This window comes from Neofelis nebulosa, chromosome 10 (assembly GCF_028018385.1).
Source record: "Neofelis nebulosa isolate mNeoNeb1 chromosome 10, mNeoNeb1.pri, whole genome shotgun sequence".
Lineage (NCBI taxonomy): Eukaryota > Metazoa > Chordata > Mammalia > Carnivora > Felidae > Neofelis > Neofelis nebulosa.
This window is the reverse complement of record NC_080791.1, coordinates 12,050,984-12,122,107: the sequence shown is the minus strand read 5'-3', so window position 1 is coordinate 12,122,107 and position 71,124 is coordinate 12,050,984. Positions and strand designations below refer to the sequence as shown.

The following is a 71,124-nucleotide window of genomic DNA, read 5'->3' as shown; positions in this document are numbered from 1 at the left end:
CTCATCTCCTGTGACCATTGGAAGGACTCAAAGGAAGATTGTAAGCAGCTCATAGTGTGAATGGGGACAGTGTCTTGGGGAATGGAGTGAACTTATGTTCAGAATCAGAACATCTAGGCCACAAATAGGGCTTTGAGTCTCAGCTCCCCTTTGGCGGGAGGAGTCACGCTGTCCCTGTCCCCAAGGTGATACTTCTTCTTATATCCAGCACAACGGCCAGTTCCTCAAGGGTCAGTGGATAACGGCAGAGGAGTCGATAGCCAGGGCTCTGGCCTGGTCCGAGGCCCAACTCGGACTCCAGAGAGTGTGGGGGATGATTACTAAGGCGTCTTCCCTTGGGCGGGGGGCTTCCCTCCTGCTACACGTGGCCTTCTAGATCCTGGGTCGTCAAAGCATGACCTTACCCCTTCTCACATGACCCGGTGCCGGACTGCTACTAAAAGACTCTCATGGCCCAGGGTCATGCCCCCTCTGGGCCCCAAACTTTGCTGTCTGGGTGCCAGCCTTGGTCCCCACCCAGGTCCTGCAGTGCCTATGCCACTGTCTTCGGGCAAAGAGTTCAGACAACTCACCTGCCACAACTGACTACAAACCTTTCTCGTCTCCCCCCAAAGCAGAAAACCCTTCCTTTCAGACAGTAATAGTCTTGGCCATGTGCCTCTCCAGCCAGTGAGTGAATTCAGTTGTGGCCACACCTAGCGCTCCTGCCATCATTCCCACTGCTCCTCCCTCCCTCTCTCCACTGGGGTCTCCTGACACTCTCTGAGGCCCACTGGCTGATTCTGCTGAAGGTCCTCTATTTCCTTTCCAAACATTTCTCTCCCAGGGCTTGAATTCACAGGCAGGATAGTCCACCAATGAAGCACGTGGGCTCTTGAGTCAGAGAGCTCTGTGTGCAAAGCCTGCCTCCCGCACTACTTACGATGTTACCCCGGGGAAGAATTACAATCACCACTAAGTCTCGGTTTCCCCACCTGTTAAGGGGGAATGATAATAGTACACCATTCAGAGAATTCTTGTGCGAAGATGCAACTGTAACACCTCACAGAAAGATCTCCCTGTTTTGTCGTCATGATTTTTGACTGCACACTAAGCACCTGAGGCGCTCACAGTGTGGTCACGGACACCAGCGGAAGAAACAGACACATAAATTACAAACTTCAACTCAGAGTAACAAATGCCATAATAAAAACACAGTCGATTCTCATTATTCACAGAATCTGTATTTGCGGATCTGCCTATTCGCTAAGATGTATTTATAACCCCAAAATCAATATTTGCAGTGTTTTAGGGACCATTCTTGGACATGCACAAAATAGTGACGCATTTGAGGTGCCCGACATGCACATTCCTAGCTGAGGCTGAACAAGCCAATATTCTGTCTTATTTCAGCGATCCTACTTTGAGTGTCCCTTTCATGGTCTATTTAGTGCTGTGTTTTTTGCAATTTTGTGCTTTTGTCAGTGATTTCACCGTTTAAAATGGTCCCACAGCATAGTGCTAAAGTGCTGAAGTCTCTTGTCACTAAGCAAAGAGCTTGTGATGTGCCTTACGGGGAAAATACATGTTACATAAGCTTCGTTTGGGCACGAGTTACAGCGCTGTTGGCCATGAGTTCAATGTATGAATCAGTAATATATATTAAATAAGGTGTCTTTAAATAGAAACACTCATAAAACCAGGTTGCGTATTGATCAGTTGATATAGATGTTGGGACTAGAGGCTTTCAAGACACTAACCATGTGTTTCCCCCAGGAGCAATGGCTCAGCATTAGCTCAGCGTTTGCGATGACTAGATGACCGTATAGACTGCAATCACCAAGAATAACCAAGAATCACCAAGAATAACAAGAATCAACTGTAGGTACAAAGAGCCCAGAGAACCCAGAGGAGGATAAGTCAGCTGTGCCAAAGGAAGAAGCTTCTCAGAAGAGGGACTTGAGCTGATTTGGCAAAGGAAAAATGAGAGCTTCCTGATGGATCAGAGGGCTAGTGCGATTGAGGGAGGTGAGCCAACACACTCAAGGCTCAAGGGCCTGGAGGCAAATCTGTGAACTACTGAGCTAGAAGTCCAAAGGCAACCCATCATTCTTTCATTTAACAAGGAATGATCGAACATATCCAGAGCCAGGCAGGCATGGATGGGGGCTGAGAGTGGGGGCAGAGCTAGGTGGGGCCATTGAGAAAGACCCCAGACACCACGCTGAGGGGTCTGAAATTAATCCATGAGCAACTGGAGGATCACCAAAGGATCTCAGGCAGAAGTATAGAGTGACCTAGTGCAGCCATTGTGCAAAAGGCTTAGGTAAAATCAAACGTTGTCTTATAGTTGCAAAGTAGACTAAGTCACCCAAAGAAGCTATGACATTTCCTTCCCCGGAAATGTTGAAGGGCAGTGGAATCTATATTTCTCAAGACCAGGTTTTGTTATTCCCTCACTAACAGCTTCGAGGGTCTCTCATCTGAATTAAATACAGATGCCTCCAGCCTGTCTGACTCGGCCCGCTTCTCAGAGCCTCTCTTGCCACTTTTGCACTTCAACCCTGCACACCAGCCATAGGCAAGGCATCTCAGTTCCTCAGTGAGCCATGCTTTCTACTGCCTTAGGTCTTGGCTGCATTTGGTCTGGAATATGGTGGCCCCTCACCCCAGCCCTATGCCTGCAACACATGCTTTGCTTACCCTCCCCGTCCTCCAGTCTCAGATTAAAAGTCACTTTCTCAGGGAACCATACCCAAGCACGTTCCTACGGGATGCTTTTCACACTGCATTGCTTGACTTGATTTATGGTCCATCCTTGCCAGATAGGCCATAAGCTCTGAGCGGGCAGGACCACAGGGTTAGATTTACTATCTGTATTCCTGGTACCTAGTACCTGGTCCCCTAAAGGTGCCTGTGAGCCCAAAGGCAGGGAAAGATTTACTCAGGGGACTTTGGCCTCCAGCTCACCTAATCTATGAATTGGAGGTTTTTCATCACATTGAAGGTTGAAGGTTCCATTCTGTTCTATGGGGATTGCACAGTCCCCCGGGATCCAAGCTTCCTTAAACCCCACATTCTAATGATTATCGAGTCACTGAGAGTACAGAATTTGCCCCCCAGCCAGCAGGACCCTCTGTGAACTGTGCAACAATTGATTCTTCTCCAATGCACTAAGTGCACTTAAATGTCTATAATTACAGTTGTATTCTCTAGAAGGACACTAATTATCTTTAATTCATGGATTATACTTATTGCCTAGGAGCAAGAAAGTAAAAAACACATTGCAGTGGTGGGGAAGTGTTCTGCTTCTTTGATTCATAGTGGGGTTTTCTAGAATTCTTTCTACTCACCATTCGATGTCCAGCTGCCATCCTGTTCCACTATGGTAGGTCATTCACTCTGATATCTAGGGGCTAAGAGGAGAGAGGAAAACATGGAACACTTTCAGGTTAGTCTCCAGTTAACTTATCTTACTTCAGTGTGTGGTCTTCTAGGCTCTGAAACTTAATTTGTCACTGTGTCCATGGCCACTCTGGTCATTGATTCACAGTATTCAGACTCCTAACAGATGGAGTCATAATCAGAAAGCAGACTGTTTTCACCTGGTGAGAGGAGTGTGCATTGCCAGAGTTGGTGGTTGTGATCCAGGGGCATTCCTGTTCTCATACCCCAGGTCAAAGGACATTAGATATCTTTGAGGTGTGTTTTAGTCTAGTTTACCCTTATAAAGCAGAGAGCATGATTATTCCCACTTTTCAAAAAGACTAAGGCTCAGAGAGGTTTCACCCAAAGGTCATGATTTTCTGGATCTTATCATCCTTTAGAACAAATTCAGGTACAGGCCTAAGTTTTATTAACTGTGATCTAACAATCAGAAATATAAATGGATATATCATATGTGAATTTTTATTGAAAGCCCTAGTAACTTAAGTCAGTGAAGCCTTCACCTGCTAACAGGTGGGGCTCAAATTTGAACCGAGTTCAATAAAGATTTCAGTCTCAACAATTTTCTCTTTGTCACTGTCACTTTGTGACTGTCACTACAGTCACTCACCCTGTGTAGTATCCCTCTCATCTCCAGGCATTTTGTGCTGCTCTTCTCTCTGCCAGGAACTTGTTTCCCTCCCCTCTGCTCGGATAAATCTTATTTCCCCTTTAAGCCTCATCTTACACATAACCTCCTCCAGGAAGCCCTTGCCAACCTTTCAAGACTTCTCTAGATTCTCTTCTGCTTTCCCATCTATACCACATGACATATTAAAGCTGACTCCCCACTTGCCCATGCCCACTTGACTGTAAGCTTTGGGAGGTCAGGCACCATGTCTGACCTACGTTCCTCTCTATCCAGCACTTAGAACTGTCCCTGGCATTCAATAAATACTTTCTGAGGTACAGGAATAATAGCCTTCTAAGGGTTTAAATTTGGAAAAAATGAAGTTGCAATTTGTTAGAAATAAGTCTATCAATCCAGTCAATGGAGGGACACAGAGACTCCGAGCACAGTGAAGCAAGGCTTTAATCAACGTTCTTACAAGAGCCAGTGTCTGATGGAGAGGCACGATCTGGGCAGTTTCAGCAGACAATTTATCTCCTAGTGTGCAAGTCCCTCCCCTGGTTGCTCATTGGCTGAGCACTACAGAGGTAAGTCCCTCCCCTGGTTCCTCATTGGCTGAGTACTACAGAAGTTACAGCCTTACCAGAAGTCACCTATGCCCATGTAAGGCAAAAAGCAGTCTGATTGCAACAAATGTACCTTCCCTGAGGTGATGCAGAGACTTTCAGTCCCCACTCCCTTTATTCTTTGGCACATGCTGGTTGCAAAGCCTGCAAAACTAAGTCCGCAAACAGAGAGGGGAGGAAGAACCAGGAAGTGAAGTGTCTAAGGGTTTGGGACTCCACTGGGGGAGGGGGCAGTTTGTATGCATTTCCAAAAGATTATAAACCTACCGTTAAAGTAGATAGCACTGCTTTTTACTTGGTATTTCCGAAAATGAATCATCTCCCTTACTTCTCACAGAGTGCACCACAATAGAGGCAGGTGGGTGAGAGTTGATGTCGTTTGGAGTGCTGGGGTTCAGATCTGACGGCCAAGAAAGAATTCCTGAGACATCTTTGGTGCAAAAATGTGGTTTTATTAAAGCACAGGGACAGGACCTGTGAGCTGGACTGGGATTGTGAGGAGTGACTGGTTGTATACTTGGGAGTTGGAGGAAGAAAGGATAACGGAAATTTTCCCAAAAGATTTTCATATGCAAAAGAAGACTCCTAGGATCCTGGAGGCCCAGCTATTGTACAGCTAAGGTTCTTTTTCCCTCTAGAAAAGCATTAAGACAGTTGGGAGTTTCTGGAAGAATGTCATTCTTGGCCCGTCTGAAGTATATGTCAACGGGCTTCAGATTATAAGGAAATTTAATTTTATCTACATTTCTTTCTGCCTTTGTTTCCCACATCGAGTAACATATACATTATTGTCCCATTATCATGAACAGCGGGAGAGTTTTCGGGAAGGAAAATGTTGTCCTTATGCCGAACAACAGCTGACTTGTTTTGAAGTGACAAGCACAGTGAACCTTGTAACTGACGTTTTCCCTCTTTGCTTTGGGGGCTAGGAAGCTCACAGAACCAGCCCCTGATGAAGCCAAGAGGGCAAATTTTCTAATTCTAAATATGGGCACTAAAGTTTCTTTTAAGGAAAACACCCTGGAGTTGTGAAGGAAGTGAAGCCACAGGGGTGAGGTCTAGACCTGAAGCAGCCAAGTGAAATGAAGAGCTGGGTACAGATATTTGGAAGGGGAGGCAAGAAGTCAGGGAGGAGGGGACTGGAGACCAGAGAAGGGACAGCAAACCCACCTGATGAGAGGCAGCTAGAGAAAGTGAGTCACTGAGAAAGTCCCCATAAGGTTAAAGGCAAGGGTGCCCGTATTTTAAGCTGCCACCATCCCACCACATGAACTCCTTCCATTGCCTCCAAGCCTCAGTAAAGTCTGTTATTCATATATGTTAAGTGCCATGGGATTCCAGAGAATGAAGGGATCAGGAGTGTGGTCAGAGCATCACGTGGTACAGAGAAAGATCAGCACATGCTCAAAGTTAGACGATTTGCAAACTGGAACTCAGTGCCAGCAGGAACACAGACTCAGGGGTCACCTGAAGAAGCCTAAGTCACCGCCCCCCAAGGCCCCCCTGGAGGAATCATGGATTGTGTGAAGGAGAGAGTTTTGAGCCAACTTCCCTTGAGCCTTGAAGAATGGGATAAATGTAGGTGGCACTGTGTTAGAACTCTATTTTAGTAAGTATTATTCTCTGATCCAGGAATCATCCAATGCTGGACCTCACAGCTACTTAATTCAGCCTCTCACTTTACAGCAGAGACACCGGCACGGGAAGAGGAAGTTCCTTGCCCCTGGTCACCGTCTTAATTTTGTCCCCCCTAAAATAGGACATTTTGACTTTCACTTTTGTAAACCTGAACTCACAAGGAAGATTACAAATTCCATGAGGGTCAGGGTCCCTTCAAGTGAGTGGAATTTCCATGGCATTTAACTAATATTATAGGGCCATGAGAAGGAGACAGAAATACCCTCCTCCTGGAAACATCTTCTTCTTATGGCGCATGGGCACTCACTGTCCCTGCTCTTAAGGAAAATACCAGTCACCCTGCCTTCGGCTTCAAAGTGAGTTGGTCCCAGTACCGTTGATCTTTCTGAAGAGAAAGCTTACCTTTGACAGTTCCCATCTCCTCTCCTTTTTTAAATGTTTGAAAACTCTTCTCTGGTCACTGCGCCCAGCGGTCCCCTGAATGTAAGTCTTGCTGCAACAGTGTTTGGATGGAACACACCCAGGGAGGCGCCTTCTTCCAGCCCCCGATCACCCTGCAACCTCCTCCATAGCAGCAGCCTTCTCCACCACCTTCACGCCCCCTGCCTCTGGGACCAGCCAGCACCGGCTTTTGAGCTTCGCCCCTATTGCCGACCAGCCAGGAGCTCCCAGATTTGCAGAACGATTCCACCCACGTGGAGGCCGTGGCCAGCTGCGTGGCCAACCTGCATCTTGCGGGCCTCCTTCCCTACCTCTCTCTGGGCTTCTATTTGCACCGCGACGATGTAGCATTTCCTCCGCCAGTGGGCAGACGACCAGCACCAAGGCACTGAGAGCCCCTTGATGCCAACCCCGCACCGCGGCTGTGCCCTCTTCCAGGATGAGCAGAAGCCTCCCAAGACTGACAGGGCAAAACCCTGAGCTCAGTGGAAGCCTCCCCCACCCCGCCCAGGAGAAAACCCTGAAGCAGGCCCTTCTAGATCTGCAAGCCCTGGGCCCCGCCCACACACACTCGGGGTCTTGCCGGAGGACCGAGTCCTAGAGGAGCAGGTGAACCTCATCAAGAAGATGGGGTGCACCTGCCTGAGCTCCGGGGGCCGGGCTGCGCAGCGCCTCTTCCAGAGACTCACCCTCCTGCCCCCTAGCAGCCTCCGGAGCCCACGGCTTTTGAGGGGCCCTTCTGCACCCCCTGGCGTTGGGGCTTCTGCCAGAGCCTCTCCCCGCAGCCCCTAGGCAGCTTTTTAACCACCCTGGAGCCCTCTCCCAAGCCCTAGGCCAGATAGAAGCAATAATGCTTTTTGCCGGGGAGCTTTTCTCTAAATAGAGAAAGACCTCTATAATAACCAACCAGGGAAGAAAGTATTTCCTGAGGTCGGAACAAAGGCAATATTAACTCCCAATTATTTGGGGAGGGTTTGAAATTCAACTCTAACTGGTCCCCTGAATTCATCAGACACTACTCAGCTAAAAATTAAAGTTTTAAGTATCGCGGTTTGGCCAGCAATTATAGAAAGATTTCTTCACTTTTAAATATTAAAATTTAAAAAAAAAAGCTGGGTTTTGAAAAAGCACAAAAAACTTCTTTTTCCTTTTTTTTTAATAAACAGGAAATAGAAGGCGATGGTGAGTTAACTGCATAATCTAATATTTAACATTTCTTATGCTAACCTCGCCCAAAGCCTCTGTATGGTTTTATTAAAATTTGTATGTTGTGTATAGGCCTAAAAAGGAAAGTTTTACATGTATGTATCTATAAAAATAATTATACATATTTTTTTGTTAAAGAAAAATAGGTTGACTTCTCCCTTCCCCTTTCCCTGGCAGCCTCATAAGTGGAGTACACAAAAGGAAATAACTGTGGAGAGGTTTCCTGTTTTGGAAGGTTTAACTCAATTTAAATTCCTTGCAAATTCAGAAATGAGGGCCTCCAAAAAGAGCCACGTGCGCCCTCTGCTGGCGGCCGTACAGCCAAGGAAACATCTCCATTCAGGGCAAAACTTGCCTAACAAGAGAGAAGAGACAATGGTGGAGAGGTTCTGGAAAACCAACTCACTGCTCCCACTGGAAAACGTCAAGTAGAAAGCTTCAGTGATTTTGCTCACGGTGCTGTTTTTCTTTGTGACAGACTTCCTTAAAGACCCGGAATATCTAGCACTTATCCTAAGGTTCTGTGAGAGTGTGTTACTTTCTGGTGTCCTTCAAAGGGATGTAAGTCCCATGATGCCAGAGTCTGTGAGACCTTCAGCATAACATCCACGGCACCCAAACCCAATGCATGGCACATAACAGGGACACGATAAATGTCTACTGAATGAAGGAACAGCTATGAACAAGGTTCTGGATTTGAGGTGCCCGTGGTGCTGACTTCGATACGATGCATACTCAAGACAGGTTTCCCCAGTCATAGCTGGAGCCTCTCTATGACGTGATGAAGAGCTTTTGAAGAGCTTTTTAAAGAGCCTTTGAAGGCCATCCTTACTGATTCCATGAAGGGAATCTTAATGAACTTAGCAACATGTGGCTCAGCAGCTTTCCTAGCAGGGGTATCAAAGTTAATCTGGTAGCTATGTATCCCTTAACAGATTGCAAAGTGCCTTCACAGGTATCTCATTTGCTCTCAATAGCCCTGAGAAATGATTATCACCCCTATTTTACAGAAGGGCCCTGAGCCCAAGAAAGGTGGAATGATGCTTTCACAGCAATCAAGTGATAAGCTAAGATTCACACAGGTTCTCTGTGTCCCAGCTCTGAGCTGTTCCACCTCTGCCTAAGCTCCATAAGATGTAATGGTCCCCTTGTATTCTCCATGTGGCTGAGGCTAAAATTAGATGGGACAATCACAGCTTTTAAAGATCATCCCTGGGGGCACCTGGGTGGCTCAGTCGGTTAAGCATCCGACTTCAGCTCAGGTCATGATCTCGAGGTCCGTGAGTTCGAGCCCCACGTCAGGCTCTGTGCTGACAGCTCAGAGCCTGGAGCCTCCTTCGGATTCTGTGTCTCCCTCTCTCTCTGACCCTCCCCCGTTCATGCTGTCTCTCCCTGTCTCAAAAATAAATAAACGTTAAAAAAAATTTTTAAAAAAAGATCAGCCCTGTAAGTCATATCATGGGCACCTCCTCTTATTAGTCTGACAGCCAGATGATGGGAATTACAAAGGCTGGGCTGGTCAGGCTTCATGACACCAAATGGGTGAACAACCTTTTTAATAGCTTTCTCTTCCCCGGTCATTGACCAGGACATTACACACAGACTTGCGTCTTCCTGCATCATAAAAGTTGGCTCAGGGGGAGACTGTTGAACGCTTCCCAGAAAGTGGACCGAAAACACTTGTGCTGGGTCAGTGGTCAAAGAGATTTATAAGTTAGCACCAGAGTGACCCCAACTCAGTGTTTGTTACTGACTTGGTTGGTCTGTTTGATTTCAGGGAAAGCAAACAAAACCCAGCAGCCAAATGTTTGCTTAGGTCCTGACTTCACTTGGAGAACAAACCCATGAGGATCGTGATAGCAGGGAGTCATTTCATGGCTTCGTACGCAGTGTTCCTCAGCTTGCCTTTCACTTTCTGTCTGCCAAACACACCCCTGTTCGGCCGGCAAGACCCAGAGCAAATGCCACCTTTCCTGACATCCCCCATCCAAAGCACCCTGTGCTTACTCATCTCAGAGCTCCTACTGCAATGATTTTCACCGTTTCACCTCAATTTCCCCCGTGACTCACATTTCTATAAGAACAGAGGTCGTATGTTTCATCTCTCTGTATGGAACACAAGTGTTGGCCTCCAGAGAGGAGTCCCAGGAGCTTCCAAACTTTTCTGATCACAACCTACAGTAACAAATACCCTAATCCAGTAACAAATACTTATGGTTATATGTACATACATGATTGTTTTACAAATTCGAAGAAACTTCACAAAATCATGCAATACTGAATTGCTACTATCTGGGATTTTTGTCTTCTGGTTTATTCTCTATTATTTTTTCAAATGTTCATTGATTCATTTTATGACACACGAATGACAATCTGCAGCTTGAAAAATTTTTGTATAATTGAGTTCATCTGGCCCCAACTCCAGGTTTCTGTCTGCAGCTACGGGATGGCTTCAGATGGGGGGGAGGAGGGTGGGGTTCTGACCCAGGGATGCCACAGGGAAGAGAGTAATGAGCACGGGCCAAATAGGGAGAAAACAATGTTCTTCCAGTTCCCTTTTCAGCCCCTTGACCTGGGTTTGGGCTCCTATTAGTAGGACTGAGTGTTAGAAACTACTAGAATGTGGGGACCCCTGGGTGGCCCAGTCGGTTAAGCATCCGACTTCAGCTCAGGTCATGATCTCACGGTTCATGGGTTCAAGCCCCGCATCGGGCTATGTGCTGATAGCTCAGAGCCTGGAGCCTGCTTCACTTTCTGTGCGGCTCTCACTCTCTGCCCCTCCCCCACTCCCTCTCAAAAATAAATAAACATTAAGAAAAAAAAAAGAAACTACTAGAACGTTATAAAACTTTGGGCACAAACCAGGCTACTTCGGGGTTCTAGATCAGGAATGAGTAAACTACAACCTTCGGGCCAAATCCACCCGTCCACCTGTTTTTATAAATCATGATTTATTGGAACACAGCCATGCCCGTTAATTTGCATATTGGCCATGCCTGCTTTTGCTACAACTATAGATCTGGGTAGTTGGGATTGAGACTGCGATCGCATGTACTATTTGTAGATCAAGTAGGTACTATTTGGCCCTTTGCAGACCAAGTTTGCCCACCTCTGGTATAGACGGAAAGCGTCCCCTATGTCTCTGTGAGGAAACCAGCCTGGCTCTGAGACACCCAAAGGGCAGCTTCCTTTTCCAGACAGGCGATGTCATCCCTTCCCCAGCGTTCAGAGGCCAGGGATGTGCACCAGCAGCAGCAGAGCCCAAGCAGGAGAGGCTGCCCGGGGCAGATTCTGGTGTGGACCACTGTTGCAGGTTGGGGAGTGTCTGGAAGCACTTGGGGTGTTATTGCCGTGAGCCGGCTGACACTGGGGGTTCCATCTGCATTCCCACTGCCTGGTTCTAAATCAATAGTAAGTAAATGTATGGCTTCAATGAGAAAGGAATTGGCAAGTGACACAGAAACTATTATCAGAGCTCCTCTGGCAGGCGGTGCCGGAAAAGAGCCTGTGTGCCTGCAGCCCAGGACGATTTCAATTCTCTCTCCTACATAGTGATCCAGGACAACTTTGCTCTGCAGTTTTGGCAAGTAGTTTGAAAGATGAAGACTACAATTGGGACGCCCGAGTGGCTCAGTCAATTGGGCATCCAACTCTTTTTTTTTTTTAATGTTTATTTATTTTTGAGAGAGAGAGAGAGAGAGACAGTGCAAGCAGGGGAGGGGCAGAGAGAGAGACAGAGGGAGACACCAAATCTGAAACAGGCTCCAGGCTCTGAGCTGTCAGCACAGAGCCCGAGGCGGGGCTCCAACCCACTGACCTCGAGACCATGACCTGAGCCGAAGTTGGATGCTTAAGGGACTAAGCCACCCAGGCGTCCCTGGGCATCCATCTCTTGATTTTGGCTCAGGTCATGGCCCCACCATCATGGGATAGAGCCCAGTGTTGGGCTCTGTACTGAGCATGGAGCCTGCTTAAGATTCTCTCTCTCTCTCTCTTTCTCTCTCTCTCTCTCTCAAAAATAAATAGAGAGGCCTGGGTGGCTCAGTCAGTTAGGTGTCTAACTCTTGGTTTCAGCTCAGGTCATGATCTCTCAGTGTGCATGTTTGAACCCAGCATTGGGCTCTGCATTGACAGGGCAGAGTCTGCTTGGGATTCTCTCTCTCTCCTTCTCTCTCTGCCCCTGCTTGCGTCCTCTCTCGACTCTCAAAATGAATAAAATGAACTTAAAATATAAACAAACTTAAAAAAAGATGAAGAGTATGATTATCACTAACAATAAATATGATGTGTTTACCAACTGCTAAGCATTATTCTAGGTCCGTTATATGTAGCAATTCCATTTTTTTTCTCATGACAAGAAATTCTACTTGAATCTCAGTTTACAGTTGAGGAAACCAAAGCACAGAGAGGTTATGTCACTTGCCCAAGGAGAAACAGCTACTTGCTGGCAGAACCAGAATCTGAAAACAGGATGATCTTTGTAGTTGAAAGAAAGAAAAAAGGATTGCTGCGATGCCACAGATGTTGGCTCATTCATCAAATCCGGTGGGTTTTCTTGCTTGCTTGTTTGCTGTCACCTAAGAATTCGCTTAGCAAATCACCAAGCATGTGCCTATGTTTGTTCTCTTTCTATCTGTGATTGGTCTAGAGGTGGACGTGTTACTCATCTGGGTCAATAAGCTGTCAGAAACCTGCTGGGGGCTTCTGAGAAAGATCTCCTCACATGAAAACCCTACTCACAGGCAAAGGCAAGTGGAAAGATAGATGTGACCTGGCTGCTTAATGATGCTCTTGAGCCACCATTTTCTCCTGGAAGTGCCTACCTCTGAATTTCTTATTAGTGATACCAATAAACCCCTACTGTTTGGACCATTTTTAGTCAGCTATTCTGTCACTTACACAGTCTCCATTCCATTCCACTGTACTTTGTCCTTCATAGCTCTATTACAATCAGGAAGTATCTTATTTATTGATTTCTTTCCTTATCCCCCACTTTCTCTTCTAACACACAAACTCCCTGGGGCGCCTGGGTGGCTCAGTCAGTTAAGCGTCCAGCTACGGCTCAGGTCATGATCTCTGGTTTGCAAGTTGGAGCCCCACGCCGGGCTCCATGCGGACAGCTCAGAGCCTGGAACCTGCTTCAGATTCTGTGTCTCCCTCTCTCTCTGCCCCTCCCTTGCTCGCACTCTGTCTCTGTCTCTGTCTCTGTCTCTCTCTCTCAAAAATAAATAAACATTGTTTTAAAGAGCTTTAAAACATAAATTCCCAAGAACGGAGTTCTTACATCCACCACTCACTGCTCTGTCCCTGGGGTCTAGACCATGTCTGGCCAATCTAAATGTAAACCCAAGAGTCTCACAGTGCAGTGGGGAAACAGAAAAATAAAGTTATAATACCATGTAATAAATGTAACCTTCGAGGTAAAAATCAGAGAAGATTGTCCACTAAGGGGCTGTGCTTTATAAAACTGTTGCCAGTGTGGTCTCAGATTTCCCCCTTTACCCAAATTCTCATAGATAAAAGCCCTATTATTTGAAAGCTTGCTTTTAAAAGAGATCACACAGCATCCATTTAAACCAGGCAATCCAGTTATGCAAATGTGAGTAAGGACTGGTCCTTTGGGGAGGTGACCCAAATGCCTAAAGTTTCAGAAGCTGTGACCTTTGTTCCAGGCTAGGGAGGTACATGGCACTTGAGATGGACAGGACCCCAGTCTCCACAAACTTCGTTGCTTCTTTGGGGCCCTGGTGGCTCCTGGGGAGTTAAGTGTGTTCTTGCAGAAAGGAGGCACAGGCCTGGTCATCCCACCTGCTTACAGGAACAGGGATGGACTTGGCCTCCTCCATGCAGCCTGGGTTGGCCTGTTCGTGTCCTTCAGGATGGAATCTCTAGAAATTGCAAATGTGAATGTCCTATGAGATTGAACAATTGTAAACATCCCCAAAATGGACTGATAATGTGTTGTGACATGATCGGCCTACGCAACCAAATGAACAAACACGTGCTGATAATTGGCTCTCGTGCTCGGACTGATTGCCAGTGCAGGTCGGGGGATGGGAGGGAAGGACTCTCGCTTGTGGGAAGCAGCGATGTCCGCTGTCAGCAGTCCTGGGAAGAGAGAAATCTAGGGATGAGAAACAGACCGGAGAGATGGGTCTCAGGCTCGAGGGAGGACACTCCTCTCTCTAGGAAAGGGGTAGGCAAACTTCCTCTGTAAATATCCAGATACCAGATATTTTAGGCTTTGCAGGCCACACCTCTGATTGCTGTCACAATTACTCAACTTTGCCATTATAGCATGAAAACAACCATAGACAAGACATAAATGAATGGGCCTGGCTGTGTTCCAATAAAACCTCACAAGACAGGCAGCAGGCTGGGTTTGGCTCATGGGCCATAGTTTGTCTACCTCTGTTTTAGAGCACCAGGGTGAAGGGATGGGGCCTAGGAACCAAAGGAGGTAGATACACCATAGGCAGGTAAGCCTAACTCCAAGTAGGGGCTTGCCCAAGAGTTATGCCAACAGGCTACCTTCCAGAACCCTGTAAGGATGTGAGCTCTGAAGATACCTGTTTCTTATAGCAGCTATAAGACAGTACCTGTTAGCTCTCTTGCTAACTCCTAAACTTGCCTTCAGGTAGAAGTCACAGCCTTGGCCTAGTGTCTTAAAGGAAGCATGAGAAGGGCCTGCCTTATATGGGAGACCCAGGAGCAAAAGGGATGGCTATTCTCTGACCCCAGAGGCGGTGGTGGCACCAGTGGACCCCAGCAGAGGATGGGGTCCCCAGAGAAGGTGGCTGTCGAGGAACAGGAGAAGCATGTTCCTGAGAGAGAAGGAAGCAGTGGAGCCCTAGGAAAGAAAGCCAATCACTGCAGACACTGCTCTGTTGGCGTGTGTGAGTGTGGGCCGCCATGACTAGGATGCTTAAGGAAAATAAGGTCTTCTTTTCTAATCATGGGCAGTGAAGACTGGGTGTGCTGGTTGCTTGTCTTCGGACACACAAAGGAAGCACGGAGTAGGTGGTCAACCAGTTGTTCCTCCACTGACTGTGCCCATCCCATCCTACATGAGCCGGAGAGCCCCTGCCGTTAGATTCAGCTCAGCATAGTGACCAGGCAGTTAGAACCAAGAAGTTAACTGCTTTATTTTCAATCACGGGAGTCATACAGATTTGCTCAGCTTCCGCCCCACCAGAGAGAATAGCCCTTCGTTGTCGCACATGGTGGAAGAATACCTTCGAGAGATCACCTCAAACTGCTCAACTGAGAAGCCAGCCTCTCTCACGGCAGCTTCTATTGCCTCCCGGCCCAGGCAGAGGCTGGAGAACTTCTGCTCGCCGATCATGTAGTAGCTGCTCTTCAGGGCATCCACCACCACCAGGAAGCCCCCCGGCTTTAGCAGGCTGCTGAGGTTCCGGAGGGCTGTGCAGTAGGCAGGGAGGTCTGGGCAGGCGGCATCCAGGCACAGCGTGCTGAGCAGGCAGTCGGCTAGGGGCAGGGGGACGCTGCCCAGTGGCCGGCTCTGGGTCACGTCGCACTTGAGCACCTGTGTGACCACACGCCTCAACTTCTCCTCCTTCTCCAGCTCCTTGATTCTGAAATACACAAACCAACAGATACCACTTGCTACCCTATACTCATGATAACCCCGGATCTCTGCAATCAGGGCTGAAAATGGCAGTATTGTCCCAAATGTTATATCCTTGGGGCCATCCCTGATGGAAAAATGGAGGAAGAAGAAAAATGAAGGATGTTTTGGCATATTAATGTGACTACGTTACCCTGTGCTGGATTAAATCTCTTTATAACGTGAGTAATAATATGGAAAGGATAACAGAAGTACCTAGCTGCCCGCTTCGACCATGGACTGTCTCCAAGAAATTATTCTTCCTCCACTGCTTAGGATAGTGCCTGGCTCATTTATTACTGTTATTGTTATTATTATTATTATTATTATTATTATCATTATTACTTATTTATCTGTTTGTGTATTCATTATTACACTGGTCTCTTCTGCCAAACTGCAACATGGTGGTCATTTGACCGATACATAACAGGTAATAATGGCTTTAAAATGTGGAAACGGTATTTCTGCGTAGCTGCTGATCAGGCTGGGGCGTGGGGTCATCCACAGACATTTAGAGAAACTGTTGATAAGCACCAAACAATGGCGGCCAGGGCCCCTCTAGAAAGAAAAGAACCTCTAGTTGCCATTCTCCAGCCACAAAACATAATGCAGAGAGTGTGTTTTATGAAGGGGCTCATTTTCTTGGTAGCTTTGCTCAGAATACTTTCTTTTTCTGCAAAATCAGTGGGGTTTCTGGAGAGAAAACTAGTTCACGAAAGAGACAGAGAAGGTGAGAGAGATGAAATAGAGTGTCTGGGATCCTTTCGGAATTTGTTAGGGGAGGCATAAAGGAACAGGCGGACAGAGGATCCAAATTAAATAAACATGTAGAGTGCACAGGAGAAACTGGAGAAAAAAGAAAAGGAGAAAAAAGTAGCAGAAAATCAGAGGGGTAAGAGAAAAGCAAGAATGAGTGTTTAAAGTGCCCAGAAGGCCACAGAGCCCAAATAATAGGAGCGATGAGTGGGTATCTAGTGCTTTGAGGAAATTAATCAACAGAGCCCCAGGGGTGCAAATCTAGCCTTACGTTCGGGAAACACACAGTCCATTTGCTGCAGGAGAAGACAGCCTCTTCTTGACGGAGACCACAGAGGAAGGCCCAACATCAGAGCAGGTGAGAGAGGGATGTACTTCGGGACCACTTCGGGTCACAAGGAAGTCAGTGGTTCAAATAAAACTTGAAGATTTACCTCCACATGGAAAGATCTGAGATAATATCAATTGGTTTTGGACCTCCTATTTAAATATTTAGTTAAAATCCTAAGCCCCATGCATATACTCAGCTATTTATAGACATCCTATATGTTATAATTTTCCTAAGTTTAGCAATAAGCCTATGAAAAAAATTCTCAACATTTTTGGCCGTCGGAAAAATGCACATCAAACCATGAGATAGCACTTCGCATCCACTAAGATAGCTGTACTAAAAAAAAACCCCAGAAAATAACAAGTGCTGGCAAGGATGTGGGGAAACAGGAACCTCCACACACAGCTGGTGAGAATGCAAAATGGTCCAGCTACTTTGGAGAAAGTTCTAGAAGTTCCTCAAAAGATGAACACATAGTGTTGTGGATGACCATTGGATTAATTCTTTCTCCCCACCCCCTTTCAGCCCTGTACTGGAATCCCCAAGAGGATAGGATCCGTTTCTCATTCCTTCCATCTTGGATCCCCATTGCCTGCCTCTTTCCTGCCACATCACAGAGGTTTTAAAAAAACAAATGTAAAATAAATGACTGAAAATGGGAGTTGGGGTCAGATGAAGTCATTACACCAATATTTTTCAAACTGCAATTCATTCACGTCTCATAAAGTTAATCAATAAATACGGGGCACCTGGGTGGATCAGTTGGCTAAGCATCTGACTTTGGCTCACATCATAATCTCCTGGCTCATGAGTTCGAGCCCCGCATTGGCTTTGTGCTGACAGCTCAGAGCCTGGGGCCTGCTTTGGATTCTGTGTCTCCCTCTCTCTCTGCCCCTCCCCTGCTCATGCTCTGTCTCTCTCTGTCTCTCAAAAATAAATAAACGTTAAAAAAATTAAAATTTATCAGCAAACATTTGAAAAAATAATGGAGAATAAACCAGAAAACAAAATCCCTGATAGTAGTAGCTCAATATAGTATTATTTTGTGAAGGTTTTTCAGCATCACTTTGTTCGTAACAGCCAAAAGATGGAGACAATCTAAAAGCCCATCAACTTACGAAGGGATTAATTGTGGTATACCCACGCAGTAGAATAATACTCAGTCGTAAAAAGGAATGAAGTGCTGATTCATGCTACAACGTGGAAGAACCTTGAAAACATTATACTAAGTGAAAGAAACCAGACACAAAAGGCCACCTATTGTGTGATTCCATTTACATGAAATGTCCAGAAAAGGCAAAGCTCTAGAGACCAAAAGCGGACCAGTGGTTTCCAGCAATTGAGAGGATCCAAGACGTGAGAATGACTGCCAGTAGGTACAGGGTTGGTTTGGGGAGTTATGAAAATGTTCTAAAACTGGCGTAAAGATTGCACAACTACATGAAGATACTAAGAACTATCATACTTTAGATGGGTGGGTCTTATGCCAGTTTTATCTCAGAAAAGCTGTTATGCTAAAGAGAGAGAGAGAGAGAGAGAAGTAACATAGCAAGGTGTTAGTTTGAGGGAAGTCCTGCCAGACAATAAACTGGTCTACACAGGGAATAATTAATTACCTCTGGTTGGGTCTACCTACTCCCCTATCAAGGGTAGAAATGGTAGTAGGGTAACCAGTTTGTCCCAGTTGGTCTGGACTTTCCCTGTTTTCCCACTGAAGATCCTATGTCCTGGGAACCCTTCTCAGTCCAGGCAAACAGGGAAGGTCAGTCATTCTAAAAGCAGGGAAATCCACTACAAAGCTGCTATTCAGCCTGATAGAACGGGGATGGTGTGGCCGAACTTTTTAAGAATAAAAGATAACAATTCAACCTTATGGAAATCTGTGTGAAACACAGATTTGACTAGGTAAAATGAATCTAGAAGAGAAACATTCAAACAACCTATCTGCACATATGGATAGCCTGGGTGTATACAAAAAGCTGAAGAAGTGGCAACGTGGCAGGTTTGAATGTGTTTAGAGATGATCCTTCATATTCGGAACACCACAGGCATGTGTGTTTATGTGATTATGTCAGAAGCAGGTGGACCTCTGGGCCCTGTTGTCTATGAAGCTATTTGAAAGATACAAGTTACCACAGAACGAGTACCTGCCAGTCAATTTACGATGGAAATTGTTCCCAAACTGGAAGATAACACTGTGAAGTCTAGAAAGCTCATGGAGAATGTGCCAATTTGAGAGGCAAGTTGGCTGGAAACACCCACTGTTGTGGAGACCTGCTTGTCTTTGGGCATCGAGCAAACACTGTAAACTTGGCTGCCAAGGTAGCTGTGTACAGATTACATCTCAGGGCTTCTCGGCACCAGGGAAATGGACTCGCCTGGAGACACAGGCAATTACCGCTCAGCTTCACGTCCAGCTCCAGGGGTAAGGAATAAACACACACCAGAAAAGTGTTAGGCAGTTCTACAGGGAGATAACAGCAGTGTGGCCATTTCTGTAGTTCCAAAGATCTACCCTTTCAAATGAATCACTATGCAAAAAAGGGCAGGTGTTTCTTCTGTAAATAAGCGATCCACAGAAGCTGGGGAGAGAGGGGATAAAGAGTAGGACTCCTGGGAAGAGCGCTTTGTGAGAATGTATTCCTGCACTCCAAGAAATTACCCCGAGGTTTACAGAGGTTCCTCCTGCCCCATCTCTGCAAGGCAGGTGGCGGACCAAAGCCCCGGGATGAGATCTTTCGATGACACTCACTGCCTCCCCCAAGCCCCATACCCAGAGGTTCCAGCAGGCCCTCCTGAGGGAGAACCAGCAGAATGTATAAAGGATATAAAAAGCTTCACACACTTGGATATCAATATAAGAATTGTGTGAGCCAGGAATAATCATTGGTAAGCCTCTGGTACAGGCAATCGCTGACTCAGGTGAAAGACAGACATTTCAGGAGGGAGAGGCTGGAAAACAAAATACATGTAGTCATTTGTTTGACTTTTTTGTTTTTTATAACCTCTCTGATGTGACAGGAAAGGGGCGGGCGATGGGGACCCAAGATAGAACAAATGAGAAATGGATCCTATCCTCTTGGGGATCCCAGGCTGGGGCAGAGGGGCAGTGGGGAGAAAGAACTTATCCAATGCTTATCCACAAAAATGACAAATTAATACTAGGAAGCAGAGGGCTGACAGAAGAATGTTGGGAGCTTGACTTGGTCTGGAGTATCAAAGAGATCTCCTCCAAAATGGAGTCAGGTAAGCAGAGGTGCAGGAGGTAAATAAATAAGAGTTCACCAGGCCAAGGGGAGTAGGAAAGGGGAGATGTTCCAGCCAGGGGCAACAGCATGTGCAAAGACCAGATGGTGGGAGGAAATACGGAGAGAAGGCTGATGAGGCTGGACTCAGAAAACAAAGCACAGCGTGGTAGGAAGTGAGGCAACAGGGTTTAGCAGGTGTCAGACGAGACGAGGTTTTGGGGACCAAGTTAAGAACTTTGCTTTTTACCCTAAAAGCTGTGGGAAGTTACGAAATGGTGCCACCAGATCTACATTTGAAGGTGATCGCTTTGGGACGAGAGTGGAGGTGGAAGGCCACTTAGGAGGGAGAGGATGGGGTCTTGGACCAGGAAAATACCCTGGAGAGAAAATATTGGAAAACATACACTGGTTTGAGAGAAACTCAGAAGTAAAATGGACAGAATTTGGGGCACTGGGGTGGCTCAGTCGGTTGAGCGTCCAAATCTTGATCTCAACTCAGGTCTTAATCTCAGGGTCTGAGTTCAAGCCTTGCTGGGCCCCGCACTGGGCATGAGACCTACTGAAAAAAACAAAAGGGACAGAACTTGGTGCTGATCATAGACCATGATTGACAGGAAGAAGGCAAGAATGGCTTCCAGGCTCCTGGCTTCTTTAATTAATTATATGATGGCAACACCCAGGGCAGGAAGCATGCAGAAGCGGAGCAAACCTGGGAAGACTGTAGCTCTATTTGGGGCACTTTCAGACACATGAGTAGAAATGTTTACAGTTTGAAGGAAATGGCCAGGTGACATTTCCTCAGTCTGCCCTGTTCATTTTCCTAGGGGAAGAGTGCAGGGAGAACATCTAAGAGAAAGGGATGCTTTTAAAAGGGAGAAACTTTTCCTAGGGATCGCTGAAACGATCACCATGACCATGGAGATGCCAATTCTGAGAAGGAACATCAATCTTTTACAAGACATGAAAATACAGACGCCAGTATTTCTCAAACTGTAAAATGCGTACAGCCCCCTGCAGATCTTATTAAAATGCAGATTCTGGTTCTGTAGGGAGGGAGCCAGGCCTGAGAACCTGCACTCCTTCTAGACTCCCAGGCGCTATGGAAACTGCTTAGCCTAAGGACCACAAGGCAGGCAATGTGCTCCAAGCTGTAGGGGCCAGAGGTTAATCAGTGCCATCTTTTAAGATCTTTTCAGGTAAAACAGGCTTGAGTAGTCATTTCTACCTTAGCATTTGACTCTCTGACCTGATAAATAAATAATGCGAAGCCAGAATTTGGTACCGATGGCTTACAACTTTTCCGAAGGTTTTAAAAAGGAGTGGTATTGGGGCGCCTGGGTGGCTCAGTCAGTTGAGCGTCCGACTTCGGCTCAGGTCATGATCTCATGGTCCATGAGTTCGAGCCCCGCGTCGGGCTCTGTGCCGACAGCTCAGAGCCTGGAGCCTGTTTCAGATTCTGTGTCTCCCTCTCTCTCTGCCCCTCCCCTGTTCATGCTCTGTCTCCCTCTGTCTCAAAAATAAATAAACATTTAAAAAAATTAAAAAAAATAAAAAATAAAAATAAAAAGGAGTGGCATTCTAAAAGTATGAGTCACACTCCAAAGGCAGAGGACCAGGAGACAGCTCAAATTGTCTTCGGCAGCACTCAGCACAAGAAATAGCTTCAGATAAAGAAGAAATAATCTCAAAGGAAATAGGTTGTGAGCTGATAGAGGTACTTGAAGATGCAAGAAAGACATACGTTGAATGGGATCGCTATCATTCTCAAAATAGTTGAAGCCACAGGATCTGGCACAAGGATAAGAGCAAGAATGCAGAATTTTCCTGCCAAAAATATAGTTCCTTCCTCTAACAGCGACTGGGAAGGGACACTTTCTCAAGAGCCAATTGTTAGGAGCTGACGATTCTGGCAGGAGATAAGCAATGCTTTTAGTATCCTGCTAGATTTTAAGGGTTCACTTCTGAATGAGATGGAAAGGCTTATGATAGCTAGGGAAATTGAGAAGAAAGTTTTAAAAGCCTTCTTGACATATGATTTGGACTTCGGAAAGGTGTATTGTCTGACTGACTGAAAACTCTTTTATAAACTTTCCCTGAAATTCTATAAATCCTGGGAAATTCCGTATTTATTGAATAATTTGGAAATATTGTCCGAATCCTCAGAGTTATGGGTTAGTTTTTTTTTTTTTCTAGTTAGTACCAGTTCATTCTGTGGAATCACAAAGTCGATAGAAAAAAAAAAGAAGTTGGAGATTACATTTATTTTGAAGAATGTATCTTTAGTTTGAAGACTATCGCTAGCATAAAATTCTAAGTAAGGAGTTTCTAGGATTAAAATGGCATTTGAAAGTAGTCTCTCTCAGCTTCTTGCCAGGAAAAAGTAGGGAAATATTTAGCAACATTAAACAGTTTTGCGTTGTTGTTCACTTATAAAGGCTACACAAATATATTCCCGACACACACAGACTTAGAAAATGTCACTTATGTGTTCTTCTCGAAAACACTATTTGAAGACCTATTCTACAGACTAAAAGATGCATCAGAATTAAAAACTTAAAAACTAGAAAAATCACATTAAATGAATATAAAATAAAACTAAATGTTCATGTAACTGCAAATAGGATTACAAACTGATAGCAAATATCCAAATTGATCCTTGAAAGGAAATATGAAAATAAGACTTTAGGGGCACCTGGGTGGCTCAGTTGGTTAAGCATCTGACGTTGGCTGAGGTCATGATCTCATGGCTCATGGGTTCAATCCCTACATAGGGCTCTGTGCTGACAGCTCGGAGCCTGGAGCCTGCTTTGGATTCTGTGTCTCCCTCTCGCTCTGCCCCTCCCCTGCTCTCTATTGCTCTCTCTCGCTTTCTCTCTCTCAAAAAATAAACATTAAAAAAAATTTTTTTAATAAAAGAATGCTTTAAATTACTATATTTGGATTTAAAATTGCCAATTTTAACAACAAACACTGGGGAGATAGATGCCAGAAGGACTTTGGGTATCAAAAAATGTTAAATTCCTCATATAATGAGGAACAAAAAAAATTACTGATTCTTACCTGGCCTTAACAAGCTGAATTTGTTTCCAGAAGACCTGCATTTTAAGAGATACTAAAAAAAAGTTCTTCAGGTGAAGGGAAATGATGCCAGATAGAAGCCTAGATCTGTAGAAAGAAATGAGGAAAACTATGCAGACAGATATGTGGATAAACATCAAAGACTTTATATACGTTTGTTTAAAATACTACTGACTAGTGTGCATATACTTAAACTACTGAACTGTCTACTTAAAAATAGTTCCGGGGGGGGGCGCCTGGGTGGCGCAGTCGGTTAAGTGTCCGACTTCAGCCAGGTCACGATCTCGCGGTCCGTGAGTTCGAGCCCCGCGTCAGGCTCTGGGCTGATGGCTCGGAGCCTGGAGCCTGTTTCCGACTCTGTGTCTCCCTCTCTCTCTGCCCCTCCCCCGTTCATGCTCTGTCTCTCTCTCTGTCCCAAAAATAAATAAAAAACGTTGAAAAAAAAATTTAAAAAAATAAAAATAAAAATAAAAAAAATAAAAATAGTTCGGGGGTGCCTGGGTGACTTAGTCAGCTAAGCATCCGACTTTGGCTCAGGTCATGATCTTGTGGTTCGTGAGTTCGAGCCCCACACAGGGCTCTCTGCTGTCAGTGCAGGGCCCACTTTGGATCCTCTGTCTCCCTCTCTCTCTACCTCTCCTCTGCTCACAAGCCTGTGTTATCTCTCTGTCTCTCCCTCTCTCTCTCTGTCAAAAATAATAAATAAACATTTAAAAAATAGTTCAGATGCTAAATTTTATGGTATGTGTTTTTTAACCACAATAAAAAGTAAAATAAAATAAAATAAGTAAAAGCACTACTGACTTTTTAAAGCAAAAATAGTAACAAAGTATCATAGTATTATCCTAGAAATAAAGTAAAATCTAGGACTAGTGCAGGGGCAAGAGTGGATGTAGGAATTATACTGTGGTAACGTCTTACATGGCTCATGAGGTAAAATGTTAAAAATATAGGGGCGCCTGGGTGCCTCAGTCGATTAAGCATCTAGTTTCAGCTCAGGTCATGATCTCACTGGTTAGTGAGTTCGAGCCCCCTGTGGGACTCTGTGATGACAGCTCAAAGCCTGGAGCCTGCTTCCGATTCTGTGTCTCCCTCTCTCTCTGCCCCTCCGCTGCTTGTGCTCTGTCTCTCTGTCTCAAAAATAAACAAACATTAAAAAGTTTTTTAAAAAATTAAAAAATATATATGTACTTTAATTTCTGGAAAAATTACACATGCACACACACGCATACACTCACACAAAACACAAAAGAGGTCAATAGAAAAAAAGCCAATAACAGAAGATAAAAAGGAATACTAAAAATGTTCATATTTATACTAACTGGAATACCAAACATTATTCCATTCACCAAGGAGAAGCAGGAACAAAGGCACAAATGAATAACAAAACAGACGGGACAAATAAAAAATACATAGCAGGATGTTTGACTGAGACTCAACCATACAATACCAGTAATTACCTTAAATGTAAGTGAAATAAAGAATCCAGCTAAAGGACAGAAATCATCACACTGGGTTGAAAAGCAGGGCCTACTACATACTACTGGCAAGAAAAACATTTTAAGTATAAAAACACAGACAGATTGAAAACAAAAGGGTGGAAAAGATAAACCATGTCTATTAATTATCTATTGCTGCTTTATAAATTACCCCAAAACATAGCAATTTAAAACAGACAAACATTTATCTCACAGTTTCTGTGGGTCGTATATCTCGGTACCAATTAGCTGGGTACCTCATGAGGCAGAGTGTTGGCTATGTCTTCAGTCTCACCTGAAGGTTTGACTGGGGGAAAATTTGCTTCCAACTCCCTCCAGACAAGCAAGTGAGAGGGAACACCCAATAAGGAAGTCATGGTCTTTTGGTAACCTAATCTTTCAGAATTGATGTGCCAATACTCTGTTAGACTATACTTGTAAGCATCTAGTCACTAAATCTGATGGACACCCAAGGGAAAGCAATTAAAGAAGAGATGAATATTTGAGGTGAAGATTACTGGGGACCCTCTTAGAGGCTAACACTCCATGCAAACACCAAGCATAAGAAGGCTAATGTGGTCATATTAATATCAGAGTAGACTTCAAGACAAAGTATATTACTGACAGTAAAGGGAGATATTTCTTAATGACAAAATGATCAATAAATCAAGAAGACATAACAATCCTACAAATATATGCAGATAGAGTACAAGACTTCAAGCTATGTGAAGCAAATATTAACATAATGATGGGGAACAAGAGATAAACCCACAATCATAGTTTGAGATTTTTAATACCTTTCTCTCAGTAATTGATAAACAAAAAATCCTGTAGAAAAATCGGAAAAATACTATCGATCTACCTGGCCTCATTGATATTTATGAAACTATAACTTACAATAGGATGATATACATTCTTTTTAGTGTAGAAAGCACATAGATTATTCACCAAAATAGACCCCATGCTGACCATAAAATAAATCTCTGACTACAACAAAATTTAAGTAGAAGCCAATAACAATATCTAGAAAATCTTGAAATTTTTGGAAATTAAGCAACACAACTCTAAATAACTCACCGTCAAAGAAAAAATCACAAAGGAAATCAGAAAATACGCCAAAGTGGATAATAATAAAAATATGACATATCACAAATCACGAGCAGCTACTAGAACAATCCTGAAGGAAATTTAGAGCTTTAAATGGCTACATTAGAAGAAAGAAATATGTGAAATCAGTGATCTAAGCTTCTATCTTAAGAAGCAGGAAAAAGAAGAGTATATAAAAACTAAAGTAAATGGAAGAGAGAAAATAAGGGAAAAAAAAGAGCAGAAATCAACACGACTGAAAATGGAAGGACAATAGAAAAAAATCAACAAAACCAAAAGTTGGTTCTTTGAAAAGATTAATAACATCAATCAATCTCTAGCAAGATTGATCAAGATATTTTTTAAAAGACAAATTGCCAATATCAAGAATGAAAGAAGGAAGATCATGGTAGATCCTACAGACATTAAAAGAGTAGTAAAGACGGGCGCTTGGCTGGTTTAACATCTCAATTTAGGCTCAGGTCATGATCTCACTGGTTGGTGACTTCAAGCCTTGTGTCGGGCTTTGTGCTGATAGCTCAGAGCCTGGAGCCTGCTTCACATTTTGTGTCTCCCTCTCTCTGTGCCCCTCCCGCACTTGCACTCTGTGTGTGTATGTGTGTGCATGTGTGTGTGTGTGTGTGTCTCAAAAACATCTCTCTCTCTCTCTCAAAAATAAACATCAAGAAAATTTTAAGAGTAATAAAGACATATTGTTAAAAAACTTATGACAATAAAATTGACAACAAAGATGAATAGGATAAATTCCTTGAAAGATACTATTTATCAAAACAGACAAAGAAGAAATGGAAAATCCAAATAGCCAGTGAAAAACATTATTCTTAATTTTAAAAACATCATACACATGAGACAACCCTTCAGGTACAGGTAGCTTTGCTAGTGAATTCTATCAATCATTTAAGGAAGAAATAATACTAATTATACACAAACTCCTTCAAAAAATAGAGGAGGAAGAAATATCCTCAACTTACATGAATCCAGCATCATGCTGATATCAAAATCTGCCGGGCATATTTCTAGAAAAGAATATTACGGCTCAATATCGATCATATTTGTAGATGCAAAAATCCCTACCAAAATATTAGCAAATCACTTCCAGTCATACCTAAAAAAGATACTACCTCATGACCAATGGGTGTATTCCAGTTAGATTTAAACAGTCAAAAATCTTCCAGTATAATTCACATTTTCGGAATAAAGAAGAAAAGTCATATGGCCATCTCAATGAATTCCGAAAAAAATTGACAAAGTTCAACATTTGAGTTAAAACTCCCAAGAAATTAAAATGTAAATAAATTTAGTCAGATAAAGAATATCTGAAAAATCTAATGAATATTATACTTAATGTGGACACTAAAATTGGACATTTTTCCTTATGATATGCAAAAAAGTACATAGGTCGACTTCCAACCTTTCTATTCAATATTGTTTTGGAAGTCCTAGCCAATGTAGTAGACCATAAAAATAAATAAAAGGCATAGAGCTGGAAAAGAAGTAAAACTATTTTTATTTGCAGATGATATAAGAGTATACATAGAAAAGACTAAACTTAATTAATGAAGTCAGCAGGACTGCAGGACACAAGGTCAGTATATAAAATGCAATTGTACTTCCATATACTAGGAAATTTTTATATTTTATATTTTTTCACAAGGAATATCATTTTATTACTGTAATCACAAAATCGTAATTTTTGCATCTACAGAAATGCGTAAGTGGACATTAATCAGTGAATTGATAATTCGCTTCATAAAGAGGGCAAACATACTACAGAATGTATTGTAAAGAAAAAAAGATTGTAAAATTCTCTGGCCTTGCAGTGCACTTTTTAGTGCAAGTATTTAAGACACAATAGTGTTCAATTAAGCAAAGTATATACTAGCAAATTAACAATAACATTAAAAAAACATAAAACAAGATTTTTTTAATGCTTAGTTATTTATTTTGAAAGAGAGAGAGGAGAAAGCACGTGCATGCAAGCTGGGGAGGTATAGAGAGAGAGAACCAAGAGGGCTCCACGCTGTCAACACAGAGCCCAATGTGGGGCTGGAACCCAGGAACAATGAGATCTTGACCTGAGCTGAAATTAAGAGTTGGGCACTCAAATGACTGAGCCATACAGGTGCCCAAAACACAGGAAATTTTTAACAAAACATATATAGAATATGAGAACTACGAAACATTACTGAAACTAAAGAAGTCCCAATAAATAGGGGCGCCTGTGTGGCTCATTCGGTTGGGCAGCCGACTTCGGCTCAAGTCATGATCTTGCAGTCTGTGAGTTTGAGCCCCGTGTCAGGCTCTGTGCTGACAGCTCAGAGCCTACAGAGCCTGGAGCCTGCTTCAGATTCTGTGTTCCCCCCATTGCCGCCCCTCCCCCACTCGTGCTCTGTCTCACTCTGTCTCTCAAAAATAGATGTTAAAAAATTTTTTTAAATAAATAAATAAATAAAGTGATAAACCATGTTTATGGACTGCAGATTCCTTATGTCCATTCTCCTAAAGTGATATGTAAGTTCAAAGATCACAATCAAAATCTCAGCAGCCTTTTTGGAAGAGATTGACAAGTTTATTCTAAAATTTATATCAAAATGTAATGGCACTAAAAATGCTTTTGCACAGTGAAGGAAATCCTCAACCAGACAACAAGGCAGACTACTGAATGGGAGAAGTTATTTGCAAATGATATATCTGTTAAGGGGTTAATATCCAAAATGTATAAAGAACTTATACAACCTGACACCAAAGAAACAAATAATCCAGTTAAAATGGGCAGAGGACCTGAATAGATATTTTTCCTAAGCAGATATAGAAATGGCCAACAGACACATGAAAAGATGCTCAACATCACTCATCATCAGGGAAATGCAAATCAAAACCACAACGAGATACCACCTCACACCTGTCAGAACAGCTAAAATAAAAAATATAAGAAATAACAAGCTTTGGTGAGAATGTGGAGAAAAGGAACCCTCATGCATTGTTGGTGCAGCCACTGTGGAAAACAGTATGGAGGTACCTCTAAAAAATTAAAAATAGAATCACCATAGGATCCATTAATTCTACTACTGAGTATTTATCCAAAGAAAACAAAAACACTAATTTGAAAAGATGTACACATCCCCATGTTTATTGCAGCATTATTTACAACAGCCAAGAAATAGAAGCAACCAAGTATCCATCCATAGATGAACAGGTAATGATATGTGGTGTGTGTGTGTGTGTGTGTGTGTGTGTGTGTGTGTGTGTGTTTGTGTGTGTGTGTGTGTATCCAATAGAATATCACTCAGTCATAAAAAATTAGATCACCTTGCCATTTCCAACAACATGGATGGACCCAGAAGGCATAATGCTAGGTGAAATAAGTCAGACAGAGAAAGACAAATACCATAAGAATTCCATATTTTTAAAATTCCACCATATGTGGAATTTAAGAAACAAAACAAAGAAAAAAGAAGACAAATAAAAGAAATAAACTCTTAAATACAGAGAACAAACTAGTGGTTGTCAGGACAGTGGTGGGAGAGGGGTAGGGGAAAAAGGTGACGGGGATTAAGAGTACACTTATCATGATGAGCAACAAGTAACTGAATCACTATATTGTGCACCTGAAATTAACATAAGACTGTATGTTAATTATACTTCAATTAAATATATATATTATACAAATATATACAAAAATTGCCAAAATAATTTTGAAAAATAACAGAGTTAGAGGATTTATACCCTCTGATTTCAATACTTGCTTTCCCTGGTAAAAAGGATAAAAGACCCAGTGGAAGTTTAGTGACTCTACATGCAGCAAAAACATTAACTGGGAAACACAAAAGAAAACTCCCAGTTCGTTTATATCACTATAGTCTAAGGAATTGTATAATCAGTGAATCACCTTGATAACTTATATCCGACAATCCACACTATCAGTTAGTGTAGTAACAATATGTAAGAAAACAAAGTATAGAATATTCCAACTAAGCTTGAATTCAGCACAGCATTAAAAAAATGAAAGGATTAAAGAAGTAGAAGCAGACTATAGAGTTAGTTTCAGAAGAGAACCTGATTCAGGAATAAATAAATTTGGTAGAGTGAAGAGGAAGAAAATTTAAGCGCACATATAGAAACATGAGTTGACCATAACTCCAGAGAAAGAGTATGGAGATAGGCATACCCTGGGGACATGTTAAGACCACATGATTTTAAATTTATCCCTGGAATTCCAGAATATTTCTTCACTCCTGTTTCTCAAGTTCAGCAACATCGGAGTCATACCTGATACTTACCTCTCATCATTCCCCATGACCAATCATTACCAACTCTTATCCATTCTGTCTCAAAAATTCATCTTAAAATCATCTTCCTCTCTCCATCACCAACCAATCCATTAGTCCAAGTCATCATCATCTCTTACCTGGATTAAAGTGTCTCCTTTCTGCATCTCTCATTCTCCTCTAAACACAGCCATTCTCCACACAACAGCCAGAGATCTTTGTAAATGTAAATGGGGTCACATCACTTTCCGGGTTACACCTCTAATGCCTTCTCATCACACTTGAAGTACAGGATCTTTAGCCTGCCCTCAAAGCCCTAAGTGATCTGACACGTGCCTGCCTTCTCTGATATAAGGTCTAGGAGACACAGGACTTCCTCCATGTTGCCCACCAGTCTATCCCAGTATCTAGAACTGTGTGGCACATCCTACATGCCCAATATGGGTTCACTGAATGAACAAACACTAGTTCCTTTAACCAAGAACCAAAAAGTGTTAGCATCTGTTTCTTGAGGGAGATGGTCTTGCTGGGAAATCAGAGCCCTTTCCTGACCAAAGAATGGGATATGTTAATTAAAAATACGTGTGCTTTTCCATTGTGAATGAAAAGCCAAGAACAGGAAGGACAGAGGATGATGTGCTGTGCAACACACAAAGTGTGCAGTCCATGAGCAAGGGTGGGGGTGCAAATACAGGAAGAAGTGGATTGGGGAAGGAAGGGAGTTATGTAAAAATTAAATCATGGGCAAGAAGGTGTGGAAAGACGGGGAAATGCACAAAAAAACATACAGTAAGAGCAGGGGGAAAAAAAGAAATGTAAAGATAACTGAGCATATAAGAAGTAGTGGACAGGTCTAGTAGGATCCTGGGAGGAATACTGAAGTGGTCTTTGTAGGCAGTTTGTGAAAAAGCCTGTGGGGCTTCAGCAACATGCTTATAACAGCAAACAGTCAGGTGGGCTGGACAGCGGAACTGGGCTGAGCCACTGCAGGACCACTGCCAGAGGACGGAGGTACATCAGGACAAGGGAAAGACAAAATGAAATGCAGACCTCACCCTTCTGGCTAGTAAGCCATTGACAATTTCTCATGTGGAGAGAAATTAATCATTTAAATAAGACTTGTCCACATAAACTGACTTGTAGACAGAGTCAGCTAAGAGGTTGATCATTAGTCGTGAGTAGGTAAAGCTCTGATTTTTGTGGATGGAGAGGAACACATTCTTTTCAGATACTGCCTTTATGCTGCTAATCCCAGTTTAAAAACCTGGGCAGCTTTTAGTTGTCTCTGGTGGTGTCAGCATTAGCCACCCTCACAGCGGATCCCTAAGCACTTGGGTAGTTAGCAGCAGGATGGCACTGGGGAACACCCAAAAGCTGCTGGTTGAGGAGACAGATTCCCCTCTTTGTTGAACTTGGATAAATGTCATTGTCTCATGGTATCTGACCTGCATGCTGTGCCCCCACACTGGTCTGGGAAGATTTTGTCTCCTCTTGGCTCAGTGGCCATTTCTTCAATTCTCGTCTGTGCCTTCTGCTGTTACGGTGGGCACACGTGCACACGCACACGTCCCTCTATCTCGTTCTCTCTCTCTACCTCTTCTTCTCCATCCGGATTTCTCTTTGGCCTCTCCCTGTTCCCTTTGCTTTTTAACTTGGGCTCTAAAGATAATTCTTGGTTCAGAAAACTGAACTGTCACTCAAGGACCGTCAGAAAGCCCGGAAGCAGACCCTGGTTTCTCTACCTGTTCCCTTCGAGCTCGCACACGTAGGTTACCACTGGGGACCAGTCAAAGGCCCCTGGTTCCTTCTTTAGCCATTTCTGCAGCTCCTGCAGGTTCTGCTCAGTGTAGTCAGTGACAATGATCTCCTTGAAGGATTCACAAGCAGAGAGGAGCTGGTAGATGGTAGGGCCAGAGCCAATGTCGATCAGGAGGTCCCCCTTCACACCATCTGGTTTAGAGAAGGGAACAAGGAAAGGGGATGAGGCCTCATATGACAGTGGAAAGAGCTGGTATGCACTGTTTTCACTGGGACTATGCTAGAAAGTCGCAAAGACAGACCATCTCTCTACTCACTCCTCTTCCCTCAAAGTTTTTTTTTTTTTTTTTTACATGACTGCATTTTCCATTATCCAGTCCAAGCTGGAAACATGTTGCTGGAATATTTTTAGGTGTAGGAGAAGAAAAGATTGACATCTGATGTACAGACCTTTAATCCAGATAGACTGCTACACAGAGAATATAAAAACTATTAAGAAATACTTGGGGAAAGTTAAAATTTTGCTTTTGGTTTTGACTTTGGTTTTGGGGAGAAGGGAGTTGAAAGTTCAATTAAAATAAAATTGACTTTTCATGTCTCTCTCTAAAAAGCATCCAATTCTTCACGTATTGGGAGGTCTTTATCTCATGCACATGTGCAACATTCCTTTGAGTTAGGAACAGAATAAGTATTAGAATCTTCATTTCTTAAGTGGCCCATCATGGTTCAATGGCTGGCTCTGGTCACCTAAAGAATTGATGTAGAATCAAGGACAGAACGCCTGTCTTTTGGTTTCCATTTGGCACAACCAAATGAGACAACACATAAAAAAGCACTTTGTAAATGGTAAGCTATCCCTATCAACATTAGTTTTCATCCTTGTTAAATAAATGAGTGATGCCAAAAGGGCTGTCACATCGCAATGTCTAGACACCAACCCAGCAGTGCCCTGAGATTCTATTTATATGACTCACATTTTGGTGGGGAGACATAGGGATAACACACACACTTACCGAGGCAGAATATCTTGAAAAGATTTTTCAGAAGATGCCTAAGTATCTCATTTTCTGCAGAGTGTCTTGACCCAAAGTTGTAATATTTTTCTAGGTAATCCCGAGGGTTAAAATGTCTCAGATAAGTGTCCTTGGAGGTGAAGGTCGATTCCATTGTGTTTTGCTCCTGTGTCCACTCTTGCTCTCTCTTTCTCCCTCTCCTCCAGGACTCAGGGACTCACCCTGCAGAAGTTGTCTTTTTAAGTCTCAGGCTTCAATCCTTCTGTTAGTCCAACCTACCCCTTAGAGACTGTTATTTGGTTAAACACTAACTGGCAGAAACATCCAAGAATGTTCTGGCTGTTCTGGGAAGTGATGAAATTTTTGGGTAAGGGAACCTAGGAGAAGTGGGTGTGGGAAGGGGAGGGCCATGAGCTGTATGCAATTCTCGGCCAAGGGGTGAAGTTCAACTGCAGGAGAAAGCATCTGGGCTCATCGGGGAAATCATTTGACTCAGAGAAGAACCACTAAGGCTAGAGAGGTGTGTCATGTCCCCAGAGCACCATCAGTTCTTCTTGTAATGATTTTCCCAAAAAAGAGCCACAAAGAATGGTTTAAATTAAACAGTCTTAAAGAAAGCAAAGAGGGGAAAGAGGAGGATTAGGACATGTCTTTAAGGGCTAAGAAATGTTGGCTAAAGAAGGAAACTCAGAGGAAATTTGGAAAGAGGGTAAGAGTAATTTTAAAAATGGGATGAGGCTTCCTCCAATGTCTAGGCAAGCCACAATCCTGTGATCCTCTCCTCATGCTCTCACATCCCTCCCTCCCCTCCCTGTACATCTGCAGAGTTCCAAAGCTACCAGTTTTCAGCAGCTGGCAACTACTTCCTCCCTAAGCCTCCCCATTCATTTCAATCCATTGAAATCCTGATGGTTCTTTCAAAGTGAAATGTATGTTCTCTACTTCCTTTAAGAATGCCTTATATTTCCTTTTCTGAAGCTCGCATTGCCCTTAGAATTCTCTCACCCAGCCAAGCCCTTGATTTTGTCATGTCATTTATTTGTTCCTGGTTTTGTCTGTGTCAATCCTTCTCCCAAAACTAATTTTTTACATGAATGATACACTAAGCTACCAGCTCCTTTAGATCAAGGACTATGGCTCAGTTCTCTTTGTGGTTCCCTGCCTATCACATCTACATAGTAGGTTTCAAAACACTGGTTGATGAGTTGACTCTTGTCATGTTGCAGCAAATGCAATCGCAGTGAGTGCCCTATATTCCATGAGTGATGACTTAGTAAGGGACCATCTGGCTACAAAGCAGAGAAACTCACTCAAAGAAGCTCAAGGAAGAAAGGAATTATTAACAGAATATAATGGAAACACACTGGGGCACCTGTGTGGCTCAGTCAGTTAAGTGTCTGACTTTGGCTCAGGTCGCGATCTCGTGGTTCATGAGTTCAAGCCCCACGTCGGGCTCTGTGCTGACAGCTGAGAACCTGGAGCCTGCTTCAGGTTCTGTGTCCCCATCTCTCCCTGCCCCTCCCTTGCTTGCACTCTGTCTCTCTCACTCTCTCAAAAATAAACATTAAAAAAAATAATGGAAACACATTGCAGGTTATCTCACTGGGTCTCACCAACCGAAAGAATCATTAGGCAGCTAATTTCTATCTCCCTCTCTGTCTTTCTCTCCCTCCTTCTCTCTTTCTTTTTGTCTCTCGTTGGAGGTATAGGGTCTTGATTCTCCACAAACTGGCTTCTTTTGCTCATCTACTACACACTGCTTCATTCTGACTGTTCCAAATGGTGGTCTCTGCGCCTGACCTTACAGAATCTTCTAACCCATTTCCTCACAGCTGGCTAACTAGGTCTGCATGGTCCAAATCCACAGACCTTAGAAAGAGAACCTGTCTGGTCCAGTATGGGTCAGTCATCGATGCTTCTCAGTAAGTGTTGGGGTACAAATGAGGTACGTGTGATATTAAGACTGCCCATTATAGAGACTTAGATGGAACAGACAAGTTGTCTCAGATTATGTAACTGTTGGACCTTCAAAAGTCAGATCACAGACTGGAAGGACGTAGAATCAACACGAGGTATCCTTGTGAGTGGCTCGGAGGCACGGCTGCTGCAATGCTGATTATTTCCTGCTTCCCCCAACCACCCTGGTAGTGGAGTACAACCACCAGGGAGCATCCAGAACTCAAAGTCAAAAGACACAAATTGCCATCCTGATTTGCCAACAACGGTTTGTATGACAATGGCAGTTAGAAAAACTAACTTTTGGGTTTCTGAAGCCTCAGTTTCAATAGAGATAATAATATAGGAGAAGAGAAAAATTCTCTTTTCCCATCTTGGGATCTCTGGCTGGGCCTAAGAATTAAACTGACATGAGACAGATTAATAGGAGAAATGAATGTGAATCTTAGCAATATTTTACATGGGAGACTTCACAAGAGAATGAAGACTTCAAGATGTGGCCAGAGTGAGAAGCTTTTATATATCTTTTGACAAGGAAACAATCAGTTTGTGAAGAATTGACAAGACAAAGGGGTTTGGCCTAGGGGTAGTAAGTGATAAATAAGTAACTAAGAAAGTAAAGATTGGCTTAACAAGGTTTGTGCAGATTTCTCAGCCCCAAATTTCCTGTGTCTGGTGATAAGAATGTCTTCCTTCCTCCTGGTACAGAGAGGGTACCTTTCATATGGGACTTTCATCTCCTGCTTACAGGAAGAAAAAGGAGGATCAGAGCAACCTTCCTATACCTACTGTTTTTTAAACGCCTTTAATTCAAAATAATCAAATGCCAAAGTGACATGTTTTGGGGTTTTCTTCAATAGTATCTATTCTGTTCAGTGTTCCCTGTTCAAGGTATTGAGAAACTTAATTCATAGTTTCCCTTACACTGAGTCCTTACCTTGGGAAATGTCCCTTTTTCCACCCATGAGTCTGTTTAACAGGGAATTTTAAAAATAGTGGTTATGTAGCTTATATGTGGCCTTGATACGGTAGTACCCCTCGCCTTCTCGTCCCGTCATTAACTTTTTTCCTACCCTTTTCAGAAGCTGCCAAGATGGATGGTCAGAATCAAATTTTACTACAGATAGAAACCCGCCCCTGTGTTGGCCTGCTGCACACTGTTCCATGAATGTCTGTTACAATTATGAACGTATGAATATACAAATACACACGTGGTGAAGACGTCCTTCCAAAATCAACAGCCTCTGGAAGCTTTTCTGGAAGGAAAATCTTCTTTTCTTTTTTAGGATTAACATATACTCTATGAGAACAAACTGTGTAATCATATAAAACAAAGGCCAGATTTTTAAATCAGATCCTGAACAGTTCAAACAAAAATTTAAGCGTGTGGCTTATTTCATTATCCCAAACTGAATTTTTCCTTTTTCCTTCTAAATGGCCCACTATGGAATTTTTCTTAGAAGCAATTAAACTAAAACCTCCAAATCCTTTCCTTAGTAGTTGTTATGAAAAAAACTAGAACCCCATATCCTGTGTCTAAGAAAGATGCATAAATGAAATGCTTCCTTCTTTATCCGGATAATTTGGAGTCTCAGGAAGTCTTAGCTTCCTTTTGGATATGAATTCAGGAGCAATTCAACATCCCAATGGTGAAATGGGACCAGTCCTTGAGTGGAGTTGCAACAGTACCCTCATGGGCATCGAAGGGCACATCTGCTGGTCCACTGGCCTTCCCACTGGAACTAGATTCCACAGTGATTCTAACAGGCTTCAGTGAGCAAAGAAATTTAAAATGCCTTGGGTATTGGCTCAGAAAGGCAACCCTCTCATGGGGACAAAATGTAGTGAAGACAGAGTTCCAAAATCAATAGACTCTGGAAGAAACAAAGAGCACGAAGGAAATAGAAAGGGAGGAAGAGAGGCAGGGAGAGTGGAAAGTAGGGAAGGAAGGAAGGAAGGAAGGAAGGAAGGAAGGAAGGAAGGAAGGAGAGATGAAAGGACTCAAGAAAGCACATCACTGCCATCTAGCCTGGGAACTTGGTCTACTGGTAGCTGCTCTTCCCATGAGGTCAGTTGATAAAACATTTGCTTCATTGCCTCAGGTCATGACCTCATGAGAAAATAGTTCTGCAATACTAGTGTGCAAACGATCAAGGTCTGAGATGAAAAAAAGAATGAAGAACAAGTAAGGACACTAACTTGTGGGTAATTCTAATGGATGTATAAAAAATAATGTCATATGTGGTTAAAAACAAGCAAGATGGAACTAAAATACACAATATCAATAGCCTATAAATTTCAGGGGAGGGTAAATACATGGAGTTGAAGTGTTCTGGATCTTTGAATTGTCCAGGAAGGGTAAGACCTTGCTGAGGGTAAGACGTTAGTTAGGCCTTGCTAAGTAGATTATGCATATTGTAATTCCAGGCAGATGATTATACACTGCCCATACTTCCTGAGCCTGAGAATTGTCTCTGGTTGTAGGAGTATGTTTGGCCCCTACATAGAGCAGGTGAGAAAAGCTGGGCAGCAGCCCTCAGGCCCTCACCCAGTGACAGAGGAGAGTTGCTGAATGATTATACTGGCTTCCTCGGTCCTGGGGTGAGAATGCCCAAACAGGTTCTATGAACTCTTGCAGAGGTCCGCAGCAGAAGTGAGCCCAGTTGCTGACAGCAGGAACTGGTTCATGAATGGGGCCTGATTGCCTTCCTTTCTTTCTTTGTCTCACTTTCCCATGCCCTCACCAGTGCTTTGGGGGATCCAAAGTAAAATACCTACACTGCAATCTTAGGCACCACAAAAATAACACAATCAGATTAGTAGAGGAGAGGAAATGGAATGACAAAAAAAAATTCAGAAGGAGGCAAGAACTAAGAGAGAGAGGGAAAACAACAACAACAGCAACATAGACTTGTCAGACAAATATAAAGCATAAAATAAGAAGGCAATCGATGGAGAGTTAAAGATAGAAACATCAGTAAAAATATGTAATATGTGAGTAGCAGGATTCCTCGACTAGACTTAATGGATGCATATAAAATACTTCACCCAACACCTACACACGTGTTTTAACAATACAAAGCACATTAGAAATTACCCTATACTAGCTTACAAAGCAAGTCTCCACATATTTCAAAGGACTGAAATGAAACGGAGTATATTTTTGACCAACGTGTTGAAGTTAAAAGTCAAAAAACCAAAAAGATAACTAGAATACCCTGATTTGTTTGGAAGTTAAGAAACATACCAATAAAGAACCTGTGGCCCCCAAAAAGCAATCAGAGTGAAAATTATAAAATAGTTTGAACTCAGTAGTAATGGAAGTACCACATATCAAAACTCGTGGGTTGAAGCCAAAAGAGTATTTAAGGGGGAACTCTAACCCTCAAATGTACATACAGTAGCGTAAATGGGGGTGTGGAAAGAAAATAATATCATAGAGAAGAAACTAATGAAATAAAAAGCTAAAATACAATTGGGAAGATCAGCAAGGCTCAGAAATCGGCTCTCTGAAAAGACAAATATAATTAGCAAATTTTTGTTTTTAATGATCAAGGGGGAAAAAAAAACAAAGGAAAAGGCACATACACCCAATGTCAAGAGTGAAAATGGAAACTTCATGGCATATGGTACAGACCTTGCAAAGACGGCTATTAGTTACCGTGAATAGCTTTATGCCAATATACCGAATATTTAGATGGAGACGTTCCCAAGTAAACGTACAACACATGCAAAGCCTGAACTGACCTGTAACCATCAAAGAACTTAAGTCAAACATTGTTCCTGCATGAAACCCTCCAGGCAGATGGCTTCACAAGTGAGTTCTAGCATATATTCAAGGAATCGGTCATTTTATTTTTATCCAAACTCTTTCAGAGGATAGAAAATGAGAAAACACCCCTCAACTAATTTTATAAGTTGAGCAAAACCATAATGCCAAGGTTATTTATGAGAAAGAAAAATTTCAAGCTAAAAATCACTCATGAACACAAATACAAAAATCCTAAACAAATTCTTGTCTAGTCCATAAAATAGCAAACACTTATATGGTGCTTACTAGGCGTAGACACCGGTTTAAGCATTTTGGGTGTGTTACTAAACCTTACAACAGTTCTGTGAGTTAGGTACTATTATCCCCATTTCAGCGTATAAGGCACAGAGAGGTTAAGTACCCTGCCCAGGCCACACTGCTAGGTAGCTGTATAGCTGGCGTTCAGACCTACAACAGTCTGATGGGACAGCCTATTCATTTAGTCGTTACACTATGACCAAGCGGGTTTATTGCTGGAGTACAAGGCAATTTAACATTCAAAAATCAATTAATGTAATGTAATCAATTAATGTAAGCTTAGGTGGCTCAGTTGGTTAAATGTCAAACTCTTGGTTTCGAATCAGGTCACGATCTCGCAGTTTGTGAGATCCAGCCCCACAGTGGGCTCTGTGCTGATTGGGTGGAGGTTGTTTGAAATTCTGTCTCTCCCTCACTCTTTGCCCCTCCCTCACTCATACTTTCTCTCAAAATAAATAAATAAATTTAATAAAATCAGTTAATGTAAATCATCATATTTACATATTTAAGGAGAAAGGTCTTCTGATCATTCAATAGATATATGGAGGTGGGGGGAGCTCAAAATCCACATTCATTCACAACAGTAACAATAAAAACCACTTGGCAAATGGAGAGTAGGATGGAACTCCCTTCATGTGAAAAGGATTACCTACAAAAACTTCAACAAACATCATACTTCATGATGACACTTTTAAAAGCTTTTCCTCTGACCTGAGGACCGAGGTGAGAATGCTAACAATTGCCAAGTTTTATTTCTTCTATCTTAACGACTACCAATGTTATTCAACATTCTACAAGGGGTCTTGGACAGCACCGGAGGTAAGAAAGATAAATAAAAGGTAGAAGCATTGGAAATGAAAAAGTTAAAATTATTATTAAAAACAGATAAGATAATATATAGAGAAAATTTAAAATAATCTACAAAGAAACTACTAGAATATAAAAGTCTAGCAAAATTTCTGGATACGAAGTGAATATAAAAAATTAAATTCATTTTTAACCAGCAACAGTTATAAAATGAAATTTAAAACAGACTTCATGCACAATGGCATTAAAAAATGAGAAGTACCTAGGAATAAATCCAACAAAATATGTACAAGACATTAATGGAGAAAATTATAAAATTTTATGAAAAGACATTAAAGAAGACCTAAATAAATGGAGAAATAGACCACTTCATGGATTGAAGGACTCAACATTGTAAAGATGTCATTTCTCTCCAAATTGATTTATAGACTCGGTAAAATCTCAATTAAAATCCCAATAGGTTTTTGTTGGAACTTGACAAGCCAGCTCTAAAATTTATATGACAGTGGCAAGGGCCAAGAGTAGCTACTCTTGAAGAAGAAAAATAAGGTAGGAGGGCTGGCTTTACCAGACATAATACTTATTATAAAGCTATAGTAATGAAGACCGTATGGTATCGGTGTAAGGACTGACAAATAGACTAATGAAATAGTAGAGAGCCCATAAACAGACCCATAACTTTATCAACCCTTGATATACAGCAGAGGTGATATCCCAGATCAGTGGGGGAAAAGATATACTCTTCAGTAAATAGTGCCAGGGTAATTGAGTATCCATAGGGGAGAAGATGGAATAGGACCTTCTTTGCACACTAGACACAAAAATCAATTCAGGTGGATTAAAAACCATAGACGAAGGGTAAGTCTCTGAGGATTTAGAAGGTAATGTAGAAGAATATCTTCATGACCTTAGGGGTAGAGAAGGATTTCTTAAACCGGATACAAAAAACCATTCATCAGAAATTTGAGATTTTTTAAGTTTGAGTATATTACAATTAAGACCATCTGTTCAACCAAAGACACATTAAGAGAGTAAAGAGACATACCACAGAGTGGGAAAAGTTCTCACAACTCATAAAACTGACAAAGGACCAGGATCCAGAATTTATAAAGAACTTCTGTGAATCAAAATGAAAATAAAGAACAACCCAGAAAACATGAACAGACCCTTTATAAGAACCCTATGAAAAGATGCTTAATCTCATCAACGAAATGCAAATGAAGTCACAATGAGATACTACTACAGAGCCATCAGAGTGGCAAAAATAACGTCTGCCAGCACCAAGGACCTTGAGCACAGATATTCTCATGTATTTCTGGTGGGCAAATAAACCGGTGCACCATTCTGGAAAACAGGCTGGCACGAACTAGGAGACTTGAGTTGGGCATACCCCATCTCCAGCAATTGCACACCCAGGATCACACCTAGAGCAAACCTGGCACAGGCACATGACTGTTCTTAGCAGCATTGTTTGAAGTAGCCCCCAGCAAGAAACAACCTAAATGTCCAGCAACAGTCGAATAAATAAATCAGAGTATACAGCGATGGAACTGCACCAATTATAGCTACGGGTATCAACGTGGATGGTTCTCCAAAGACGGAGAGGGAGAGAAACAAGAAGATACACATTTTTATCCCAATGATATAAAGCTCAAAACAGGCAAAAGTAAACAAGCTTATCTAGTGATGCATAAAGGAATGGCAGACTATAGAGAAAAACAATCATTACCTTAGACGTCAGGAGGCTGGTTGGCTCTGGAGGGGAAGAAGGGGGTGCTACTAAGACCCTTCACTGTTCTATTTCTCAACTTGGGGGGCAGTTACCTGGTGTTCATTTTATATTCATCTTCAGACTATATGCAAATGTTTTATGAGCATTTCTATATATGATCAAGCTCATGATAAAAAAAACAACAACAACAAAAAAACATCCTGCATGTCTAGATGCAGGACTGCTTTTGACATGTGCACAGATGTAGAGATAAAGAATCCTTGGTCATTTAGGTGGCCCCAGGTTTCCTCCCTGAGGCGTGCCCAGAGAGGCTCCTTTTACTCAATTTCACCCAATGGGGTTACAGCATTCAAGGGCACCGAAGGATAAGTGACTGGTTCAACAAAAACGGGCCAAGAATGGTGGGGAACATAACAGAAACTACCACTCAAGTTTCCCTTCTCCAACACCAGAAAAATCTGTGCTTCAGACATCAAGGCCTACTTGAGATCAGAGGCCCGGGATGCTCCAGAAATGATTCAGGCCCCCGTAGGCACTGATCTCGCCTTTTACTCTCCCTGGCTTCTGCTTATCTCCAAGAGCGAGCCGCACCCCCAGGTACACCGCAGCAATTAGGAGCCTGCTTCTGCTGCCAGCGCGGGGCAGGGGTTTGCTCCTGCTGTAGAGACGGGCCTGCACTGAGCCTCTTCCTCGTTCTCTGCTCAGACCAGAACTGAGGCCAGGTGTGAGGCCTGAGATTGGAATCCAAGGCAGAGCCAAATTGAGCAACTCCCAGAGTCAGAGGAACCAGCAATTTGGAGCCTTTCATGTGCTTGGTAATTAATAATAAACAAAATTACAAGCAAAATGATAACTCATCAAATTTGATGCGGCCCCACAGGGTCTGCTTTAGGTTTTAATGAATACGGATGGTGAGTCCAGGGATGATTCATCTGAGCCTTAATTGCAGGGAGGCGGGGAGCCCTTTCCTTGAGTCTATCACCTCTCTGTTCCCCTCTCTTGTTAGAGTCATAGCTCCCTGTGGGCAAGAAAGGAGGCTGTCCCATCAGAACGCGAGGGGGTTCTGTGTGTGCGTTTCTTAGGGTTCTAACAATGCATCCTCTCACGGAGCTTTGGGTTTTCAACCTAAAGCCACACAGCTACTGGTTCAGCCAAAAAGTTTAGTTCTCTACTTATCTAAACTCACGATTTCCAGATTTCTTTTTTATGCTTATTTATTTTTCAGAGACAGAGAGGGGGAGACACAGAATCCGAAGCAGGCTTCAAGGCTCTGAGCTGTCAGCACAGAGAATGACGCAGGGCTTGAACCCATGAACAGCGAGATCATGAGCTGCCATCAGACGCTTGACTGAGCCACCCAGGTGCCCCGAGTCTCCAGATTTTAAACTGGCCACTGAATCCATTGCCTGGGGTGCAGGAAGCTTTGAGAAGGATGCCAGAGCAGGGAAGGAGAGGAAGGACACAGGATGCGAGCTCTTCTTGGAGGAGAAAAGAGAGAGCCGGGGTGGGGGTGGTTGAGGGAAGAGAAGGAGATTCCTGAGCCTCAGCTGGGCCCAGTTCCGTAATCCAGCAAAGAGGTGCCCAGCCCCAACTCACCCCCTTGGCATGGTTTGTGAACTGCAGCGAGATGGCATTTGGGGGCTTTTGGCAGCGGCTTGGCCGCGTCAGGTGGCCGTCAGTAATGACCAAGTTCATGAGGCTGAAAATCATGGCGGGGCTTCTACAACACCCACCTGGCAAAAGCTGAGAACTGGGGTGGCTTCTGGGCTATACAGATGATTCTGCTTTGCTTCCCTGTGGTGTGATGTCCCTTTGTCATGCACTCACTTACCATAATTGCTACCGTCTGATTTAGGTCCATATTCTCCGTTTCCACTGATTTTTTTTCCCCCTTGTTTCCTGCTAATTGCCATTCACAGTATAATACATATATTTGAAACACCTGTCCTTCCAGGTTAACGTATGTCACTCTTTTCCTCTGCGTTTAATACAGATGTGAAAAAGCAGCTAGTCTTACTTCTTGTGTAAAAAAGCTAGACTAAGACTTGATGTTGTAATTCTGCTGTTCTTGTACCTGTCTCCTGTTTTGTTTTTGAGAAACCATGAGGTCAGGCAATTAAAAGGGAATGCTTAGGAAACTGGAAAATTAGCAGTGATGGCTGACCGTGGGGTTTTCAAAAAAAGTTGAGGAGAGATGTCACAGCCTCATGGGAATCCGACTCAGTAAAGGAAACCCAGGCTAGGAAGTAAAAGCTGTGACTGTCAGTCTTCGGTCTCTTGTTAGAAAGCTTCGGAAAAGAACGTGTGTAGGGGGAGGGGATCCCTCCGTTCGATCCTATCTTCTTGCTCCCCACGCATCTCCCACCCTCCCGAGGATTTTCTAAGAGGTTTAGTGCGTGTTCTTTTCGTTATGTGTATTTCCGTGAAATAGGTACTGTTGTTTTGTATGTATATATCTTCATTTACATCGTTTTCACTGTGCCCGTAAGGCCCGTGCACGTGGCTATGGACATGTGGGCCATACCTTCTTGCCACTCCGTGACTTGAATCCCCCCATTTACGTATCTACTCCCCCAGGGATGGACACCCAGATTGCCTCTAACTCCCCCACACAACGTTTCTGTAGATGCCCAGGTCTCCTCTGTGCAGACCTGTGTGGGAATTTCCACAGGGTATATTCCCGGGAGTAGAAATGCTGAGTCACAAGCCAATTAAATATTTAATTTTAGTGAGAACCACCAGGGTCCGCCCCCCCTGACAAGCCTATACCAGTCTACATCCCCAGCAGCAGTACATGGGAGTTCCTGTAATCACCAACACACCCATATACACCTCTAACCCCTACCAAAATTCTTGGAATGATCTACTTTACCAGTTTTTTCAAGTCCAATGAAAATACGTGAAGTTACATAATTTTTTTTAAGTAGGCTCCATGCTTAATGTGGGGCTTGAACGCACCACCCTAAGATCGAGTCACATGTTCTACCACTGAGCCAGGCAGGTGCCCTTACCATTTTTTAAATTTCACCTTTCTCTAACCAATTGGAGCTCATCTAAGTGTGCACATCAGTGAGGTAAGTTCATTGATGTAACAACCCACACATCTCAGTGGCTTCACAAAGTAAATGCTGATACATCTCTGTTCACTTCACAGTGCGGTGTGGAGGGAGTCCGGGGAGGGATACAGCTCCAGGCGGTCAGACTTCTACAGTGCAGCTGTCTCATTTCCTAGGGGCCAGAGGTCTCCACTGGATTCTCTGCATCCAGCCCTTGGAGTAGGCATGAGATGCGTTCACATTCCTAGGGCCAGAACCCAATGCCACAGCCCAAGGCAAAGGACCCAAGAAATGGAGTCTTGCCGTGTGCCAGAGAAGAGAAGACAGAGAAATCAGTGAAGAGTTACACAATCTGCCACAAAATGTTTGTCAACTTTGGAGATTCCTCTTCTACAAATTTCCTAATCACACCCTCACTCCTTTTTTTCTTTGGACTTCCTCCTAGTCCAAATTTGTATATTTTGACTTGGCTGTTTTTTGTATATTCTAGAAGGTGTTGGTTTTATCCATTGCAAAGATTTCTTCCAGTCTGTCTGCCTGATCACTTTGGCTACGGGTCTATCATCAATCAGCAATCTAATTTTTACATAACCTAGTTAGGCAGTACGTAGCCTTATGGTTTTTGTTTTTGAAACTGCGTTTGTTATTTGCTTACAGGCTTAACCTCTGAATTCCTCTTAAATGCACCTCGTCACTTGTTAAGGCAACATGTAGTAGAAAGTCCCAAAGGAAAAAGCCCACCCCAAAACTAATTGCCCTGCTATCAAGTCTTTCCCCCAGCATACAGTTTCTCACAATCCTATAGGTCCTAGCCTGGAAAAACTCAATTCTCTGAAGCTTCTGTCTGAATGTACAAAACTGTTCAGAAAGCCCTTTCTACTGGCTGGAGAGTTGGGTGACAGCCAGACCACAGAGCGCGTGCCATTAAAATGGTTGCAACCTTCAAGGGTGTTGCGTTGGAAATTTTTCAGACACACTGGAATGTCTTTTAATCTCCCTCCCATGTTGTTTCTTGACTTTGATCTCTTGCTCATGTTTTCCCCTTGCCTAAAAAAGCCCTTGGCTAAACCTTCCTATCCTTAAGATAGGAAGCTTGGCTAAACCTTCCTATTCTTAAGACTCAACCTGGGCATTGCTTCCAGGAAGCCTTCTGTGACCTCCCTCGCCCCACCCTACATCTACGTTAACGCACCTCCTCTGTGTTCCCCAGTACCTGTCCTACTCTTGTGCGGAACAAACCACTCCGTGTGGCAGTGGCCATTTGCCCACCTAACTGTGAACTTTTTGGAAGAGCTGAAGCCAATTCTCCTTTGTTTCCTTAGCACCAGCATGAGACCTGACACATGTATTGGCATTAATAGCTGTCGAGTGGATCTGATGGACTTGCTGGGCCCTATCCACTGCACTTGACCCTCCTGCCCCTGCCTCATGAAATTTGGGGAGATTTTCACTACAGTAGAGAGGGCCCAGAAGAATTCCACTCCAGCAGCCAGCTAGGGCGTCTCTCCCTTGCTCTTTGTCCAAGCTACTAATGGGCTGATCCTTCAGCACAAGGACCTGGGCTTTAGTTTCTGTTGTGGAAGGGGAGGGGGGCATTCATCCTATATATGGTTGAGTGAAGGTCAGTGAAAATCAGGGTCCTCTGGCCGGGCTGTGGCCCTCCTCTTCCTGATTCCCACATTCAGAGGTCAGGTTGAACAGGAGAGCAGGCCTCAGGCAAACAAGGTTGAGGGAAGACTGTCCTCTGCCCCATGGACCTTGCAGTCCGCCAAGCTCAAGGCTCCACTGCCCCCTTGTGTCCGGAGAGTGAAGGACAAGGGAAATAATCCAAAACAGGTTTAGGACTGGTCCCCAGGGAGCCATCTTGCTGTCTTGCCTCCTTCCCCTGAAGGACACACTCACATACAGAGACACATGGTCAGGTGGACGGCCTGCCTTGTCTTCCAGGGGTGTGCCAGCCATCCCCCTCACTGCCTGCTCTTTCCCCTGGAGGTCTGAGTGCCTGGGATCCTCCTCTGGAAGGCAAAATAAGGGGGGGGGCTTGAACATTGTAAAGGGGGTTTCTCCAGGGGAGGCTTGCAGACAGGATGGGAACAGGTAGGAGGGCAGCTCCCTTCTGCCTGTAGATTCTGCGTCCAGAGGCGTCCTCCCCTGCAGCTTTGGGATGCTCTGTTATAGAGAGAGGGACACTGCTGGGCTTGGCACCTCCCCTAGGTGCCCCGCCCTCATAGCCCTGTCCAGCTGTGCCAGACCTCAGTCTAGGTCTGTCCATCCCAGCAACTGTCTGAGCCCTTCTCCCACCCCCTCTGCCCCGGTTACTCTCCACAGCACCTCCCTCCTGATTTCCTTCTTAGTGCTCACTTTTTTTTTTTTTTTCTGTCTATTCCTTTATTGTCTGCCTTCCCTTCTCCAAAGTTGAATGAGGGCAGGGCCTTGCTGGACTCATTCACCATATCCTCAGAAGACAAAACAGGGACAGGAATATAATGGCCACTTATTCTGTTTCCTGACTGAGGTTCCCCAAACATGACTGATGTCCCCACCCCCCAAGGCTCCCACCTTGGCCAGGCTGCTTCTTCCATCAGAAATGCTTTCAACACCCCAGCCTGCCTCCACCCCACCTTCTGTTTGCCTGGCAATCGGGTACTCACTGTGAGTTCAAGACTCACTTTAAACATTACCTCTTGGTTACTGGAGGGGGTGTGGGAGGGAGGATGGGCTAAATGAGTGAGAGGCACTAAGGAATCTATTCCTGAAATCATTGTTGCACTAGATGCTAACTGATTTGGATGTAAATTGAAAAAAATAAAATTAAAAACTAACTAAATAAAAATAAACATTACTTCTTTGTGGTGTGCCTGGGTGGCTCAGTCGGTTGAGCATCCGACTCCTGATTTCGGTTGACGTCATGACCTCACGATTTGTGGGACTGAGCCCCACATCGGGCTCTGCACTCACAGCATGGAGCCTGCTTGGGATTTTCTCTCCCTCTCTCTCTGCCCCTCTCCCACTTGTACTCTCACTCAAAATAAATAAATAAAACTTTAAGAAGAAATATTGTCTCTTTGTGATGCCTCCCTTATCTCCCCCAGATTAAGAATGACCTTCTGTGTGTCATTCTTAACACTGCTGTCATATCGTCTGTGAATGAGCCCAACAAGGGCAAGAATTGTGTCATATTTGTTTTCACCTTCTTAGGGCCTGACAAATGGCAGGTTCTAAATGAATATTTATTGATGAACTCTGATTACCCCCTGGAGAGTCCAATGCCCTGAGCTACCTTCCTATCCTTCCTTGTCCCCCAGCGTTCTCTCATAGGGATCCCACCCTCCAGGCAAAGAAAACATCACATCATTTACCTGGTATCTTCCTAAGGCCATGTTTTTTAGCAGTAGCATTTCTTCCAGTGGGAGCACTTTTCCAACCAGCACCCTCTCTTAAAACTCATCTTGGCTACCACTTACTCCGTGACACCTTCCTCAGTCCCTGAGCAAGAATGAATCCTGCCCAGTGGCGTGGTTCCCATCACCATCCCTCTCCCAAATAAAGCCTGCCTTGCAGTAGAGTCCCAGGCCTACTCAGTGTCAACTTAACAAAAGCGTGTCTCTTGTTACTCCAGTGAATCGTAAACCCTTTCCGTACTTTCCAGGCCACGAGCCATGTCTTGCACATATTGGTATCTCTCTACCTCCCATGAAGCCAAACACAATGCTCACTCACAGCCCACAAAGTTTAAGGGATAACTTGAATATCACGTAAGGGAGTCAATAGCTCCCTGAGGTGACTGCCCGTGTAACTGACACCAGGACCCCAGGACCCCAGGGGAACACACCCCGGGATGCGTGCCCACACTTGATGCAGTGAGGTAGAGCATTGGGCAAGTCGGTCCCACTGAGACCACCTGTGCCTGGACACCCTCCCCATATGTCCACCCACCTTGCTCTTTGCTTTATGTTTTCCAGCCCAGCCCAGCTTTCTGGCTGCACGCTCCAGTGTGCCCTTGGAGCTCTCCTTGGAGGAGGTGTGAACACTCAGCCTCTGGGTGCATCTACTGCCAGCTTTTAGTAGCTAACTCCTGATCTGATCCTAGCCTTTGAGAGTCAGCTTCTCCTATCACTCATGTGGTGACACCATGGAATGGATCTGACCCACCCTCTACAACCATCATCAGCACACACACACACACACACACACACACACCCATAGCCACATATACACACAAGAATATACACAGATACACAGACATGGGGTAGAATGTGATCAAGGGCTTAGATATGGCAAAACTGTGTTTACTGCGAGGACCAGCCCTGGGCAAAGTTTCTGACACACCTAGCACAGTGCCCAGTATTTCGTAGGCACTCAACAAATATTTGTTGGATGAACAAATCACTTGCTTACCCATCTCCCAACCCCCACCAATCGTCACTGCTTTGGCAAATTCTCTGCCCACTTGAAACGCTGGTCTGCTCTACCATGCCAATGCCCAAGGTGTTTTATCAGAGATCTCCAGGGGCAGGGCCCCAAATTTTGCACCCCGGTGTCAGTTTTTCCTGCTGAAGTTCAGCAAACACAGCATGTTCTTTCCCCTCTGGGTCTCGGCACATGTTACTGCTACTGACAATTCCTGCTCTCCACAGACTATTCCCGCCCCGTTCTTTCTCCTGGCTTCCTCCCACTCACCCCTCCCATCTCCCGGATCTGCTGCTACTTCCTTCAAGAGTCTTCCCCAAGGGCCCCATGCCCGTCCGCAACTGGCTTAGGTGGGTCGCACTGGACAAAAGAGAACAACGCCTCCAGCTCCCTTTAGAACTGCTTATTACCGGGGCGCCTGGATGGCTCGGTCGGTTAAGCGTCTGACTTCAGCTCAGGTCATGATCTCGCGGTCCGTGAGTTCGAGCCCCGCGTCAGGCTCTGTGCTGACTGCTCAGAGCCTGGAGCCTGTTTCAGATTCTGTGTCTCCCTCTCTCTGACCCTCCCCTGTTCATGCTCTGTCTCTCTCTGTCTCAAAAATAAACGTTTAAAAAAATTAAAAAAAAAAAAAAAAGAACTGCTTATTACCTGCACCTGCAAGGTCAGTGAAAACACATACGCCATCGCACACGTAGCTGTTCAGCAGGTGTGTTCATGTTATATATTTGGGGTGTCACAGGAAGCCTGGGGAGGGGTCTTATTATTTGCATTTCAGAGATGGGGAAACTGAGGCTGTGAGATACGAATGACCTACCTATCATCACAAGAGCCAAGTACCAAAACCCATGTCTTCTTGCGCCAAAGCCCGCGTTCCTTTCATTTTGTGGGACGGGGCGGCGGTGTCATCAGCAGGGGTGAAGCTGCAAATGATGAATGAGCTCAGAAGGCGAGCCGTCCCCAGATGCCTCAAGGAGGAGGGCACGGGGGACTCTACCCTCTTCGCTCCCATGCAACCCCAAGGTGCCCTCAAAACTAGGGGAGGCCAAGCTTTACTTTCTGGCCCAATTCTTCCCCAACCCCGGGACGTTAGTGGAGTATACCATGAACCTCTCTGTTTGAGAGGAACATCCCTAATTATCTGGCAATCACGTATAATAAGACTCTAAAAGCATTTGCTGGCAAGGAAGAGTTCTAAATAAAGCCAACTGAGCGCAGAGGGAAGGAAATGGGGTGGCCGAATGACCCCTGCATGCTCACCCCCCTTCCAAGTCCAATACGTCAGTCGTTTCTCTGGGCCACGACGACAAACATCGCGGTGTAGTCTGACTGCTCATCCGACATGGTCTCAGCTGCCCGCGGAGCCGTCTCCAGCTTCTCGATGGTGAAGCCGGACTTCTGCAGAGCCTCACACACGAATTTCTCCTTCAGGGGAAGGCAGGGGAACTTCTTCGCCCCCACCATGTAGAAGGTGGTATCAAAGCCCCCGCCCAGCACCAGATGGCCCCTGGGCCGGAGCAGGGTCCTGATGTGGCGCAGGGCAGCCCGGAAGGCCTCCTGGGTGTGGCAGGCAGCCTCAAGGCACAGGGAGGAAAGGACGCAGTCTGCCAGGGGCAGGACTGCAGGTTCCAGGGGCTGTTCTTTATTCACATCACACTTGAGCACCTGGGTCACGGTTCTCCTTAGCCGCTCCTCCTTGTCAGCCCACTTGTCTCTGAGCGGAGGGAAGAGGGAAGAGCAGCCAGCTGGGTCAGTCTCATCGTGTGAGAGGCATATGTCACTCCCGCCATTCTCTGCCTTCCACACAGACTCCCGGAATATCAAGTCACCAGTCTTACAGACCAAGAAACTGAGTCCCAGAGAGGGGCACGGTTGTGAAGCCAGCTGTGGATAAAGTCAAAGCCGAGGACCTGCAAACCCTGACCCCGAGGTTGCTGCTCTTTCCACCTGTGGCCCCTCGCTGAGCAACGTATGCCTTGTGCTTGGCCTATTCTGTCTCCACTCGGTCCGTGTTTAACACGACCCGGGTAAGTACAACCAGAAATGGAAAGCCAGCCTGAAATCAGCTGAGCAAAGCTATAATGCGAGCTTGGCCAACTTTGCTGGGTCCCCCAGCGTCTCCCGGTGTCTCTTGGCCACCCCACTCGACCTCCTCATCGCCTCATACGTTCTCTTCTTACCTACACCTGTTCTCAGCACACGGGGCTCATTCATACTGAGGTATGCACGGGGACAAGCACTTAAAGGTTTACCCTTTCCAATTCTGTATTTTTAAAAAGTCACAGTCTTAAGCAAAAGGAATAAGAATCCAATGTACATCTGCAACCGTCCTACCTAACTGGGGAGAGTGGTATTTGGGGAGTGGAGGTGCTATGGTGGACCTTCCTGGTGCCCTGAAATGATCCAAGGTAAGTAGATTCTGTTCACTTGTGCAAGATGGGTCTTAATTCTAGGCCCAGCCCCTGCGATCTACAGAAAGATTCCCCAAGTCTGGAGCCACCTGGAGGTTGTAATTGGAACAGCAGGGCCACCTGCCAATCAGAACGGCTGTCTGCCCTCAAACACCAGCTGGCTGCCACCCTGCTCCATCCACATCAGCCTGGGGTCATGCCTTGGCATTCTGGGTAGGCGCTCGTGACAATTCCCTTCTGGCTCTGGGTCTGTCTATAGCCATCTGTTTCTGTTCCCTCTTTTTGGTCTTTATTGTATTCATGTCACACTCTTCCTCCTTTCTTCTTCTTGGAACCCCACTAACTTCCTTCCTTCTTAGTCTCTACCTGCCTCGCCATTTCCACACGAGGCCCATGATAAATTATTGATTCGGACAGCTAAGTGCAGCTCGCATCGTGGCAACCCCAAAGCAAACAACAAACCCCTTACCTGTCCCCCTCAAGCTCACACACATATTTCACCACTGGGGACCAGTCGAACGCGCCTGGAATCTTCTTCAGCCACTTTTCCAGCTCCAGGCGGTTCTTGTCCGTGTAGTCAGTGGCGATTATCTCCTCAAAAGACTCACAGGCGGAGAGGAGCTGGTAAATGCTGGGCCCAGAGCCAATGTCAATCAGGAGCTTTCCTTTCAGCCCACCTGTTTTAGAATAGACACGTTCTAAGCCGTCAGCACCAAACCACAGCTCTGAGGCCCTTCCCAAAGGCTCCGCTCTCTTTCCCACTTGGAGAGGCTGCGGGGAGTCGACCATCGGGGACCGTAAACTCCAGCGTTAGGGATTTCGCCTGCCCGGACAGCCTTAGGCGCTACATCACACAGTGCCAGCACTGAGCATGGGGAGCGTGGTAGGAGGGGAGAGTGAGCAGCAGGAGAGCCTATTTGGGGTGTGTAGGGGGGACAGTTACTAGAGTAGCAGCTTTGTCATTTCAACTGCCAATTTAGCACTGTAAATAAGTGTTCAGAGAAGAAATCTGGTCACATTTCCGAGGACACTGGCTTCCACATTCCAAGCACTCTTCGCTGAAGGGTCCTATGACCCCGAGACCATCTATAACATTCCAAAGATCAATCAGCAAACATTCATTGAGCACCGCCTGCATTCTCAGAAACTCTCTTAGCAGTGTGAGGACTAAAAGGGGAATACAGACCTGCCGGCAGAGTCCTTGACCTCCCCTTCTCTCCAGCCAGGGAGAGACTGGGTTAACACAAAATGGCAGCAGCATTTGGAATATGGCAAGGGGCTTCCGAGATAAACAACAAAGCAGCAAGGACAGAAACCCAGCTGGACCGAGGGATCCTGACCTGCTACTGAACTGAGCCTGCCCCTTTGCTCCTGGATTCTGCTGCTACATTTTGTTTGTTTCCCCTTCATTTGTGTTACCTGGAGGCTATAGTGGCAGATAAATTGAGCAAGCATCAAAAGTTTCAGAAAATGTGATAGCAGGAGATTGTTAATTGGGGAAATTCTATCTATTGGGTTATGTTTCCTTCTCATGTGAATCATGAAAATATCCCCAGTATTTGATTTTAATAGTTCGGGCTGCCGAGCACCTTTCTTCCCCTAGGGGCAAATCTGAGAGCCACCCACCCACAATGTTTTCACGAGCCACAGCGGTAATCACACAAAAGAGCGAACGCTTCCTACACTGAACTTGGAAAGAGGCTTCCTACACTTTCTGATGCCCCATGCAGCTTCTTTTGCCAGGGACTTCTTTTGCTAGAAGATAGGACCACGCAGGACCATGAAAGATCACAGCTCCTCAACTTCATGGGAGGAGAAAATCTTGTCCCAGAGACCCCAGAAAGGTTTAGGCATCCCACCATGTACCATACATCAAGTACATCTAACCTGGTCCCATAGAGCAGTTCTACAAACTCTCCATCCAGGTCGAAAGTTCCAGTCAATTGGCCACCCTTCCCCCCCTCCCACCTCTACCCCCATCCTGAAACTTGCCCTAGGGTTGAAGAAGACGAGCATCTGATTTAAAATTTGCATCGCCACCCTTCCCCCCACAAACCTCCTCCAGGGTTCAAGGAAACTAGCACCTGATTTAAAAATGGTGTTGTAGTGTTTTAGCAGGAAGTAGAGGCAATCATCACCCACAGGGCTCTGGCCCATCTTGAAGTAGTCCAGGTAGACCATGGGTTCAAAATACGTCTGGTAGAAATCCAGCGCTGTGGATTCCTGAAGAGCCATAGAGAATCCTGAGTTTTGTCCAGGAAGGAGCAGGCAGCCTGATGCTCTGGGGTCTTCTTAATGGAGTTCAGACAGTCACTCCGCCAGTCCTCAAATACTCGGGGAAAGACCAGAACAGCCAATGAAAAGCACTCCCCGAGCCCTCCTCCCTTCAGCCATTTGCCTTTGCCACACTTGGCAACTCCCCTCCTGTTCTTCAGCTCCCTCTGCAAGTAGTCGACCTGCCCTTTCCCCCACCCCAGCCCCCAGGCTTTTCAGTGGATTTGGCTTGTGCAGCAGGATTTCTAGGCTCTCCTGCTCCACTGTATCGGATCCTCTTCTACAGCGGTTTTGCAAACTATTTTTTAAAAGCATGTCCAGTTTTTAAACTACTCCCCTGTGAACCGCCAGTGTCTCTGGCTGTTAATAGGATGGATACATCTTAGTTGGTTTTTGATCTTCAGCGTTTTGTTTTGTTTTTTTAATGTTTTAAAATATTTATTTTTGAGAGAGTGAGTGAGAGAGAGACAGAGCATGAGGAGGGGAGGGGCAGAGAGAGAGGGAGACACAGGATCCAAAGCAGGCTCCAGGCTCTGAGCTGTCAGCACAGAGCCCGACATGGGGCTCGAACTCATGGACCTGGAGATCATGACCTGATGCTTAACCGACTGAGCCACCCAGGTGCCCCAATCTTTAGCGTTTTCTGAATTACACCCACTCCCACAACACACGGTTTCTGCCCCAGACAACTTGTTGGATGCGGACAATATTTAGAAAGTAAAGAAGACAAGAAGAGCAGGTTTTAGTTGAGGGGTGAAGAGGACAAGATGATGAACAGAGATGGATTTAGTTTCAGCTTGAGGCTGAAAAACCTAAGCTGACCCAGATCCAAGTCTGGACTACACAGAGAGATCTGAGCTGGAGCTGCCGATGTGGAATGAATGTGCAAAAATTACTTATTCTATAGCTGAACTGAATTTCTTCTTTGAGTCCCATTCAGATCGTGGCAGACGTTACATCTCAATCACTCAGAGTCCTCCTTCACCAGGCCAGGAAGTGGGGAATTTATGTGGCGCCAGGCAGGGGAAGCTGGCATTTGTCCACACTGCTGGCATCTACTGAGATTCCATTGCATAACCCCGTCTTAGATTACTGATTAACAAGGGTTGCAACATCCCCTTTCGGTAACCTCCAGGCCTCTGTCTCTCCCCATGCCCTATTTCCATTTCCCACTCAGAAACAAGGGAAATCACTCTCCCACTCCCGCAGGATGCTCTGGGCTGTGAAGCAACCACAGTAACATTTCTTCTGCTCTGGTACCATATTGAGAGTCTGGGGTTTTGACACTTCCTAGCCCATAATCAGGGAAAGGGCCATAGGCTTCGTATGTTCACATTTTCTTCAACAAAGAAGGATAGAGGAGATATTAAAATGGAATTAATAACACAAATTTGGTTGATTTATATGTTGAGCTCTGTAGTCTGAAAACAGAAAGTAAATACCTTTTGTTAAAGCTGTCCATGGAATATTCAGGAATTTACTGTATACAAAACAACAGAGTAATTAGAAAACTCCCCCAAAGTAGAAACAATATACAATAAAATACTCTGATCAAAATGCAACAAAACAGATATTCATTACAAAACCAGAAGAAGAAGAAAAAAAGATACTCTACCACACACAAAAATAATTTATTTATTTATTATTTACAACATTTTTTTTAGTTTATTTATTTTGAGAGAGAGAGCACGAGCACGGGAGGGGCAGAGAGAGAGAGAATTCCATGCAGGCTCCACACTGTCAGGGAAGAGCCTCATGTGGGGCTCAAACTCATGAACTGCAAAACCATGACCTGAGCTGAAACCAAGAGTTGGCCACTCATTCAACTGAGCCACCAAGGAACACCTATTTTTTATTTTGTTTTTAAGTTTATTTATTTATTTTGAGAGAGACAGAGAGAAAGGGAGACAGAGAATCCCAAGCAGGGTCCACACTGTCAGGGCAGAGCCTGATGTGAGACACAAACCCATGAAACCGTTAAGATCATGACCTGAGCTGAAACCAAGAGTTGGATGCTCAACCAACTGAGCCACCTAGACAACCCCAGAAATCTTTTTTAGGTTTGTTTGTTTGTTTGTTTGCTTAGAGAGACAGTGTGAGTGGAGGAGGGGAGGGAGGGAGACAGAATCCCAAGCAGGCCCTGCACTGCCATCGCGGAGCTCGATACAGGGCTCAAACCCACGAACTGTGAGGTCATGACCTGAACTGAAACCAAGAGTCGAACACTTAATTGAGCCCCTCAGGCGCCCCTCTACCACACAGAAATTTTTTAATTTTCTCTTAAACACCCTTGGATCAATGAGAAAAGGAAAACAAGAATTTTTAAATATATATAGAAAACAGTCCCACAAATGAAAAGCTGTAAGACACACAGCAGGGGGAAATTCATGATCTTAAGTAGTTAGATTAATGAATGGAAAAAAAATTAACAAATTAGGGATCCACATCCAGGAGTTAAAAGGATAACAAATACATTTAAAGAAAGCATAAGGATAAAATGAATAAAAAGAAAAGCCAACATGAATAAATGGACTGGTAAGGAGTACAGAAGCCAGACTGGAGGGAGGGAGGGAGTTGGAGGTGAGAGGGCAGGTAGGAACACAGGGTAGTAAGCGACACTTCCAAATGCTTGACTGGGGAAGGGAGGACACCAGGCAGCAGCCACACGTGGATATACCTCAGCCAGAGAGAGAGAGAGAGCAACACTAAATATTTTGACAGCCGAGCAAAAGGCAAGGATAGGTGCCAATGCAAGTCGAATTTAGAGAAATGAGTGGGAATCTGAGAGTTCACAGCTGGAAATTGTGTTTTTCCTGAAAATGAGAAGGGAAGTACACACGTGTGAGATTCGAGGCAGAACCCACAGTCCACAGAAGGCAAAGATGAGGGCAAGACAGAAGTATTAGGTATTTTCAAAGGCTCAGATAACTTGGTAGGAGTTTGGTCTTGGTAGGAGTTCAGTGTGATTTTTCTCCAGAAAATCTCAAAAGTCTGGGTAGGGGAGAAATGAAGACACAAGGCTGATGTAATGTTGGGAGGGCACCTCCAGGGCAGGTGAAATATGTAAGGTGAATGGGCAACAAAGTAAAAGAGACAGCCATCTCTCTATTCATTCATTCAAAACACATTCATCGTGCACCTGTTACGTAAGATAACAGGTTAATATTGAAGAGCACGGACTCTGCAGCTAAACTGCCTAGTTTCAAAATCTAACTCCACCATTTATAGGATATATCCTTGGACCAGTGATTTAACCTTTCTTTGCCCCACCCCCTTTTTAAATCTGGAATTCATGACATTAATGACCTAGCTCGCAGTGGTGTTGAGAGGAGTAAATGAGTTCAAATACATAACTTACTCAAAGTAAATAACTCCAAGAATTTAGAACAGCAATTTCACTTCTGGCCATGCCAGAGTAACAAATACTGGAATTGCCTTTTACCATAAAAACTACCAAACTGGATCAAATATGTGACCCTGCTGTTTTCAGGGATAGGACAACAGGCAGCACAGAACTGCTATCACAGGAAGTGAGCCCGAGCTTTACCAGCTCTCTGCCTGGGGACACTCTCCTGAGACAGTGGAATCCAAAAAGACTCCAGTAGTCCTGCTGAGCTGAGAAGGCCAAGATCTGGAGCTTCTAGAGCCTGTGGAATGTGTGGGGCTGGCGCCAGGGAGGAGGGCTGGAGCCAGGGAGGAGGAAGTCACGTGCATGGGGGGCCCAAAGTCCATGTGAATTCTTTTGCTAGGGTTGCTATAACAAAATACCACAAACTGGGTGGCTTAAACAACAGAAACTTACTCTCTCATAGTTCTGGAGGCTGGAAGTCTGAGATCAAGGCGTCCAGCAGCGTTAGTCTGTTTTGAGGGCTGTGAATGAGAATCTGTTCCATGCCTCTCCCCTCGGGGCTGGTGGTCACCGTCAATCTTTGACATCGCTTGGCTTGTAGGTGCATCACCTTGATCTCTCCCTTCACCTTCATGTGGCTTTCTCTCTGGGTCTAATTTCCCCTTTTTAGAAGGACACTGGTTATACTGGATTAAGACCCACCCTAATGGCTTCATTTTAATGTAACTACTTCTGTGAAAACCCCATTTCCAAATAAAGTCACATCCTAGAGTATTGGGGGATTGAACTTCAATGTATCTTTCGTTGGTGGGGGGGGGACACAATTTAACCCATACCAAAGGCTCCCTGTCAGTTTATGTCAAGAACTGGGCTGCACAGGCACAGATGGAGACTTCGCAGCAGACTGGCTGCCGAGGACTTGAGTGCAGAACAGAAACACTATCGGTCACAGAGTGCTGGGAGCCATCATTTCAGCAGAGTAGAGAGATTCTCTTGTTGCCCCATTCAGCTGCCATACCAGAAATGTTTTGCTTCGGGAAGAAGGATCGTGCCCTAGAATAAAGGCTACTTTTGATTTACCCTAACAAACCCCTTGACCGGAGCAAGGAATACCTCCAAGAGATTAATTGCCTGCCAAAACCACACACAACACTCTTTAAAGGAAAACAACATAATCCAGACTCTTTCCAATAGATCACCCACAATATTTAGCCTACAATAAAAACCTCCCAGATGTTCCGAGAACCAGGAAAATTTTACCCATAAAAATAAAAGGTATCCATGGAAACAGACTCTGAGATCATCTGCATGATGAAATTAGCAGACCAGTACTTTAAGGCGGTTATGAAGAATGTGTTCAAGGAGTTAAAGAAAAATACAGCCTTAACAGCAAACAGGGAATCTCAACAGAGAAGTGAAACTTCTGTTTTGTAAAGAAATTCTAGACTGAAAATACCATTTCTGAAGTGAGGAAATCACTGGTGGCTTTAACAGCAAATTGTAGACTGGCAGAAGTCAGAGCCCATAAACGAAGATAGAGCCATAAAATCCATGTATAACCTTTGACTCCCTCCAAAACTTACCTACTGATACAGCCTACTGTTGACCAGAAGCCTTACTGTTAATATAAACAGTCCATTCATAACCCATATTTTATATGTTATGTGTATAATATACCGTGTTCTTACAATGAAGCAAGCTGGAGAAAAAAATGTTTTGAAGAGAATCATAAGGAAGAGAAAATATATTTACAGCATTGTTCTGTAGTTATTGAAAACAGTCATGTATAAGTGGACCCGTGAAGTTCAAACCCGTGTTGTATAAGGGTCAACTGTAATTACTCCTTTTCGCAACAAGTCAACAACGTGGGTGGGGTTGGAGCCAAGAGGAAAAACAAACAGATGCAGTATGTAGGCCTAGCTCGGCTCCTAATACAAACAGATCAACTCTAAAAAGTTATTTTTGAGGCAATCAGGGAAATCTGAATACGGACCGAGTGATGATACTAAGGAATCACTGCTAATTTTTTTAAATGTTTATTTATTTATTAAGTTTATTTATTTTTGAGACAGAGAGAGACAGAGCATGAACGGGGGAGGGCCAGAGAGAGAGGGAGACACAGAATTGGAAGCAGGCTCCAGGCTCTGAACCATCAGCCCAGAGCCCGACACGGGGCTTGAACTCACGGACCGCGAGATCGTGACCTGAGCTGAAGTCGGACGCTTAACCGATTGAGCCACCCAGGCGCCCCTCACTGCTAATTTTTGAAGGTATATGAATGCCATTAAACTAATACAAGAAAAATTCATTCAAAAAATGTAGACATTGGGGGCGCCTGGGAGGCTCAGTCAGTTAAGTGTCCGACGCTTAATTTCGGCTCAGGTCATGATCTCGTGCTTTGTGAGTTCAAGCCCCCCATGAGGCTCTGCCTGGCAGTGTGGCTTCCTGTCTCTCTGCCCCTCCCCTGCTAGAGCTCTATCTCAAAATAAACAAACTTCAAAAAGAATGCATACATTGAAGTAAGTAGCGAGGGGAATGGCATGATGACTGGGATTTTCTTTAAAATACTTGAGCAGAAACAAAGAAGAGAAAAAGAAGGGAAACCAAGAAGGACAGATGACGCAAGCGTGGTAAAAGCCTGATAGTGTTGGATCTGGGAGACAGTTTTTATGAGAGGTTCAGTATTACCCTACTTTTGTGTATCTTTGAAACTTCTCAGTAAAACAAGTTTTCAACAAAGAACGAAAATTGTGTCTGGCACATGGTGTTATGGAAGCACTGGCATTTTTTCTCATAACAACAGTGTGGCAAGCGCCTTCCTGAACAGTAGAGATGTGGTGGCAGAGACGAACGGGACCCTGGACAGAGGTTCCATGGAGGAAAAACACGGACACGGACCAGGATGAGTAAACAAATAAAAGAAGAGAATGTCAGATGGTGATAAATGTGACGAAAATCAACCTTGAGATGGAATGGTCAGGGAAGACCCCATTAACAGGCAACATTTGAGCTGAGACCTGCATTACACGAGAAGGAGGCAGCCAGGCAAAGACTGAAGGAACAGAGGGGTTCTCAGCAGAGGGAGTATCACCTGCAAAGGTCTGTCCTGTCTGAGGGAAGATGGAAGACGGTGAGGCTGGGTAGTGATAGAAGGAAAGCCAAAGCAGATCAGTCAAGCAGACATAGATTATTCGGGACCTTCACCAGCAGTAGGGAGAGCTTGGCGAGAGAAAGTGGAGGCCCTTTGCTAGGCAAGCAGAAGACATTTGGGGAAATTCTTGCCTGCAATAGCCTGGAAGGCAGACCAAGTGTATTCCAAGCATGGAGTGAGGAAGAAGCAGAGGTTAGTGTATGTTGGTTGCTGTCCAGCTTTGTAGCGGGATATTCTCACCAAGGGATGAGTTCCGGAAAAAATGGCAAGTTTCCAAGAAGAAATGAAGGATAGTAGGGGAAATCCAGATAGCTGTATTTTCTTGGATAGAAGCAAGCTCACTGCTTCTGCACACTAAATTACAGGAAATAAGGCTGGACGAGGCTTTAGGCAATAAAGGCTCATTTAAAATTCTCTTATAAAGGGATTTGGTTCTGTGGCAAACACCAAATTAAGAGTGTTGCCTTGGGGCGCCTATGTGGCTCAGTCAGTTAAGCATCCGACTTCAGCTCAGGTCGTGATCTCATGGTTCGTGAGTTCGAGCCCTGCGTCGGGCTCTGTGCTGACAGCTGACAGCCTGGAACCTGCTTCGGATTCTGTGTCTCCCTCTCTCTCTGCTCCTCCCCCACTTTCACTCTGTCTCTCTCTCCCAAAAATAAATAAACATTAAAAACAATTTTCTTCTTTTTAAATAAAAGAGTATTGCCTTTTCAGGGGCGCCTGGGTGGCTCAGTCCGTTAACCTTCTGACTCGTGATCTCGGCTCAGGTCATGATCTCATAAGTTTATGGGTTCAAGCCCCACATCGGGCTCTCTGCTGGCAGCACAGAGCCTGCTTGGGATTTTCTCTCTCTCCCTCTCTCTCTGCCCCTCCCCTGCTCATGTGCTCTCTCCCTCCCTTTCTCTCTCTCAAATAAATAAATAAACAAAGAAAAAGATGGCCCCAAGGTAGCCAACAGGAAGCTGACAAGGAGGCTCAGATTTGAGGGGGGAAATAATTAATAATAAGAATAGCAATAATAAAAGCATGTTTGACAGCTATGTCTAAGGAAGAACTTTAGGTGTGGTTACCAGCTTGAGGAACGGATTGGAAGTGAAGGTCTGAAGCCTGTTCTTAAAGAAACTGAGTTGCCAAATATCCATGAGCTCAGCCTAATAAAGCCGTGAACTGTGGGAGCTTAAAACCATACTCAGTCCCCCAAATTTATACAAGTGGGAATCAGGCTGGTGGTGAAACTGTAGTCCCAAGGGGGCCCCAAGTTCAAGGACCCACTTTGGATGTGGCCAGGGCAGATAACTGTCAAGAAATGCTCTCCCACAGGCTGGAGCCAGGAACTTCAGCCAGTGACAAGGGCACTTTTCCAAGACAGGAGATCCAAGGTCTAAGTAAAGAACTTTTTCCATTACCAGGGTAACGGATCTTTATAGGTGCCGGGGTACCAGGGCTCCAACAGCTCTGGACCAGGGACTTGTGTGGGCTCCATTCTTCCCATTGCCAAAGGGCTTTTTGCTGTAAAGGGGGCAAGGGGATTAGACACTGTCTCCCAAAAATTCATGTCCACTCTAACCTCAAAATGTGACCTTACTTAGGGGCGCCTGGGTGGCTCAGTTGGTCAAGCGTCCAGCTCAATTTCAGCTCCGATCACGATCTCACGGTTCATGGGACAGAGCCACACACCCGGCTCTGTGCTGACAGTGCAGAGCCTGCTTGGGATTCTCTCTCTCCCGCTCTCTCTGCCCCTCCCCTGCTAACATACTCTCTCTCACACAATAAATCAATACACTTCAAAAAACAACAAAAAGGAACATGACCTTACATGGAAAGGAGGTCTTTGCACGTGTGACGAAAGTGAGGACGAAGCTGAGGGTGGGCCCTAAATCCACTGAGACAGTAAACCACACAGAGACACCCCCAGGAAGGAAGGCCATGTGAAGACAGAGGCAGAGGTGCTGAACAAGCCAGAGAATACAGGAACCACCGGGAGCTGGAAGAGGCCAGAAAAAATTCTCCCCTAGAGTCTTCAGAGAGAATGAGTCCCTACCGACATCTTGGTTTCAGGCTTCTGGTTTCCACAACTGTGGGAGGATAAACTTCTGTTGGCTTAAGCCACCAAGTTGCAGTAATGTCTCATGCCAGCCTCGGGAATCTAATGCAAGGTGTCCTGCCCCTTAAGAGACTCTGTCCAGGGGCGCCTGGGTGGCTCAGTCAGCTTAGCGTCTGACTCTCGATTTCAGCTCAGGTCATGATCTCAACGTTTCATGGGTTTGAGCCCCGCATCAGACTCTGCACTGTACTGACCGTGGGGAGCCTGCTTGGGATCCTCTTTCTCTCTCTCCCTCTCTGGCCCCTCCCCCCACATGGTCTCTCTCAAAATAAACAAAATTAAAAAAACAAAAGCCTCTGTATAACAACGGCACAGACGACTCCTGTTCACATAGGATTTCTGGACCTCAGTCACCTGGCCACCCCAAGCGGCAAGGGAAATACAGTCTTTATACCAGGGGAAGGAGAGAAAACCTATGGCCACAGAAAGCACAGTTCACTGAGTTGTTTGACATCACACAGGATGGACTATTGTCATTGATTTTAGCCATAAACCTATACAGATAGACACAAGACTATACAGCTCTGAGTTCACAGAGCTGACGGTAAGAACGGCAGAGATCCGGAATTTTGAAACAGATGCAAATGACAGGATGGGATTTTCCACTGTTTCTCTTTGGGGATGAGTATGTTCTCTGAGTGGGAAGAGGAGGGTAAACAGCTATTTGGTAACGGCTAGATTATGGCAGAAAGTGCTTCCTCTTCTCTGAAAATCAATCTGTCTGTCCTCTGGACAGAACTGGGCCACGTTTTCCAGTCTTCCTTGAGCTGGGTGTGGCCACATGATTGAGTGCAATCCAGTGGGGTGAGAGCAGGAAAGATCCATATACGTACACGTTTCTGGGAAAAGGCTTTTAAAAAGCCAGCAAGCCCTGTTCAAACTCTCTCTTCTCTCCTACTGGATAGATGAGTAAGATGACAAGGCCTCCAGGGAAAACAGAGCCACAAGATGTAGAGAACTCAGTGGAAAACTCAAGACTGGAGATAAACACTGGGGAGTCATTAGCACATTCTAAAAGCGATGGAAGTAGATAGACCAGGTAAGGGGCTCGAGGAAGCCTTCAGAGATAGCCGAATAGGATATCCTGAGTTCCAGCAGGGCAAGAGGAAGGAGCTAGCCAATGAGACTGAGAAACAGCAGCTGGTGGGGCAGAGGAAAACCCAGGAGAGTGTTTCCAAAAGAAGCCAGTTACATAGAAAGCTGAGAGAGCAAGTAGGATAAAGACAGACAAGGAGTCATTGTATTTCGTAAGACAGAGCCACTGATGAGCTTAAGAAGACAATGTCCATGGAGTAACAGAGAAAAACTCAGATCAAAAACTGTAAGAAAAATGAAGAAGAGGGTGTCTGTATACAGCTGTCTAGAATGTTGCTGTTTGAAGGACGGGGTTTGGATGGCGACCAAAGGGGAAGGGCTTGTTAAACTGGGAGATGCTTGTAAACTGATGGGAATAATCGGGTTGAGAGGGAGAAATGGGTGTAGCAGAGAGAAGGGGAAAGAGGGTGCAGACTTGGACAGACTGACAGGATGAGACCCAGAGCCCAAGGGGAGGAGTTGACCTTCGATAGGACTCTTCCCCTCTCTGGGTCTGTCTTTGCTGGGCTTCTCCGTGGCAGGGATTAAAGATGGTCCCAGTCTCCTGAAGGCAGGCAGGCAGAAACCTGGGCTAATGTTATGTTACTCTTGGTGCTTATTTTCTTTTGCCATCTTTGAGACTTCCAAGAAATCTAATTTAAATATTCCAGCCTGGTCTCGGCTGTGCTGGTTGTGCTGGGGGGAATTAAGGGAAAGGTCAAGTACTGCTGCTTGGGATAGAGTGTTAAGGAGGAATGCTAATTGGCAAGAGATTTCTGAGAATAAGGTGAATATTAATCAGGCCAACCAGTGAAGTCCAACGCCCCCCCACACACACACACACACACTCTCTCTCTCTACCCACTCCCACCGTTCTGTGACTCCCTCCCTTCCCAAATAGGGATTTATTAGGGAAAATCCTTACCTTGATCAGACTAACCTTCATGCATGCATTTCCCTGTGGTCACCACCTAGTGTCACTAGAAGCTCACTTAAGCCAAAACCACAGCTAGGTGGAAGGAGAAACGCCTAGTGAAAATGCTGCTTTTCAAAGAAGTGCTAAGCTGTGATCTGGAGCCAGATGTGTCCTTTGCTCTGAGGGTTTTTACAGTTGTAAAGTCATAGAGTCAGAAATCTACTGCTGGGAAAGGTCTTACAAAACTTTTAGTTGCGTCCGTTTGATCGCCAGAGGTGCCGAGAGACAGCTTCCTGCTGTCACCTCTCAGGCCCTCGGTGACCCAGATCTGGGCACTCAGCTCTGGTGCAATCCTTCCCTGGCCCGCCTGCTTCTCCCAGTAGCAAAGCCTTGGAGGAGCTGGTTTCCGATGGAGACTGACCTTCCCTCAGTGTAAGATGAGGTTCCATGGATGCCAGGGGTTTGGACAAGCTGACGGCAGCTTCCAATCCAGCCTCTTGGGGATGGGAGGAGTAGGAATGGGCGTGACCAATTGGTCAGTGGGGGGGGGAAAGGTAGGAGAAAAAGGGTCAGGATTGAAAAATGGACTCAGGAGAACTTCTGGAAAGTCCACTTGAACTTCCTCCCAAGTAGTTAAAACTTTCTTTCTCTGATGTGAGTCTGGGCCACATTCTCCCTTTATCCAGCCCAACTTGGTATAGCAGGGGGCCCGAAGACCCAAAGCCCCTTAGTACACCCCTTTGCAGCCCCTTTGCAAACCCTCTGAAGCGTCACAAGTGCCTGCAGCCAGTACCCACTAGGGGGCGACAGAGTCCCAGCAATGTCAGGAGAGGCTGCCTCCGCTCCAGGCGCCCTGGCTCCTGAGTCCTGCCTATGGGGGCTCCTGCCCTGGAAAAGACTATCTAGGCCAACAGCTCCCTCCCATGCCAGCCCTGAGTCGGCCCCCACCTCCACTTATAACTTTCATTTTTATAGCACCATGGTTTTTAGAAAGCTCATTCACGTGGCTTCTTCCAGCTGACGACTGTCCTGAGGGTAGCAGGGGCACACATTACTGTACCCCACTTTACAGGTGACAAAATGGACCTTAGAGCCGTGATGAATTGCAGTCAAGGTCAAACAGTGAATGGCAGAGCTGGCCTCAGACCCAGGGCCTCTTGACGCCGAACCCCATGTTCTTTCTGCCAGACCCCCACTGCCCTCTTCCTTAGCGGGGGGTCCAGCACAGCAGCCACCTTGCTATTTCAAGACAAAGTCGAACCTGGGTGCTCAATTCCACGGGTCCATATGCTGCACCCTGATGGGGCCCATCTGGTCTTCAGAACACTGCCATGCCCCAAGGCCAGGGCTCGGATCTGCCTCATGGGACTGGAGGGCACACAGAGCCACGGGCTGTGCTAGCCAGCTCGGCCCCGGGCACGGCTGTCCCCAGAACAAGAGAACAGGCAGACGCTACCCCGTGGAAGCCCACCGCTGGCCTGTGCCCCCCCAGAATTGCCTCATGTGAGTCCTGGAGGGAGCTGGGGAGGGGTGTGGCTTAGGTCTGCCCCTGGGAGAGGCTGCTAAGAATGAAAGAAAGGCTCTAGTGCCCATGTTTCCAACAAATTCTGGGCAAGCAGGTGAATGAGGCAGAAAAGGCTGGGAGACAGCAGTTTTGATTCAATGGGCCTTCCGCGTGGCAAGCAGGGGAAGCCAGGAGAACATCACGTAAAAGGGAAATGTCAGACCCGAGGAGGGGGCTAGGAGTGGGGGGGGGGCATCTGGACAGGCAGCATGCTGGAGGGGTAAGAGCAAGGCTGCTGGAATGACAAATCTTGGCTTCAAGCCCCACCTTCACCACCCACAGCAGTAGTCACAGCCTCAGTTTACCCATTTGCTCAATGCAGCCAGGGCTCAGCGCCTCGTGGGAGTTGTGAAAGCCGGAGGGAAGCTCCTGAGAGGCCCATAAATGGAAGATCCCTCTGCAGGGAGAGCTGGGCTGTCATGTGTCCTGGTCCCTATACAGGAGTCAGAACCAGAGAAGGAGCCCCCTCCCTTGGGCCTGGGAGTGCGTCTGGACAAAGACAGCTGTTCTCGCTGTCGTCTGGCCCCCGGGGACGCCATGAGGGTGGCAGATTTGGGGGCTCCGTACTAGGCTGCGTCTCTGCACCCCGCCTCCCCGAGGGGACGCAGGGCAACAGGGTGCAGCCAGCCGGCATACAGTCGGGAGCGGCCAAAAGCAGCGGCTTTGCTATTAATGTAGTCAGTAAATAAATAAAGGAGGGCTTAAGCTTAGTGTAGAGCCATCAGTTTAGAACTACAGGGTAATTAGCACTGCAGGGGGCGGCAGGGCGGCAGAGTCAGGTTTAAATGAGTGAGTTCACTTTCACGGAGGCACCCCCGGAGAGTAGAGAACACAGCCCAGAGAGGAGCCCGCCCTCCCTCCAGCCCGCAGCAGGCAGGGGCAGAGAGTGCAGATAGCGGGGCTGGACCCAGCACCACGGCAAGAAAGACCCGGGGGATGCCCACCCCCCCCCCCCAATCTTGGCCAGGGAACAGGTGTCTCCATGCACACACACCCAGCGATGCCCAGGCAGCTCTCTGCCTGTGAGGTGCCGCTGTCCTGTGCCAGGGACATGCACACGGCACACGGCAAACAGTTCAGGCGTCTCCACGAACAGGCATGGGCGGCTGTGAGAGGAAGCAGGAGTGTCTCTGCTGAAGCGTCTATGCGGCCCATGGCAGGCGGGCACGTACGTGGAGGTGCCCGCGTGGGCACACGCTGTGCACGTACTTGTCCGGTTTCACCGCACCCTGGCAGCTGCAACCTCAGCCCCAGATGCTAATTGCCTCTCTCCTCCCTTCCTTCTTTCATCGGTTTCTCCAAACGGATGCCTACCGCGTGCCAGCCAGTGTCAGGCTCCAGGAATATGAAGACATACACAACACACAATTCCGACCTGCAAGGAACTTAACATTGGGTTCACAGTGACAGTAAATCAAGTGGGTGATTATAGGGGTACCTGGGTGGCTCAATTAAGCCTCGGACTCTCGATTTCAGCTTAGGTCACGATGTCACAGTACCTGAGTTCGAGCCCAGCACTCTGTGCTGACAACCATGGAGCCTGCTTGGGATTCTCTCTCTGGCCCTCTTTCTGTCCCTCCCCTGCTCGCTCGCTCTCAAAATAACACTAAAAAAAAAAAAAAAAAAAAAGCAAGCAGGTGATTCAAGTGTGCTATGACAAATGGTCCCATAGAGTGGGACCAGGGAAGGTTTTCTGAATTGGTAGGGTTTGAGCGGAGACGTTGACAATGAGACAATGAGACAGCCAGACTGAAGGGAGGGAGACGTGTGGCAGTACAGTTCCAGAAGAGGAAACAGCATGTGCAAAGGCCCACAGGGGAACGCAGCTTAATGTCTTCCAGGAACCACCTGTGGTCCAGGCGTCTGGAGCAGAGAGTAGAGGGCAGCCGCAGAATGTGGGGATCATCCCGAGACAGGGCTGGGGTGGTGAGCACAGGGGCTCACTGAGGGTCTGTTAAGCCTTGTTAAGGAGTCTGAATTCCACCCTAAGAGTCCCCACCAGGGACTTTAATCACAGGAGTGACAGGATTCTCTCTGCATTTTTGGAAAATCCCTCCGGGCTGCCAGAGGAAGGAGCAGAGGGAGGCAGAGCACCTGGGGTCTGTCCTCCTCTGCCCTCTCCCCTTCCTGGTGGGCGGAGCCAGGGGCTCCCCAGGCAGCCGGGTGGGGAGAGCTGGACACAGACGGCTTCGCACTTGGCCTGCCATCTGCCTCTTCTCACCCGCCACAACGTGCCTGAGTCTTCAGCAAGCCTCCCCGGCTCTGGGCCTCCGCTCTCCCACCTTTTGGGGGGGGGGGGGGGGAGAACAGCCCCTCAGAGCTGCAAAGACAGCTGTTAAAGGCGGCAATGATGTGACCCGAGTGCCCACCCGAACAGGAGCGGCCTCAGCCGGGCAGGGACGCTGCCTGTGCGTCGAGGGCTCCCACCTCGTGGACTTGGAAACACATTTGGGAGGGACGCAGCCCCTCCCTCGGCTGCCTGGCCCCTCTCCTGACCCCAGCAGAGCGCCCCCGTGGCCAGCGCCCTCCTGGAGGAGGCGGCCCGCTGCTGCAGGCCAGGGCAGAGGGCAGCGGGGCCAGGCTGGCAGGGGCGGGAGGGTGGGGACTGAGTCAGGCCCCAGAGCGTTCTCAGGCTGGCCGGGCCAGGGCCCCTTTCTCTCCATGAGATCATATCTGGGTCAAAGAGCATGTAAAGCAGGCAGACCCCAGCGGCCACACAAAGCCCATTCAGCCCAGCCCTATTCACTTACCTCCTCTCCCCCAGAGCCCACACCACAGCGACCCCAGCGCAGCGCCTAAGCCCCAGCTTTGATGTCCAAGAACAGAAAACGGCATTAAATGTTGTTTTAAAGAGGGAGTGCTCGCTGCCCTCCCATCTGTCAAGAGAAAGCTGAGGCCCGAGGGGGAGGGACATGGGGGAGGGGCGGGAGGCCTGGGGGACCTCAGAGAGGGGACCCAGAGAAGAAAGGGATGCACGCGGAGGAACGGGGCCGGGGCGGGGGGGGGGCGGCCCACAAACGCTCAAAATCAAACCAAATATATTTTTGGCCAAGGGCTGTTTTCCAAGATGAGCAATGTGGGGAGAGGAAAAAGAATTTGGGGCAAAGAGACAAAAAGCCAGGAGAAACCTCAAAAAAAAAAATAAATAATACGAGAAGACAAGGTTAGAGGAATATAGAGAGACGATGGGAGAGAATGACGGAAGGGCAGAGCAGAGAAACAAGGAGAGAAGCAGAGAGCCAAGTGGTAAAGGGGCGCAGCTTGCCCTGCGGGGTCCCTTCCTCCTCCGGGGTCATCGGGTCGTCCCAGGTAAGTGTGCTTCCAGGTGGTTCTCTGCTGGCAACCGGGTAACGCAGCCCTTGGGCCTGGCAGAGTTGAAAGGCGCCCATCCCGGTCCAGGCCCAGAGCAGGCAGGTGGGGCAAAGAGCCAAGCCTTCCGGGCAGGGTGCAGTGTGCGGAAGGGGTCAGGTGGCCCCCCAGGCTTGGCCCTAGTTTCATACCCCATGTGGGGACTCTGTGTCCCCCCAGTAGGAACAGATTATTTTGGATGGAGCCAGACAGGTAGGACTGCCTCCAGCAGAGGTGCTGAACCAGGGCACCTAGGATTTGGTGAGGCTGGTCTAACCACTCTGGACAACCGAGGCAATGCTGTCGTCCCCAGGCAGAGGAAGGAAGAAAAACCCGGAGGAGAAACCTGGGCCCGAGGATAGGGAGAGGACCCAAGAGGCAGCTGTCCCCATCGGAGTTTTGTGCGAATGCCTTATTCTGTTAGCGGGGGTGTTGGGTCCGCACCCCAGCTCCCACCTGCCCCTCCTGTTCCCATCTCCTTTCTCCATGCCGCATGGCTGCCACACACCCAGGAAACTTAAACTGCGTGGAAGCTTCTTGAGAAATGACAGGGAGAAGTTGACAACGTCTCTAACGAAGACCAGACAGGAGGGGGCCCTGCCTGTGGAGTCCTGGGAAAAAGCAAACCTTGATTCGGCATCAGGAGATCCGGACGCGGGTTCCAGCTTGGCTCCTCAGCAGCTGCGTGATACCGAGCCGGTTAACACAAGCAAGAGGGTTCCGGCTCTGGGGCTCACTGGGATGTCTGCTCCTCGAGGACAGGGGTTCCGTCCTGTCCCCCACTGAATTCCCAGAGCTCACAGCAGTAACTGATCTGAGCTACTGCGTGAACGTCTATGGTGTTGACTCCATACATTGTTCCCAGGATCAAACGATAGGGTATTTAATGCTATCTTTAAAAGAAAAAGTATTAGAAACATACATTGCAAAGTGGGCATGTGCCTTGGAAAATATGGCATAAAAGGCCGCAGAACTACACCAGAACTTTCTCTTCCCCCATCCCCAGCCAGAAATCTCAGTTCCTCCAGTGTTACCCACCCCAGAAACGTCAAAAAAAAAACAAAGCAGCTTTTTTCTTTTTTTTTTTTTTTTTAAAAAAGGGGACACTTCAAGCCAGAGACAACTGAATTAACTTTATTCTCTTCTAACTGCAGATTCAAGGTATACAACTGAACATTGCTATTTTTCTTATGAGACTTATAAATAAAAATACAAAAAATGTTCACTACAAAAAAATCTACTGTTAGTAGGATGTAAAAAATATTCTCTTTGCTATAGAAGGCACAAACTTCACTTAGTGACACATGGAGAGAGAAAAAAAACCTGCAGCAGTAAATTCATTTTTTTCTTTTTTTTTTTTTTTTTCCTTTTTAAATCTTGTCAGAAACACTGAAATTACAAAGAAACGCATCAATCTACACGGAACGAAGGCAGATGCGGAAAGCTGCGACCAGGACCGCACTGACATTGGGTGACATGGGGACTAGACCACAGAGGGACTGGCAAGCAGGGCTGGGGCTGGGCAGGGGCAAGGGGGGAGGGGGGAAGGGGGAGGGAGGGCGGGGAGAGAGAGATTTGTACAAAAAAAAAAAAAAAAAGTAACCGGTAAAATTGAAGAAACAAAGTTGGGCAGCCTCCTAAAATTAGGCTAAGAGGAGGTGCTGAGGTAGACATGAACTAGAACGTCAATTAATTAAAAACACGAATTCTTGTGCTGTCACCACAGAAGACAAGCCACAGAAACAAACAAGTAACAAAACGGAACATAATACCCAAACCAAAAGGCTTAGTTTTGCTTGGTCCAGCAGGGCAGCGGGGGCCCCCAGTGCTATAATTTACATACATATATATATATATTTATCTTTATATATATGGGTTGGATGTCATGGTGCACCACCACGGCTTTGTAACCTCACAAAGATCATGCATAACACTACGTGAACAAATTCTATGACACACACCAGGAGGCTGGTACCCTGTCTGCAAAGTGGGCCATCAAGGGACCCAGGAAGGCAGGGCCGGCAGCCGACAGGCCTGCGAGGCCTGCACCCCTCTCTCCCCACCCTCTTCCCCTGACCCAACCTCCCTGGTCTCTCTCGCACCCTCTCCCGGCTGGCTCTGCCTTCTCCTCCACCCATGAGCGCCACGGAGCAGGGTCAGTCTGGCTTTCTTCCCTCCTACTGAAACGTCCAAGGAAGTGCCGCCATGAAGCTCCAGGAAGGAGGAAACCAGATGGAAGAGGAAAAAGATAGGACAGAGGCCCAGGAAAAATGAACAGAGTCTGATCTTTCTCTG

At 45.6% G+C, this 71,124-nt stretch overlaps 3 protein-coding genes across 6 annotated transcripts in view; all 3 read right to left on the bottom strand.

Annotated features, from left to right (window-relative positions):
• Window positions 1–15,067: 15,067 nt before the first annotated feature.
• Window positions 15,068–33,188, bottom strand: LOC131486823 (nicotinamide N-methyltransferase). Its single transcript, XM_058686786.1, has 3 exons — window positions 32,612–33,188; window positions 31,583–31,790; window positions 15,068–15,542 (listed from the first exon to the last, which is right to left on the bottom strand). The coding sequence occupies exons 1-3, from the start codon at window positions 32,763–32,765 to the stop codon at window positions 15,110–15,112; spliced, it is 795 nt and encodes a 264-aa protein (XP_058542769.1). The 5' UTR covers window positions 32,766–33,188; the 3' UTR covers window positions 15,068–15,109.
• A 16,149-nt stretch (window positions 33,189–49,337) lies between these two features.
• Window positions 49,338–53,371, bottom strand: LOC131486822 (nicotinamide N-methyltransferase-like). The gene is made up of 3 exons (XM_058686784.1): window positions 53,134–53,371; window positions 51,519–51,726; window positions 49,338–50,352 (listed from the first exon to the last, which is right to left on the bottom strand). The coding sequence occupies exons 1-3, from the start codon at window positions 53,282–53,284 to the stop codon at window positions 49,920–49,922; spliced, it is 792 nt and encodes a 263-aa protein (XP_058542767.1). The 5' UTR covers window positions 53,285–53,371; the 3' UTR covers window positions 49,338–49,919.
• A 16,571-nt stretch (window positions 53,372–69,942) lies between these two features.
• The window catches only part of ZBTB16 (zinc finger and BTB domain containing 16), a 194,093-nt gene continuing 192,911 nt past the window's right edge, over window positions 69,943–71,124 (bottom strand). For all 4 annotated transcript variants that reach the window (XM_058686783.1, XM_058686781.1, XM_058686780.1 and 1 more), the window contains one exon: window positions 69,943–71,124. This exon is cut by the window's right edge and continues 4,172 nt beyond it. The gene's annotated coding sequence lies outside the window, so the exon portion shown is untranslated.

What these genes read in the sequence shown, in the direction of transcription:
- LOC131486823 (XM_058686786.1), bottom strand. Translation starts at nt 32,765, where the DNA reads ATGGAATCGACCTTCACCTCCAAGGACACTTATCTGAGACATTTTAAC. An exon ending in TTTCAAGATATTCTGCCTCG is followed by an intron (nt 31,791 to 32,611) that starts GTAAGTGTGTGT and finishes TCTCTAAACCAG; the next exon opens with ATGGTGTGAAGGGGGACCTC. An exon ending in TGCGAGCTCGAAGGGAACAG is followed by an intron (nt 15,543 to 31,582) that starts GTAGAGAAACCA and finishes TGTGTATTTCAG; the next exon opens with AATCAAGGAGCTGGAGAAGG.
- LOC131486822 (XM_058686784.1), bottom strand. Translation starts at nt 53,284, where the DNA reads ATGGCTCTTCAGGAATCCACAGCGCTGGATTTCTACCAGACGTATTTT. An exon ending in CAACACCATTTTTAAATCAG is followed by an intron (nt 51,727 to 53,133) that starts GTGCTAGTTTCC and finishes ATTCTAAAACAG; the next exon opens with GTGGGCTGAAAGGAAAGCTC. An exon ending in TGTGAGCTTGAGGGGGACAG is followed by an intron (nt 50,353 to 51,518) that starts GTAAGGGGTTTG and finishes CCCTCCGCTCAG; the next exon opens with AGACAAGTGGGCTGACAAGG.